This window comes from Pleurodeles waltl, chromosome 12 (assembly GCF_031143425.1).
Source record: "Pleurodeles waltl isolate 20211129_DDA chromosome 12, aPleWal1.hap1.20221129, whole genome shotgun sequence".
NCBI classification, from domain to species: domain Eukaryota; kingdom Metazoa; phylum Chordata; class Amphibia; order Caudata; family Salamandridae; genus Pleurodeles; species Pleurodeles waltl.
Window position 1 is genome coordinate 118678999 of NC_090451.1, and position 72089 is coordinate 118751087.

General features: G+C 43.6%; 6 non-coding genes across 6 annotated transcripts; all 6 read left to right on the forward strand.

Moving 5' to 3' along the window:
* Nucleotides 1–5137: 5137 nt before the first annotated feature.
* TRNAI-AAU (transfer RNA isoleucine (anticodon AAU)) lies at nucleotides 5138–5211 on the forward strand. The gene has a single exon. It is a non-coding gene; the product is annotated as a tRNA-Ile (tRNA).
* An 18258-nt stretch (nucleotides 5212–23469) lies between these two features.
* On the forward strand, nucleotides 23470–23543 carry TRNAI-AAU (transfer RNA isoleucine (anticodon AAU)). The gene has a single exon. It is a non-coding gene; the product is annotated as a tRNA-Ile (tRNA).
* A 3592-nt stretch (nucleotides 23544–27135) lies between these two features.
* Nucleotides 27136–27209, forward strand: TRNAI-AAU (transfer RNA isoleucine (anticodon AAU)). The gene has a single exon. It is a non-coding gene; the product is annotated as a tRNA-Ile (tRNA).
* A 7260-nt stretch (nucleotides 27210–34469) lies between these two features.
* Nucleotides 34470–34543, forward strand: TRNAI-AAU (transfer RNA isoleucine (anticodon AAU)). The gene has a single exon. It is a non-coding gene; the product is annotated as a tRNA-Ile (tRNA).
* Nucleotides 34544–38135: 3592 nt separating this feature from the next.
* TRNAI-AAU (transfer RNA isoleucine (anticodon AAU)) lies at nucleotides 38136–38209 on the forward strand. The gene has a single exon. It is a non-coding gene; the product is annotated as a tRNA-Ile (tRNA).
* A 7260-nt stretch (nucleotides 38210–45469) lies between these two features.
* On the forward strand, nucleotides 45470–45543 carry TRNAI-AAU (transfer RNA isoleucine (anticodon AAU)). Its single transcript has one exon. It is a non-coding gene; the product is annotated as a tRNA-Ile (tRNA).
* The last annotated feature ends 26546 nt before the right edge of the window (nucleotides 45544–72089 follow it).

Genomic DNA, 72089 nt, shown 5'->3' on the forward strand with positions numbered 1-72089 from the left:
GAGGAAACCATGACATCTCTGGATAATCAGGGCCAACAAGAATCAATACCCTCCCCCCTGCTGAGACTTGAAGAGAACCATCTGGATCAATAAAAAGGGGGGGAATGTATAAAGGAGACTTCTCAGCCACTTTATCACCAATACGTCCACTACCTAGGCTCCTTGTTCCGGAAACCTGGATCAGAATCGACAAAGATGAGCATTGTCCTTGTTTGAAAAGAGATCCAGAAAGGGTTTCACAAACTCTTGGCATATCTCTCAAAACAACGACCTGGATAACGTCAACTCCAGCAAATTTGGAAACCTCCAGCTGTCTGCCATCACATTGTCGGTGCCCTTGATGTGTACTGCCGACGTATGCAACAGGTTGATCTCTGCCCAATAGCCCAATTGTTCTGCTATTGCATTGAGGGATTTTGAATGCATGCTTCACTGCTGGTTAATGTAAAAGACCGCTACCTTATTCTCTGTCTTTACTAGCACATTTTTCTGAGACAGATGATGATGGGAAAACTTCAAAGCCCTGAAGCTTACCATCAACTCCATCTACTTCCATGACCTCCGACTCTCTAGGAAAGACCACTTGAATCGACAGGATCAGTCCAACACAGTAGCTCTCCAGCCAGGTTTGCTGGCATCTGTTGCGAGGAATTCAGGAGGATCCAGGTGTATTAGTGTCCACTTAGACCAGTGGTCTTCAAACTCTTTAATGCCACATCCACCCAAAGGGAAAAAAAAACATTGGTGCCTCCCCTCTGAATTTTCCAGAATTCTTCTATCAAATTGACACTGTTTAAATATGTCTAGACCTATTTAAACATTGCAGTTAAGTTCTGTTACTGTTTTAAAAATGCAATCAAATACATGACCCCAAATATACTATTCTGGTCAGGCAGGCCTTACTAACCAATTGCAGCGTCATGCTCTGCTGAGTAAACTGATCTCACGGCAGTGAGGAATGCACAGGCCGGGTGGTGCCCGGCGCACGAAAGCACGCCTTCTTGTGTTGTACGTCTCTTTGCGCAAATGCAAACTCAAATTTCCTGCACTTTGGTCGGCAGGAGAGACATGGGAAGGTGCAGTAGGGAAGGCTTGAGCAACAAACCGTTGGCTATGTTTTGTTGTTACTTTGTTGACATGAGCTAGAGTAATTTAAAGCAGAAGGAACAGCCAGACCTAAAAACAACTCTCTTACCTCCAACGCCGAATAACCACTATAATTAGAATATCTGAAAAGCAGCTGGCCTTGTAAACTTAATGAGCAAGCAAGCCGATGCATTTTGGGTTTTGTTGTAAAAGAATACAAATTCTATCCATCCTTTCCTTTTCTTCCGGCAACAACCAATGTTACAAAGATATCACAGCACACAGTGACGTTGACTGAAAGAAGAGGCGCTGAGGCTGGCGTGCAACACTCAACAGCTCTTGTTATTGCAATCCAGACAGGGGACGGAAGGAGAAAAGTATGAAGGAATTGCGATAGTGAGACCGACTCTTCTGTGTATCTGCATGTCATGGAAAAAGGATAACTCTGTCATTCATGGGCGGATAGCTCAGTTGGTTAGAGCGTGGTGCTAATAATGCCAAGGTCGCGGGTTCGATCCCCGTACGGGCCAAGTTAAGTTTTTTATCTCAAGTAAAATCTTTTTTTCTCATTTAATCAAACGCTTGTAAATCCATACACTCTGTTTCTCCAGTACACGTTCACTTTCCATTAGTCCTTCTTTTGCCACTTCTGACCAAAGCTCAAGCCGGCAGCGCCAGTAGAACAACAGAAGTACAAGAGATTGTCTCTCCAAGATGGAGACACTGGCTCAGACTATGTCACGTGAGAGGTGGAGGGAGACCAAGAGCTGATTATTAGATGCGTGGGGATAAGAGGAACATAACTCAGGTGAACAGATTCTGGATAGTCATGGAATAGCTGGGATCAGCAACGTTACAGGGGAAAGGATAGGAAAATAATTAGGTGACAGAAGTATAGAAGTGGCTACAAGGGGGCGTGTCTCTTAACAGGGCCGAAAGATACACTGAAGGCGAAGGTGAAGTGAAAGAAGAAAGAAAGATCAAAGGAAATCAACAATGATTGAGAGAAAACTCACGAAGGCAAATTGAGCAAAAGACATGACCTGGGGAGTTAGACTACTTCAATGCAAATTTATGCCGCAGATGAGCATGACAACTGACCCTTGTCCAGTGGTGCTGAAACAATTTTCAGTGTGGGGGTGCTGCCATCAAAGGGCTTCTGAAAATCCAGGAATCATACAAAGAACAAGTCCTGCAGAATGAGCAACGCACATTCAGAAAGAGTCGTGATGCGTTGGTTACTTATTGGTAATCTTCATTAGCCTTAGTCCATTGCGTCCTTGTGACAGTCATTACAAAGTAAAGTGATGTCACTCTCCAAGAGGAAGAAAGAACAGGAGGATTCTTAAATGCTAGCGCCATGCACCCAACCTGGGTGCCAAGCCCTTGCCAAAGGACTGATGGGAAGGTGGGCAGGATGTAATGTTTGTGACAAGGACAAGATGGACTTAGGGTAATGCAGAGTTCAAAACATTGGTACTCAAATGCAAAACAGAAAATTTATTAAGCGATAATGCTTGACAAATGTATGCCCTGAGGCCCAAGTAAACACCCTAGGAATTTCCTAGATTGTTACTCACTGGAATTCAACCCAGGAGGTGGCCATTCCTCTCGTAGACCATCCCTGACCTGGAAGATTTTCTAAAAAGCCTTGCAAAGCCAGAAAAATTGACAACTTAATCCACCTACTCAGAGTCATAAAAGTTACCTTCTTGTCTTTTCCAGGCTGTCCAAAAGTCACAAAGAAGGAGTCGGTTTTCCTGAACTGCAGAGGCCTGGTGACATAAATGAAAAGAGCTCTTTAAACATCAAGTGTATTCAACAAATGTTCCTCCGGAGAGGAAGGAGAGGGAATGAAAGAAGGAAGAATTATTTCCTAAGATCTATCAAAAATAGACTTAACCTTTGCAGCAAAGGTAGGGCTAGGCCTTAAAGTTACCCCATCTTCCAAAGTATCAAATGAAGAGAGGACAGCATTTTAAGGCTCCCAGCTCCCCAATTGTTTTCAGCAAGGTGATAGCAAATAGGAAAATAACTTTATAGGAGACAATCTTTAATTGTACAGTATCCAGATCCTCAAAGAGATAAAATTGCAAAGCCTATAAAAGAGTAGGAAGATTCTGAGTTGGAGAAAAGGGATTTTTCATTGTTCTTACCATTGACAAAAGATCATAACAGTCTAGACACCAAAGAGTGTAACATCGATGAAAGTTCAGAAAAGTCCCTAAAAGCCTTTATCGCAAACCAATGAGCTTTCAGAGTGGAAAGAGATTCAAGTGAAACCCATTCAGAAGAAAATGCAAAATAGCAGACAAACTACAGGTAGGTGCCAAAAGATCATGAGCAGAACATCACGTCTGAAAGGACTTCCAGTTCTTTGAGTAAGACTTCGAAGTAGAAGGCCTGCTGGAGTGCTGAAGTAATTCCACTAAGGAAGAGGAAAGACCCTTTGCTAGCAGTCCAGACTTCTCAACCTCCAAAGCGATAGAGTGAGTTGGAGCAAGAAGGTCAGGGACGACGTTCTGAGAAGAGACACACTTGAGCAGTACCCAAGGAGGGAGAAGAGCCAGGGGTTCAGAAGAGGAAACCATGACATCTCTGGCCAATCAGGGTCAACAAGAATCAAGTTCCCTCCCCCTGCTGAGACTTGAAGAGAACCATCTGGATCAATAAAAAGGGGGGGAATGTATAAAGGAGACTTCTCAGCCACTTTATCACCAATACGTCTACCACCTAGGCTCCTTGTTCCGGAAACCTGGATCAGAATCGACAAAGATGAGCATTGTCCTTGTTTGAAAAGAGATCCAGAAAGGGTTTCACAAACTCTCGGCATATCTCTCAAAACAACGACCTGGATAACGTTAACTCCATCAAATTTGGAAACCTCCAGCTGTCTGCCATCACATTGTCGGTGCCCTTGATGTGTACTGCCGACGTATGCAACAGGTTGATCTCTGCCCAATAGCCCAATTGTTCTGCTATTGCATTGAGGGATTTTGAATGCATGCTTCACTGCTGGTTAATGTAAAAGACCGCTACCTTATTCTCTGTCTTTACTAGCACATTTTTCTGAGACAGATGATGATGGGAAAACTTCAAAGCCCTGAAGCTTACCATCAACTCCATCTACTTCCATGACCTCCGACTCTCTAGGAAAGACCACTTGAATCGACAGGATCAGTCCAACGCAGTAGCTCTCCAGCCAGGTTTGCTGGCATCTGTTGCGAGGAATTCAGGAGGATCCAAAGCATTGGTGCCTCCCCTCTAAATTTTCCTGAATTCTTCTATCAAATTGACACTGTTTAAATATGTCTAGACCTATTTAAACATTGCAGTTAAGTTCTGTTACTGTTTTAAAAATGCAATCAAATACATGACCCCAAATATACTATTCTGGTGAGGCAGGCCTTACTAACCAATTGCAGCGTCATGCTCTGCTGAGTAAACTGATCTCACGGCAGTGAGGAATGCACAGGCCGGGTGGTGCCCGGCGCACGAAAGCGCGCCTTCTTGTGTTGTATGTCTCTTTGCGCAAATGCAAACTCAAATTTCCTGCACTGTGGTCGGCAGGAGAGACATGGGAAGGTGCAGTAGGGAAGGCTTGAGCAACAAACCGTTGGCTATGTTTTGTTGTTACTTTGTTGACATGAGCTAGAGTAATTTAAAGCAGAAGGAACGGCCAGACCTAAAAATAACTCTCTTACCTCCAACGCCGAATAACCACTATAATTAGAATATCTCAAAAGCAGCTGGCCTTGTAAACTTAATGAGCAAGCAAGCCGATGCATTTTGGGTTTTGTTGTAAAAGAATAGAAATCCTTTCCATCCTTTCCTTTTCTTCCGGCAACAACCAATGTTACAAAGATATCTCAGCACACAGTGACATTGACTGAAAGAAGAGGCGCTGAGGCTGGCGTGCAGCACTCAACAGCTCTTGTTATTGCAATCCAGACAGGGGACAGAAGGAGAAAAGTATGAAGGAATTGCTATAGTGAGACCGACTCTTCTGTGTATCTGCATGTCATGGAAAAAGGATAACTATGTCATTCATGGCTGGTTAGCTCAGTTGGTTAGAGCATGGTGCTAATAACGCCAAGGTCGTGGGTTCGATCCCCGTACGGGCCAAGTTAAGTTTTTTCTCTCAAGTAAACTCTTTTGTTCTCATTTAATCAAACGCTTGTAAATCCATACACTCTGTTGCTCCAGTACACGTTCACTTTCCATTAGTCCTTCTTTTGCCACTTCTGACCAAAGCTCAAGCCGGAAGCGCCAGTAGAACAACAGAAGTGCAAGAGATTGTCTCTCCAAGATGGAGACACTGGCTCAGACTATGTCACGTGAGAGGTGGAGGGAGACCAAGAGCTGATTATTAGATGCGTGGGGATAAGAGGAACATAACTCAGGTGAACAGATTCTGGATAGTCATGCTATAGCTAGGATCAGCAACGTTACAGGGGAAGGGATAGGAAAATAATTAGGTGACAGACGTATAGAAGTGGCTACAAGGGGGCGTGTCTCTTAACAGGGCCGAAAGATACACTGAAGGCGAAGGTGAAGTGAAAGAAGAAAGAAAGATCAAAGGAAATCAACAGTGATTGAGAGAAAACTTACAAAGGCAAATTGAGCAAAAGACATGACCTGGGGAGTTAGACTACTTCAATGCAAATTTACACCGCAAATGAGCTTGACAACTGACCCTTGTCCAGTGGTGCTGAAACAATTTTCAGTGTGGGGGTGCTGCCATCAAAGGGCTTCTGAAAATCCAGGAATCATACAAAGAACAAGTCCTGCAGAATGAGCCACGCACATTCAGAAAGAGTGGTGATGCGTTGGTTACTTATTGGTAATCTTCTTTAGCCTTAGTCCATTGCGTCCTTGTGACAGTCATTACAAAGTAAAGTGATGTCACCCTCCAAGAGGAAGAAAGAACAGGAGGATTCTTAAATGCTAGCGCCATGCACCCAACCTGGGTGCCAAGCCCTTGCCAAAGGACTGATGGGAAGGTGGGCAGGATGTAATGTTTGTGACAAGGTCAAGATGGACTTAGGGTAATGTAGAGTTCAAAACATTGGTACTCAAATGCAAAACAGAAAATTTATTAAGCGATAATGCTTCACAAATGTATGCATTGAGGCCCAAGTAACCACCTTAGGAATTTCCTAGATTGTTACTCACTGGAATTCAACCCAGGAGGTGGCCATTCCTCTCGTAGACCATCCCTGACCTGGAAGATTTTCTAAAAAGCCTTGCAAAGCCAGAAAAATTGACAACTTAATCCACCTACTCAGAGTCATAAAAGTCACCTTCTTGTCTTTTCCAGGCTGTCCAAAAGTCACAAACAAGGAGTCGGTTTTCCTGAACTGCAGAGGCCTGGTGACATAAATGAAAAGAGCTCTTTAAACATCAAGTGTATTCAACAAATGTTCTTCCGGAGAAGAAGGAGAGGGAATGAAAGAAGGAAGAATTATTTCCTAAGATCTATCAAAAATAGACTTAACCTTTGCAGCAAAGGTAGGGCTAGGCCTTAAAGTTACCCCATCTTCCAAAGTATCAAATGAAGAGAGGACAGCATTTTAAGGCTCCCAGCTCCCCAATTGTTCTCAGCAAGGTGATAGCAAATAGGAAAATAACTTTATAGGAGACAATCTTTAATTGTACAGTATCCAGATCCTCAAAGAGATAAAATTGCAAAGCCTATAAAAGAGTAGGAAGATTCTGAGTTGGAGAAAAGGGATTTTTCATTGTTCTTACCATTGACAAAAGATCATAACAGTCTAGACACCAAAGAGTGTAACATCGATGAAAGTTCAGAAAAGTCCCTAAAAGCCTTTATCGCAAACCAATGAGCTTTCAGAGTGGAAAGAGATTCAAGTGAAACCCATTCAGAAGAAAATGCAAAATAGCAGACAAACTACAGGTAGGTGCCAAAATATCATGAGCAGAACATCACGTCTGAAAGGACTTCTAGTTCTTTGAGTAAGACTTCGAAGTAGAAGGCCTGCTGGAGTGCTGAATTAACTCCACTAAGGAAGAGGAATAACCCTTTGCTAGCAGTCCAGACTTCTCAACCTCCAAAGCGATAGAGTGAGTTGGAGCAAGAAGGTCAGGGACGACGTTCTGAGAAGAGACACACTTGAGCAGTACCCAAGGAGGTAGAAGAGCCAGGGGTTCAGAAGAGGAAACCATGACATCTCTGGCCAATCAGGGTCAACAAGAATCAAGTTCCCTCCCCCTGCTGAGACTTGAAGAGAACCATCTGGATCAATAAAAAGGGGGGGAATGTATAAAGGAGACTTCTCAGCCACTTTATCACCAATACGTCCACCACCTAGGCTCCTTGTTCCGGAAACCTGGATCAGAATCGACAAAGATGAGCATTGTTCTTGTTTGAAAAGAGATCCAGAAAGGGTTTCACAAACTCTTGGCATATCTCTCAAAACAACGACCTGGATAACGTCAACTCCAGCAAATTTGGAAACCTCCAGCTGTCTGCCATCACATTGTCGGTGCCCTTGATGTGTACTGCCGACGTATGCAACAGGTTGATCTCTGCCCAATAGCCCAATTGTTCTGCTATTGCATTGAGGAATTTTGAATGCATGCTTCACTGCTGGTTAATGTAAAAGACCGCTACCTTATTCTCTATCTTTACTAGCACATTTTTCTGAGACAGATGATGATGGGAAAACTTCAAAGCCCTGAAGCTTACCATCAACTCCATCTACTTCCATGACCTCCGACTCTCTGGGAAAGACCACTTGAATCGACAGGATCAGTCCAACACAGTAGCTCTCCAGCCAGGTTTGCTGGCATCTGTTGCGAGGAATTCAGGAGGATCCAGGTGTATTAGTGTCAACTTAGACCAGTGGTCTTCAAACGCTTTAATGCCACATCCACCCAAAGGGAAAAAAAAACATTGGTGCCTCCCCTCTGAATTTTCCAGGATTCTTCTATCAAATTGACACTGTTTAAATATGTCTAGACCTATTTAAACATTGCAGTTAAGTTCTGTTACTGTTTTAAAAATGCAATCAAATACATGACCCCAAATATACCATTCTGGTCAGGCAGGCCTTACTAACCAATTGCAGCGTCATGCTCTGCTGAGTAAACTGATCTCACGGCAGTGAGGAATGCACAGGCCGGGTGGTGCCCGGCGCCCGAAAGCGCGCCTTCTTGTGTTGTACGTCTCTTTGCGCAAATGCAAACTCAAATTTCCTGCACTGTGGTCGGCAGGAGAGACATGGGAAGGTGCAGTAGGGAAGGCTTGAGCAACAAACCGTTGGCTATGTTTTGTTGTTACTTTGTTGACATGAGCTAGAGTAATTTAAAGCAGAAGGAACGGCCAGACCTAAAAACAACTCTCTTACCTCCAACGCCGAATAACCACTATAATTAGAATATCTCAAAAGCAGCTGGCCTTGTAAACTTAATGAGCAAGCAAGCCGATGCATTTTGGGTTTTGTTGTAAAAGAATAGAAATCCTATCCATCCTTTCCTTTTCTTCCGGCAACAACCAATGTTACAAAGATATCACAGCACACAGTGACATTGACTGAAAGAAGAGGCGCTGAGGCTGGCGTGCAGCACTCAACAGCTCTTGTTATTGCAATCCAGACAGGGGACAGAAGGAGAAAAGTATGAAGGAATTGCGATAGTGAGACCGTCTCTTCTGTGTATCTGCATGTCATGGAAAAAGGATAGCTCTGTCATTCATGGCAGGTTAGCTCAGTTGGTTAGAGCGTGGTGCTAATAACGCCAAGGTCGCGGGTTCGATCCCTGTACGGGCCAAGGTAAGCTTTTTCTCTCAAGTAAACTCTTTTTTTCTCATTTAATCAAACGCTTGTAAATCCATACACTCTGTTGCTCCACTACACGTTCACTTTCCATTAGTCCTTCTTTTGCCACTGCTGACCAAAGCTCAAGCCGGCAGTGCCAGTAGAACAACAGAAGTGCAAGAGATTGTCTCTCCAAGATGGAGACACTGGCTCAGACTATGTCACGTGAGAGGTGGAGGGAGACCAAGAGCTGATTATTAGATGCGTGGGGATAAGAGGAACATAACTCAGGTGAACAGATTCTGGATAGTCATGCTATAGCTAGGATCAGCAACGTTACAGGGGAAAGGATAGGAAAATAATTAGGTGACAGAAGTATAGAAGTGGCTAAAAGGGGGCGTGTCTCTTAACAGGGCCGAAAGATACACTGAAGGCGAAGGTGAAGTGAAAGAAGAAAGAAAGATCAAAAGAAATCAAAAGTGATTGAGAGAAAACTCACAAAGGCAAATTGAGCAAAAGACAGGACCTGGGGAGTTAGACTACTTCAATGCAAATTTACGCCGCAGATGAGCATGACAACTGACCCTTGTCCAGTGGTGCTGAAACAATTTTCAGTGTGGGGGTGCTGCCATCAAAGGGCTTCTGAAAATCCAGGAATCATACAAAGAACAAGTCCTGCAGAATGAGCCACGCACATTCAGAAAGAGTGGTGATGCGTTGGTTACTTATTGGTAATCTTCATTAGCCTTAGTCCATTGCGTCCTTGTGACAGTCATTACAAAGTAAAGTGATGTCACCCTCCAAGAGGAAGAAAGAACAGGAGGATTCTTAAATGCTAGCGCCATGCACCCAACCTGGGTGCCAAGCCCTTGCCAAAGGACTGATGGGAAGGTGGGCAGGATGTAATGTTTGTGACAAGGACAAGATGGACTTAGGGTAATGCAGAGTTCAAAACATTGGTACTCAAATGCAAAACAGAAAATTTATTAAGCGATAATGCTTGACAAATGTATGCCCTGAGGCCCAAGTAACCACCCTAGGAAATTCCTAGATTGATACTCACTGGAATTCAACCCAGGAGGTGGCCATTCCTCTCGTAGACCATCCCTGACCTGGAAGATTTTCTAAAAAGCCTTGCAAAGCCAGAAAAATTGACAACTTAATCCACCTACTCAGAGTCATAAAAGTCACCTTCTTGTCTTTTCCAGGCTGTCCAAAAGTCACAAACAAGGAGTCGGTTTTCCTGAACTGCAGAGGCCTAGTGACATAAATGAAAAGAGCTCTTTAAACATCAAGTGTATTCAACAAATGTTCCTCCGGAGAGGAAGGAGAGGGAATGAAAGAAGGAAGAATTATTTCCTAAGATCTATCAAAAATAGACTTAACCTTTGCAGCAAAGGTAGGGCTAGGCCTTAAAGTTACCCCATCTTCCAAAGTATCAAATGAAGAGAGGACAGCATTTTAAGGCTCCCAGCTCCCCAATTGTTCTCAGCAAGGTGATAGCAAATAGGAAAATAACTTTATAGGAGACAATCTTTAATTGTACAGTATCCAGATCCTCAAAGAGATAAAATTGCAAAGCCTATAAAAGAGTAGGAAGATTCTGAGTTGGAGAAAAGGGATTTTTCATTGTTCTTACCATTGACAAAAGATCATAACAGTCTAGACACCAAAGAGTGTAACATCGATGAAAGTTCAGAAAAGTCCCTAAAAGCCTTTATCGCAAACCAATGAGCTTTCAGAGTGGAAAGAGATTCAAGTGAAACCCATTCAGAAGAAAATGCAAAATAGCAGACAAACTACAGGTAGGTGCCAAAAGATCATGAGCAGAACATCACGTCTGAAAGGACTTCCAGTTCTTTGAGTAAGACTTCGAAGTAGAAGGCCTGCTGGAGTGCTGAATTAACTCCACTAAGGAAGAGGAAAGACCCTTTGCTAGCAGTCCAGACTTCTCAACCTCCAAAGCGATAGAGTGAGTTGGAGCAAGAAGGTCAGGGACGACGTTCTGAGAAGAGACACACTTGAGCAGTACCCAAGGAGGTAGAAGAGCCAGGGGTTCAGAAGAGGAAACCATGACATCTCTGGCCAATCAGGACCAACAAGAATCAAGTTCCCTCCCCCCTGCTGAGACTTGAAGAGAACCATCTGGATCAATAAAAAGGGGGGGAATGTATAAAGGAGACTTCTCAGCCACTTTATCACCAATACGTCCACTACCTAGGCTCCTTGTTCCGGAAACCTGGATCAGAATCGACAAAGATGAGCATTGTTCTTGTTTGAAAAGAGATCCAGAAAGGGTTTCACAAACTCTCGGCATATCTCTCAAAACAACGACCTGGATAACGTCAACTCCAGCAAATTTGGAAACCTCCAGCTGTCTGCCAATCACATTGTCGGTGCCCTTGATGTGTACTGCCGACGTATGCAACAGGTTGATCTCTGCCCAATAGCCCAATTGTTCTGCTATTGCATTGAGGGATTTTGAATGCATGCTTCACTGCTGGTTAATGTAAAAGACCGCTACCTTATTCTCTGTCTTTACTAGCACATTTTTCTGAGACAGATGATGATGGGAAAACTTCAAAGCCCTGAAGCTTACCATCAACTCCATCTACTTCCATGACCTCCGACTCTCTAGGAAAGACCACTTGAATCGACAGGATCAGTCCAACACAGTAGCTCTCCAGCCAGGTTTGCTGGCATCTGTTGCGAGGAATTCAGGAGGATCCAGGTGTATTAGTGTCCACTTAGACCAGTGGTCTTCAAACTCTTTAATGCCACATCCACCCAAAGGGAAAAAAAAAAACATTGGTGCCTCCCCTCTGAATTTTCCAGAATTCTTCTATCAAATTGACACTGTTTAAATATGTCTAGACCTATTTAAACATTGCAGTTAAGTTCTGTTACTGTTTTAAAAATGCAATCAAATACATGACCCCAAATATATTATTCTGGTCAGGCAGGCCTTACTAACCAATTGCAGCGTCATGCTCTGCTGAGTAAACTGATCTCACAGCAGTGAGGAATGCACAGGCCGGGTGGTGCCCGGCGCACGAAAGCGCGCCTTCTTGTGTTGTACGTCTCTTTGCGCAAATGCAAACTCAAATTTCCTGCACTGTGGTCGGCAGGAGAGACATGGGAAGGTGCAGTAGGGAAGGCTTGAGCAACAAACCGTTGGCTATGTTTTGTTGTTACTTTGTTGACATGAGCTAGAGTAATTTAAAGCAGAAGGAACGGCCAGACCTAAAAACAACTCTCTTACCTCCAACGCCGAATAACCACTATAATTAGAATATCTGAAAAGCAGCTGGCCTTGTAAACTTTATGAGCAAGCAAGCCGATGCATTTTGGGTTTTGTTGTAAAAGAATAGAAATCCTATCCATCCTTTCCTTTTCTTCCGGCAACAACCAATGTTACAAAGATATCACAGCACACAGTGACATTGACTGAAAGAAGAGGCACTGAGGCTGGCGTGCAGCACTCAACAGCTCTTGTTATTGCAATCCAGACAGGGGACAGAAGGCGAAAAGTATGAAGGAATTGCGATAGTGAGACCGACTCTTCTGTGTATCTGCATGTCATGGAAAAAGGATAACTCTGTCATTCATGGCTGGTTAGCTCAGTTGGTTAGAGTGTGGTGCTAATAACCCCAAGGTCGCGGGTTCGATCGCCGTACGGGCCAAGGTACGTTTTTTCTCTCAAGTAAACTCTTTTTTTCTCATTTAATCAAACACTTGTAAATCCATACACTCTGTTGCTCCAGTACACGTTCACTTTCCATTAGTCCTTCTTTTGCCACTTCTGACCAAAGCTGAAGCCGGCAGCGCCAGTAGAACAACAGAAGTGCAAGAGATTGTCTCTCCAAGATGGAGACACTGGCTCAGACTATGTCACGTGAGAGGTGGAGGGAGACCAAGAGCTGATTATTAGATGCGTGGGGATAAGAGGAACATAACTCAGGTGGACAGATTCTGGATAGTCATGCTATAGCTAGGATCAGCAACGTTACAAGGGAAAGGATAGGAAAATAATTAGGTGACAGAAGTATAGAAGTGGCTACAAGGGGGCGTGTCTCTTAACAGGGCCGAAAGATACACTGAAGGCGAAGGTGAAGTGAAAGAAAAAAGAAAGATCAAAGGAAATCAACAGTGATTGAGAGAAAACTCACAAAGGCAAATTGAGCAAAAGACAGGACCTGGGGAGTTAGACTACTTCAATGCAAATTTACGCCGCAGATGAGCATGACAACTGACCCTTGTCCAGTGGTGCTGAAACAATTTTCAGTGTGGGGGTGCTGCCATCAAAGGGCTTCTGAAAATCCAGGAATCATACAAAGAACAAGTCCTGCAGAATGAGCCACGCACATTCAGAAAGAGTGGTGATGCGTTGGTTACTTATTGGTAATCTTCATTAGCCTTAGTCCATTGCGTCCTTGTGACAGTCATTACAAAGTAAAGTGATGTCACCCTCCAAGAGGAAGAAAGAACAGGAGGATTCTTAAATGCTAGCGCCATGCACCCAACCTGGGTGCCAAGCCCTTGCCAAAGGACTGATGGGAAGGTGGGCAGGATGTAATGTTTGTGACAAGGACAAGATGGACTTAGGGTAATGCAGAGTTGAAAACATTGGTACTCAAATGCAAAACAGAAAATTTATTAAGCGATAATGCTTGACAAATGTATGCCCTGAGGCCCAAGTAACCACCCGAGGAATTTCCTAGATTGTTACTCACTGGAATTCAACCCAGGAGGTGGCCATTCCTCTCGTAGACCATCCCTGACCTGGAAGATTTTCTAAAAAGCCTTGCAAAGCCAGAAAAATTGACAACTTAATCCACCTACTCAGAGTCATAAAATTCACCTTCTTGTCTTTTCAAGGCTGTCCAAAAGTCACAAACAAGGAGTCGGTTTTCCTGAACTGCAGAGGCCTGGTGACATAAATGAAAAGAGCTCTTTAAACATCAAGTGTATTCAACAAATGATCTTCCGGAGAGGAAGGAGAGGGAATGAAAGAAGGAAGAATTATTTCCTAAGATCTATCAAAAATAGACTTAACCTTTGCAGCAAAGGAGGGGCTAGGCCTTAAAGTTACCCCATCTTCCAAAGTATCAAATGAAGAGAGGACAGCATTTTAAGGCTCCCAGCTCCCCAATTGTTCTCAGCAAGGTGATAGCAAATAGGAAAATAACTTTATAGGAGACAATCTTTAATTGTACAGTATCCAGATCCTCAAAGAGATAAAATTGCAAAGCCTATAAAGAGTAGGAAGATTCTGAGTTGGAGAAAAGGGATTTTTCATTGTTCTTACCATTGACAAAAGATCATAACAGTCTAGACACCAAAGAGTGTAACGTCGATGAAAGTTCAGAAAAGTCCCTAAAAGCCTTTATCGCAAACCAATGAGCTTTCAGAGTGGAAAGAGATTCAAGTGAAACCCATTCAGAAGAAAATGCAAAATAGCAGACAAACTACAGGTAGGTGCCAAAAGATCATGAGCAGAACATCACGTCTGAAAGGACTTCCAGTTCTTTGAGTAAGACTTCGAAGTAGAAGGCCTGCTGGAGTGCTGAATTAACTCCACTAAGGAAGAGGAAAGACCCTTTGCTAGCAGTCCAGACTTCTCAACCTCCAAAGCGATAGAGTGAGTTGGAGCAAGAAGGTCAGGGACGACGTTCTGAGAAGAGACACACTTGAGCAGTACCCAAGGAGGTAGAAGAGCCAGGGGTTCAGAAGAGGAAACCATGACATCTCTGGCCAATCAGGGTCAACAAGAATCAAGTTCCCTCCCCCTGCTGAGACTTGAAGAGAACCATCTGGATCAATAAAAAGGGGGGGAATGTATAAAGGAGACTTCTCAGCCACTTTATCACCAATACGTCCACTACCTAGGCTCCTTGTTCTAGAAACCTGGATCAGAATCGACAAAGATGAGCATTGTCCTTGTTTGAAAAGAGATCCAGAAAGGGTTTCACAAACTCTCGGCATATCTCTCAAAACAACGACCTGGATAACGTCAACTCCAGCAAATTTGGAAACCTCCAGCTGTCTGCCATCACATTGTCGGTGCCCTTGATGTGTACTGCCGACGTATGCAACAGGTTGATCTCTGCCCAATAGCCCAATTGTTCTGCTATTGCATTGAGGGATTTTGAATGCATGCTTCACTGCTGGTTAATGTAAAAGACCGCTACCTTATTCTCTGTCTTTACTAGCACATTTTTCTGAGACAGATGATGATGGGAAAACTTCAAAGCCCTGAAGCTTACCATCAACTCCATCTACTTCCATGACCTCCGACTCTCTAGGAAAGACCACTTGAATCGACAGGATCAGTCCAACACAGTAGCTCTCCAGCCAGGTTTGCTGGCATCTGTTGCGAGGAATTCAGGAGGATCCAGGTGTATTAGTGTCCACTTAGACCAGTGGTCTTCAAACTCTTTAATGCCACATCCACCCAAAGGGAAAAAAAATAACATTGGTGCCTCCCCTCTGAATTTTCCAGAATTCTTCTATCAAATTGACACTGTTTAAATATGTCTAGACCTATTTAAACATTGCAGTTAAGTTCTGTTACTGTTTTAAAAATGCAATCAAATACATGACCCCAAATATATTATTCTGGTCAGGCAGGCCTTACTAACCAATTGCAGCGTCATGCTCTGCTGAGTAAACTGATCTCACAGCAGTGAGGAATGCACAGGCCGGGTGGTGCCCGGCGCACGAAAGCGCGCCTTCTTGTGTTGTACGTCTCTTTGCGCAAATGCAAACTCAAATTTCCTGCACTGTGGTCGGCAGGAGAGACATGGGAAGGTGCAGTAGGGAAGGCTTGAGCAACAAACCGTTGGCTATGTTTTGTTGTTACTTTGTTGACATGAGCTAGAGTAATTTAAAGCAGAAGGAACGGCCAGACCTAAAAACAACTCTCTTACCTCCAATGCCGAATAACCACTATAATTAGAATATCTCAAAAGCAGCTGGCCTTGTAAACTTTATGAGCAAGCAAGCCGATGCATTTTGGGTTTTGTTGTAAAAGAATACAAATCCTATCCATCCTTTCCTTTTCTTCCGGCAACAACCAATGTTACAAAGATATCACAGCACACAGTGACATTGACTGAAAGAAGAGGCGCTGAGGCTGGCGTGCAGCACTCAACAGCTCTTGTTATTGCAATCCAGACAGGGGACAGAAGGCGAAAAGTATGAAGGAATTGCGATAGTGAGACCGACTCTTCTGTGTATCTGCATGTCATGGAAAAAGGATAACTCTGTCATTCATGGCTGGTTAGCTCAGTTGGTTAGAGAGTGGTGCTAATAACCCCAAGGTCGCGGGTTCGATCCCCGTACGGGCCAAGGTACGTTTTTTCTCTCAAGTAAACTCTTTTTTTCTCATTTAATCAAACACTTGTAAATCCATACACTCTGTTGCTCCACTACACGTTCACTTTCCATTAGTCCTTCTTTTGCCACTTCTGACCAAAGCTCAAGCCGGCAGCGCCAGTAGAACAACAGAAGTGCAAGAGATTGTCTCTCCAAGATGGAGACACTGGCTCAGACTATGTCACGTGAGAGGTGGAGGGAGACCAAGAGCTGATTATTAGATGCGTGGGGATAAGAGGAACATAACTCAGGTGGACAGATTCTGGATAGTCATGCTATAGCTAGGATCAGCAACGTTACAAGGGAAAGGATAGGAAAATAATTAGGTGACAGAAGTATAGAAGTGGCTACAAGGGGGCGTGTCTCTTAACAGGGCCGAAAGATACACTGAAGGCGAAGGTGAAGTGAAAGAAAAAAGAAAGATCAAAGGAAATCAACAGTGATTGAGAGAAAACTCACAAAGGCAAATTGAGCAAAAGACAGGACCTGGGGAGTTAGACTACTTCAATGCAAATTTACGCCGCAGATGAGCATGACAACTGACCCTTGTCCAGTGGTGCTGAAACAATTTTCAGTGTGGGGTGCTGCCATCAAAGGGCTTCTGAAAATCCAGGAATCATACAAAGAACAAGTCTTGCAGAATGAGCCACGCACATTCAGAAAGAGTGGTGATGCGTTGGTTACTTATTGGTAATCTTCATTAGCCTTAGTCCATTGCGTCCTTGTGACAGTCATTACAAAGTAAAGTGATGTCACCCTCCAAGAAGAAGAAAGAACAGGAGGATTCTTAAATGCTAGCGCCATGCACCCAACCTGGGTGCCAAGCCCTTGCCAAAGGACTGATGGGAAGGTGGGCAGGATGTAATGTTTGTGACAAGGACAAGATGGACTTAGGGTAATGCAGAGTTCAAAACATTGGTACTCAAATGCAAAACAGAAAATTTATTAAGCGATAATGCTTGACAAATGTATGCCCTGAGGCCCAAGTAACCACCCGAGGAATTTCCTAGGTTGTTACTCACTGGAATTCAACCCAGGAGGTGGCCATTCCTCTCGTAGACCATCCCTGACCTGGAAGATTTTCTAAAAAGCCTTGCAAAGCCAGAAAAATTGACAACTTAATCCACCTACTCAGAGTCATAAAATTCACCTTCTTGTCTTTTCAAGGCTGTCCAAAAGTCACAAACAAGGAGTCGGTTTTCCTGAACTGCAGAGGCCTGGTGACATAAATGAAAAGAGCTCTTTAAACATCAAGTGTATTCAACAAATGTTCTTCCGGAGAGGAAGGAGAGGGAATGAAAGAAGGAAGAATTATTTCCTAAGATCTATCAAAAATAGACTTAACCTTTGCAGCAAAGGTAGGGCTAGGCCTTAAAGTTACCCCATCTTCCAAAGTATCAAATGAAGAGAGGACAGCATTTTAAGGCTCCCAGCTCCCCAATTGTTCTCAGCAAGGTGATAGCAAATAGGAAAATAACTTTATAGGAGACAATCTTTAATTGTACAGTATCCAGATCCTCAAAGAGATAAAATTGCAAAGCCTATAAAGAGTAGGAAGATTCTGAGTTGGAGAAAAGGGATTTTTCATTGTTCTTACCATTGACAAAAGATCATAACAGTCTAGACACCAAAGAGTGTAACATCGATGAAAGTTCAGAAAAGTCCCTAAAAGCCTTTATCGCAAACCAATGAGCTTTCAGAGTGGAAAGAGATTCAAGTGAAACCCATTCAGAAGAAAATGCAAAATAGCAGACAAACTACAGGTAGGTTCCAAAAGATCATGAGCAGAACATCACGTCTGAAAGGACTTCCAGTTCTTTGAGTAAGACTTCGAAGTAGAAGGCCTGCTGGAGTGCTGAATTAACTCCACTAAGGAAGAGGAAAGACCCTTTGCTAGCAGTCCAGACTTCTCAACCTCCAAAGCGATAGAGTGAGTTGGAGCAAGAAGGTCAGGGACGACGTTCTGAGAAGAGACACACTTGAGCAGTACCCAAGGAGGTAGAAGAGCCAGGGGTTCAGAAGAGGAAACCATGACATCTCTGGCCAATCAGGGTCAACAAGAATCAAGTTCCCTCCCCCTGCTGAGACTTGAAGAGAACCATCTGGATCAATAAAAAGGGGGGGAATGTATAAAGGAGACTTCTCAGCCACTTTATCACCAATACGTCCACCACCTAGGCTCCTTGTTCTAGAAACCTGGATCAGAATCGACAAAGATGAGCATTGTCCTTGTTTGAAAAGAGATCCAGAAAGGGTTTCACAAACTCTCGGCATATCTCTCAAAACAACGACCTGGATAACGTCAACTCCAGCAAATTTGGAAACCTCCAGCTGTCTGCCATCACATTGTCGGTGCCCTTGATGTGTACTGCTGACGTATGCAACAGGTTGATCTCTGCCCAATAGCCCAATTGTTCTGCTATTGCATTGAGGGATTTTGAATGCATGCTTCACTGCTGGTTAATGTAAAAGACCGCTACCTTATTCTCTGTCTTTACTAGCACATTTTTCTGAGACAGATGATGATGGGAAAACTTCAAAGCCCTGAAGCTTACCATCAACTCCATCTACTTCCATGACCTCCGACTCTCTAGGAAAGACCACTTGAATCGACAGGATCAGTCCAACACAGTAGCTCTCCAGCCAGGTTTGCTGGCATCTGTTGCGAGGAATTCAGGAGGATCCAGGTGTATTAGTGTCCACTTAGACCAGTGGTCTTCAAACTCTTTAATGCCACATCCACCCAAAGGGAAAAAAAACATTGGTGCCTCCCCTCTGAATTTTCCAGAATTCTTCTATCAAATTGACACTGTTTAAATATGTCTAGACCTATTTAAACATTGCAGTTAAGTTCTGTTACTGTTTTAAAAATGCAATCAAATACATGACCCCAAATATACTATTCTGGTCAGGCAGGCCTTACTAACCAATTGCAGCGTCATGCTCTGTTGAGTAAACTGATCTCACGGCAGTGAGGAATGCACAGGCCGGGTGGTGCCCGGCGCACGAAAGCGCGCCTTCTTGTGTTGTACGTCTCTTTGCGCAAATGCAAACTCAAATTTCCTGCACTGTGGTCGGCAGGAGAGACATGGGAAGGTGCAGTAGGGAAGGCTTGAGCAACAAACCGTTGGCTATGTTTTGTTGTTACTTTGTTGACATGAGCTAGAGTAATTTAAAGCAGAAGGAACGGCCAGTCCTAAAAACAACTCTCTTACCTCCAACACCAAATAACCACTATAATTAGAATATCTCAAAAGCAGCTGGCCTTGTAAACTTAATGAGCAAGCAAGCCGATGCATTTTGGGTTTTGTTGTAAAAGAATAGAAATCCTATCCATCCTTTCCTTTTTTTCCGGCAACAACCAATGTTACAAAGATATCACAGCACACAGTGACATTGACTGAAAGAAGAGGCGCTGAGGCTGGCGTGCAGCACTCAACAGCTCTTGTTATTGCAATCCAGACAGGGGACAGAAGGAGAAAAGTATGAAGGAATTGCGATAGTGAGACCGACTCTTCTGTGTATCTGCATGTCATGGAAAACGGATAACTCTGTCATTCATGGCCGGTTAGCTCAGTTGGTTAGAGCGTGGTGCTAATAAAGCCAAGTTTGCGGGTTCGATCCTCATACGGGCCCAGGTACGTTTTTTCTCTCAAGTAAACTCTTTTTTTCTCATTTAATCAAACGCTTGTAAATCCATACACTCTGTTGCTCCAGTACACGTTCACTTTCCATTAGTCCTTCTTTTGCCACTTCTGACCAAAGCTCAAGCCGGCAGCGCCAGTAGAACAACAGAAGTGCAAGAGATTGTCTCTCCAAGATGGAGACACTGGCTCAGACTATGTCACGTGAGAGGTGGAGGGAGACCAAGAGCTGATTATTAGATGCGTGGGGATAAGAGGAACATAACTCAGGTGAACAGATTCTGGATAGTCATGCGATAGCTAGGATCAGCAACGTTACAGGGGAAAGGATAGGAAAATAATTAGGTGACAGAAGTATAGAAGTGGCTACAAGGGGGTGTGTCTCTTAACAGGGCCGAAAGATACACTGAAGGCGAAGGTGAAGTGAAAGAAGAAAGAAAGATCAAAGGAAATCAACAGTGATTGAGAGAAAACTCACAAAGGCAAATTGAGCAAAAGACAGGACATGGGGAGTTAGACTACTTCAATGCAAATTTACGCCGCAGATGAGCATGACTACTGACCCTTGTCCAGTGGTGCTGAAACAATTTTCAGTGTGGGGGTGCTGACATCAAAGGGCTTCTGAAAATCCAGGAATCATACAAAGAACAAGTCCTGCAGAATGAGCCACACACATTCAGAAAGAGTGGTGATGCGTTGGTTACTTATTGGTAATCTTCATTAGCCTTAGTCCATTGCGTCCTTGTGACAGTCATTACAAAGTAAAGTGATGTCACCCTCCAAGAGGAAGAAAGAACAGGAGGATTCTTAAATGCTAGCGCCATGCACCCAACCTGGGTGCCAAGCCCTTGCCAAAGGACTGATGGGAAGGTGGGCAGGATGTAATGTTTGTGACAAGGACAAGATAAACTTAGGGTAATGCAGAGTTCAAAACATTGGTACTCAAATGCAAAACAGAAAATGTATTAAGCGATAATGCTTGACAAATGTATGCCCTCAGGCCCAAGTAACCACCCTAGGAATTTCCTAGATAGTTACTCACTGGAATTCAACCCAGGAGGTGGCCATTCCTCTCGTAGACCATCCCTGACCTGGAAGATTTTCTAAAAAGCCTTGCAAAGCCAGAAAAATTGACAACTTAATCCACCTACTCAGAGTCATAAAAGTCACCTTCTTGTCTTTTCCAGGCTGTCCAAAAGTCACAAACAAGGAGTCGGTTTTCCTGAACTGCAGAGGCCTGGTGACATAAATGAAAAGAGCTATTTAAACATCAAGTATATTCAACAAATGTTCCTCCGGAGAGGAAGGAGAGGGAATGAAAGAAGGAAGAATTATTTCCTAAGATCTATCAAAAATAGACTTAACCTTTGCAGCAAAGGTAGGGCTAGGCCTTAAAGTTACCCCATCTTCCAAAGTATCAAATGAAGAGAGGACAGCATTTTAAGGCTCCCAGCTCCCCAATTGTTCTCAGCAAGGTGATAGCAAATTGGAAAATAACTTTATAGGAGACAATCTTTAATTGTACAGTATCCAGATCCTCAAAGAGATAAAATTGCAAAGCCTATAAAAGAGTAGGAAGATTCTGAGTTGGAGAAAAGGGATTTTTCATTGTTCTTACCATTGACAAAAGATCATAACAGTCTAGACACCAAAGAGTGTAACATCAATGAAAGTTCAGAAAAGTCCCTAAAAGCCTTTATCGCAAACCAATGAGCTTTCAGAGTGGAAAGAGATTCAAGTGAAACCCATTCAGAAGAAAATGCAAAATAGCAGACAAGCTACAGGTAGGTGCCAAAAGATCATGAGCAGAACATCACGTCTGAAAGGACTTCCAGTTCTTTGAGTAAGACTTCGAAGTAGAAGGCCTGCTGGAGTGCTGAATTAACTCCACTAAGGAAGAGGAAAGACCCTTTGCTAGCAGTCCAGACTTCTCAACCTCCAAAGCGATAGAGTGAGTTGGAGCAAGAAGGTCAGGGACGACGTTCTGAGAAGAGACACACTTGAGCAGTACCCAAGGAGGTAGAAGAGCCAGGGGTTCAGAAGAGGAAACCATGACATCTCTGGCCAATCAGGGTCAACAAGAATCAAGTTCCCTCCCCCTGCTGAGACTTGAAGAGAACCATCTGGATCAATAAAAAGGAGGGGGAATGTATAAAGGAGACTTCTCAGCCACTTTATCACCAATACGTCCACTACCTAGGCTCCTTGTTCCGGAAACCTGGATCAGAATCGACAAAGATGATCATTGTCCTTGTTTGAAAAGAGATCCAGAAAGGGTTTCACAAACTCTCGGCATATCTCTCAAAACAACGACCTGGATAACGTCAACTCCAGCAAATTTGGAAACCTCCAGCTGTCTGCCATCACATTGTCGTTGCCCTTGATGGGTACTGCCGACGTATGCAACAGGTTGATCGCTGCCCAATAGCCCAATTGTTCTGCTATTGCATTGAGGGATTTTGAATGCATGCTTCACTGCTGGTTAATGTAAAAGACCGCTACCTTATTCTCTGTCTTTACTAGCACATTTTTCTGAGACAGAGGATGATGGGAAAACTTCAAAGCCCTGAAGCTTACCATCAACTCCATCTACTTCCATGACCTCCGACTCTCTAGGAAAGACCACTTGAATCGACAGGATCAGTCCAACACAGTAGCTCTCCAGCCAGGTTTGCTGGCATCTGTTGCGAGGAATTCAGGAGGATACAGGTGTATTAGTGTCCACTTAGACCAGTGGTCTTCAAACTCTTTAATGCCACATCCACCCAAAGGGAAAAAAAAACATTGGTGCCTCCCCTCTGAATTTTCCAGAATTATTCTATCAAATTGACACTGTTTAAATATGTCTAGACCTATTTAAACATTGCAGTTAAGTTCTGTTACTGTTTTAAAAATGCAATCAAATACATGACCCCAAATATACTATTCTGGTCAGGCAGGCCTTACTAACCAATTGCAGCGTCATGCTCTGCTGAGTAAACAGATCTCACGGCAGTGAGGAATGCACAGGCCGGGTGGTGCCCGGCGCACAAAAGCGCGCCTTCTTGTGTTGTACGTCTCTTTGCGCAAATGCAAACTCAAATTTCCTGCACTGTGGTCGGCAGGAGAGACATGGGAAGGTGCAGTAGGGAAGGCTTGAGCAACAAACCGTTGGCTATGTTTTGTTGTTACTTTGTTGACATGAGCTAGAGTAATTTAAAGCAGAAGGAACGGCCAGACCTAAAAACAACTCTCTTACCTCCAACGCCGAATAACCACTATAATTAGAATATCTCAAAAGCAGCTGGCTTGTAAACTTAATGAGCAAGCAAGCCGATGCATTTTGGGTTTTGTTGTAAAAGAATACAAATCCTATCCATCCTTTCCTTTTCTTCCGGCAACAACCAATGTTACAAAGATATCACAGCACACAGTGACATTGACTGAAAGAAGAGGCGCTGAGGCTGGCGTGCAGCACTCAACAGCTCTTGTTATTGCAATCCAGACAGGGGACGGAAGGAGAAAAGTATAAAGGAATTGCGATAGTGAGACCGACTCTTCTGTGTATCTGCATGTCATGGAAAAAGGATAATTCTCTCATTCATGGCCGGTTAGCTCAGTTGGTTAGAGCGTGGTGCTAATAACACCAAGGTCGCGGGTTCGATCCCCGTACCGGCCAAGTTAAGTTTTTTCTCTCAAGTAAACTCTATTTTTCTCATTTAATCAAACGCTTGTAAATCCATACACTCTGTTGCTCCAGTACACGTTCACTTTCCATTAGTCCTTCTTTTGTCACTTCTGACCAAAGCTCAAGCCGGCAGCGCCAGTAGAACAACAGAAGTGCAAGAGATTGTCTCTCCAAGATGTAGACACTGGCTCAGACTATGTCACGTGAGAGGTGGAGGGAGACCAAGAGCTGATTATTAGATGCGTGGGGATAAGAGGAACATAACTCAGGTGAACAGATTCTGGATAGTCATGCTATAGCTAGGATCAGCAACGTTACAGGGGAAAGGATAGGAAAATAATTAGGTGACAGAAGTATAGAAGTGGCTACAAGGGGGCGTGTCTCTTAACAGGGCCGAAAGATACACTGAAGGCGAAGGTGAAGTGAAAGAAGAAAGAAAGATCAAAGGAAATCAACAGTGATTGAGAGAAAACTCACAAAGGCAAATTGAGCAAAAGACAGGACCTGGGGAGTTAGACTACTTCAATGCAAATTTACGCCGCAGATGAGCATGACAACTGACCCTTGTCCAGTGGTGCTGAAACAATTTTCAGTGTGGGGGTGCTGCCATCAAAGGGCTTCTGAAAATCCAGGAATCATACAAAGAACAAGTCCTGCAGAATGAGCCACGCACATTCAGAAAGAGTGGTGATGAGTTGGTTACTTATTGGTAATCTTCATCAGCCTTAGTCCATTGCGTCCTTGTGACAGTCATTACAAAGTAAAGTGATGTCACCCTCCAAGAGGAAGAAAGAACAGGAGGATTCTTAAATGCTAGCGCCATGCACCCAACCTGGGTGCCAAGCCCTTGCCAAAGGACTGATGGGAAGGTGGGCAGGATGTAATGTTTGTGACAAGGACAAGATGGACTTAGGGTAATGCAGAGTTCAAAACATTGGTACTCAAATGCAAAACAGAATTTTTTTTAAGCGATAATGCTTGACAAATGTATGCCCTGAGGCCCAAGTAACCACCCTAGGAATTTCCTAGATTGTTACTCACTGGAATTCAACCCAGGAGGTGGCCATTCCTCTCGTAGACCATCCCTGACCTGGAAGATTTTCTAAAAAGCCTTGCAAAGCCAGAAAAATTGACAACTTAATCCACCTACTCAGAGTCATAAAAGTCACCTTCTTGTCTTTTCCAGGCTGTCCAAAAGTCACAAACAAGGAGTCAGTTTTCCTGAACTGCAGAGGCCTGGTGACATAAATGAAAAGAGCTCTTTAAACATCAAGTGTATTCAACAAATGTTCCTCCGGAGAGGAAGGAGAGGGAATGAAAGAAGGAAGAATTATTTCCTAAGATCTATCAAAAATAGACTTAACCTTTGCAGCAAAGGTAGGGCTAGGCCTTAAAGTTACCCCATCTTCCAAAGTATCAAATGAAGAGAGGACAGCATTTTAAGGCTCCCAGCTCCCCAATTGTTCTCAGCAAGGTAATAGCAAATAGGAAAATAACTTTATAGGAGACAATCTTTAATTGTACAGTATCCAGATCCTCAAAGAGATAAAATTGCAAAGCCTATAAAAGAGTAGGAAGATTCTGAGTTGGAGAAAAGGGATTTTTCATTGTTCTTACCATTGACAAAAGATCATAACAGTCTAGACACCAAAGAGTGTAACATCGATGAAAGTTCAGAAAAGTCCCTAAAAGCCTTTATCGCAAACCAATGAGCTTTCAGAGTGAAAAGAGATTCAAGTGAAACCCATTCAGAAGAAAATGCAAAATAGCAGACAAACTACAGGTAGGTGCCAAAAGATCATGAGCAGAACTTCACGTCTGAAAGGACTTCCAGTTCTTTGAGTAAGACTTCGAAGTAGAAGGCCTGCTGGAATGCTGAATTAACTCCACTAAGGAAGAGGAAAGACCCTTTGCTAGCAGTCCAGACTTCTCAACCTCCAAAGCGATAGAGTGAGTTGGAGCAAGAAGTTCAGGGACGACGTTCTGAGAAGAGGCACACTTGAGCAGTACCCAAGGAGGTAGAAGAGCCAGGGGTTCAGAAGAGGAAACAATGACATCTCTGGCCAATCAGGGCCAACAAGAATCAAGTTCCCTCCCCTCTGCTGAGACTTGAAGAGAACTATCTGGATCAATAAAAAGGGGGGGAATGTATAAAGGAGACTTCTCAGCCACTTTATCACCAATACGTCCACTACCTAGGCTCCTTGTTCCGGAAACCTGGATCAGAATCGACAAAGATGAGCATTGTCCTTGTTTGAAAAGAGATCCAGAAAGGGTTTCACAAACTCTCGGCATATCTCTCAAAACAACGACCTGGATAACGTCAACTCCAGCAAATTTGGAAACCTCCAGCTGTCTGCCATCACATTGTCGGTGCCCTTGATGTGTACTGCCAACGTATGCAACAGGTTGATCTCTGCCCAATAGCCCAATTGTTCTGCTATTGCATTGAGGGATTTTGAATGCATGCTTCACTGCTGTTTAATGTAAAAGACCGCTACCTTATTCTCTGTCTTTACTAGCACATTTTTCTGAGACAGATGATGATGGGAAAACTTCAAAGCCCTGAAGCTTACCATCAACTCCATCTACTTCCATGACCTCCGACTCTCTAGGAAAGACCACTTGAATCGACAGGATCAGTCCAACGCAGTAGCTCTCCAGCCAGGTTTGCTGGCATCTGTTGCGAGGAATTCAGGAGGATCCAGGTGTATTAGTGTCCACTTAGACCAGTGGTCTTCAAACTCTTTAATGCCACATCCACCCAAAGGGAAAAAAAAACATTGGTGCCTCCCCTCTGAATTTTCCAGAATTCTTCTATCAAATTGACACTGTTTAAATATGTCTAGACCTATTTAAACATTGCAGTTAAGTTCTGTTACTGTTTTAAAAATGCAATCAAATACATGACCCCAAATATACTATTCTGGTCAGGCAGGCCTCACTAACCAATTGTAGCGTCATGCTCTGCTGAGTAAACTGATCTCACGGCAGTGAGGAATGCACAGGCCGGGTGGTGCCCGGCGCACGAAAGCGCGCCTTCTTGTGTTGTACGTCTCTTTGCGCAAATGCAAACTCAATTTTCCTGCACTGTGGTCGGCAGGAGAGACATGGGAAGGTGCAGTAGGGAAGGCTTGAGCAACAAACCGTTGTCTATGTTTTGTTGTTACTTTGTTGACATGAGCTAGAGTAATTTAAAGCAGAAGGAACGGCCAGACCTAAAAACAACTCTCTTACCTCCAACGCCAAATAACCACTATAATTAGAATATCTCAAAAGCAGCTGGCTTGTAAACTTAATGAGCAAGCAAGCCGATGCATTTTGGGTTTTGTTGTAAAAGAATACAAATCATATCCATCCTTTCCTTTTCTTCCGGCAACAACCAATGTTACAAAGATATCACAGCACACAGTGACATTGACTGAAAGAAGAGGCGCTGAGGCTGGCGTGCAGCACTCAACAGCTCTTGTTATTGCAATCCAGACAGGGGACGGAAGGAGAAAAGTATAAAGGAATTGCGATAGTATGACCGACTCTTCTGTGAATCTGCATGTCATGGAAAAAGGATAACTTTCTCATTCATGGCCGGTTAGCTCAGTTGGTTAGAGCGTGGTGCTAATAACGCCAAGGTCGCGGGTTCGATCCCCGTACAGGCCAAGTTAAGTTTTTTCTCTCAAGTAAACTCTTTTTTTCTCATTTAATCAAACGCTTGTAAATCCATACACTCTGTTGCTTCAGTACACGTTCACTTTCCATTAGTCCTTCTTTTGCCACTTCTGACCAAAGCTCAAGCCGGCAGCGCCAGTAGAACAACAGAAGTGCAAGAGATTGTCTCTCCAAGATGGAGACACTGGCTCAGACTATGTCACGTGAGAGGTGGAGGGAGACCAAGAGCTGATTATTAGATGCGTGGGGATAAGAGGAACATAACTCAGGTGAACAGATTCTGGATAGTCATGCTATAGCTAGGATCAGCAACGTTACAGGGGAAAGGATAGGAAAATAATTAGGTGACAGAAGTATAGAAGTGGCTACAAGGGGGCGTGTCTCTTAACAGGGCCGAAAGATACACTGAAGGTGAAGGTGAAGTGAAAGAAGAAAGAAAGATCAAAGGAAATCAACAGTGATTGAGAGAAAACTCACAAAGGCAAATTGAGCAAAAGACAGGACCTGGGGAGTTAGACTACTTCAATGCAAATTTACGCCGCAGATGAGCATGACAACTGACCCTTGTCCAGTGGTGCTGAAACAATTTTCAGTGTGGGGTTTCTGCCATCAAAGGGCTTCTGAAAATCCAGGAATCATACAAAGAACAAGTCCTGCAGAATGAGCCACGCTCATTCAGAAAGAGTGGTGATGCGATGGTTACTTATTGGTAATCTTCATTAGCCTTAGTCCATTGCGTCCTTGTGACAGTCATTACAAAGTAAAGGGATGTCACCCTCCAAGAGGAAGAAAGAACAGGAGGATTCCTAAATGCTAGCGCCATGCACCCAACCTGGGTGCCAAGTCCTTGCCAAAGGACTGATGGGAAGGTGGGCAGGATGTAATGTTTGTGACAAGGACAAGATGGACTTAGGGTAATGCAGAGTTCAAAACATTGGTACTCAAATGCAAAACAGAAAATTTATTAAGCGATAATGCTTGACAAATGTATGCCCTGAGGCCCAAGTAACCACCCTAGGAATTTCCTAGATTGTTACTCACTGGAATTCAACCCAGGAGGTGGCCATTCCTCTCGTAGACCATCCCTGACCTGGAAGATTTTCTAAAAAGCCTTGCAAAGCCAGAAAAATTGACAACTTAATCCACCTACTCAGAGTCATAAAAGTCACCTTCTTGTCTTTTCCAGGCTGTCCAAAAGTCACAAACAAGGAGTCGGTTTTCCTGAACTGCAGAGGCCTGGTGACATAAATGAAAAGAGCTCTTTAAACATCAAGTGTATTCAACAAATGTTCCTCCGGAGAGGAAGGAGAGGGAATGAAAGAAGGAAGAATTATTTCCTAAGATCCATCAAAAATAGACTTAACCTTTGCAGCAAAGGTAGGGCTAGGCCTTAAAGTTACCCCATCTTCCAAAGTATCAAATGAAGAGAGGACAGCATTTTAAGGCTCCCAGCTCCCCAATTGTTCTCAGCAAGGCGATAGCAAATAGGAAAATAACTTTATAGGAGTCAATCTTTAATTGTACAGTATCCAGACCTTCAAAGAGATAAAATTGCAAAGCCTATAAAAGAGTAGGAAGATTCTGAGTTGGAGAAAAGGGATTTTTCATTGTTCTTACCATTGACAAAAGATCATAACAGTCTAGACACCAAAGAGTGTAACATCGATGAAAGTTCAGAAAAGTCCCTAAAAGCCTTTATCTCAAACCAATGAGCTTCCAGAGTGGAAAGAGATTCAAGTGAAACCCATTCAGAAGAAAATGCAAAATAGCAGACAAACTACAGGTAGGTGCCAAAAGATCATGAGCAGAACATCACGTCTGAAAGGACTTCCAGTTCTTTGAGTAAGACTTCGAAGTAGAAGGCCTGCTGGAGTGCTGAATTAACTCCACTAAGGAAGAGGAAAGACCCTTTGCTAGCAGTCCAGACTTCTCAACCTCCAAAGCGATAGAGTGAGTTGGAGCAAGAAGGTCAGGGACGACGTTCTGAGAAGAGACACACTTGAGCAGTACCCAAGGAGGTAGAAGAGCCAGGGGTTCAGAAGAGGAAACCATGACATCTCTGGCCAATCAGGGCCAACAAGAATCAAGTTCCCTCCCCCCTGCTGAGACTTGAAGAGAACCATCTGGATCAAAAAAAAGGGGGGGGAATGTATAAAGGAGACTTCTCAGCCACTTTATCACCAATACGTCCACTACCTATGCTCCTTGTTCCGGAAACCTGGATCAGAATCGACAAAGATGAGCATTGTCCTTGTTTGAAAAGAGATCCAGAAAGGGTTTCACAAACTCTCGGCATATCTCTCAAAACAACGACCTGGATAACGTCAACTCCAGCAAATTTGGAAACCTCCAGCTGTCTGCCATCACATTGTCGGTGCCCTTGATGTGTACTGCCGACGTATGCAACAGGTTGATCTCTGCCCAATAGCCCAATTGTTCTGCTATTGCATTGAGGGATTTTGAATGCATGCTTCACTGTTGGTTAATGTAAAAGACCGCTACCTTATTCTCTGTCTTTACTAGCACATTTTTCTGAGACAGATGATGATGGGAAAACTTCAAAGCCCTGAAGCTTACCATCAACTCCATCTACTTCCATGACCTCCGACTCTCTAGGAAAGAACACTTGAATCGACAGGATCAGTCCAACACAGTAGCTCTCCAGCCAGGTTTGCTGGCATCTGTTGCGAGGAATTCAGGAGGATCCAGGTGTATTAGTGTCCACTTAGACCAGTGGTCTTCAAACTCTTTAATGCCACATCCACCCAAAGGGAAAAAAAAACATTGGTGCCTCCCCTCTGAATTTTCCAGAATTCTTCTATCAAATTGACACTGTTTAAATATGTCTAGACCTATTTAAACATTGCAGTTAAGTTCTGTTACTGTTTTAAAAATGCAATCAAATACATGACCCCAAATATACTATTCTGGTCAGGCAGGCCTTACTAACCAATTGCAGCGTCATGCTCTGCTGAGTAAACTGATCTCACGGCAGTGAGGAATGCACAGGCCGGGTGGTGCCCGGCGCACAAAAGCGCGCCTTCTTGTGTTGTACGTCTCTTTGCGCAAATGCAAACTCAAATTTCCTGCACTGTGGTCGGCAGGAGAGACATGGGAAGGTGCAGTAGGGAAGGCTTGAGCAACAAACCGTTGGCTATGTTTTGTTGTTACTTTGTTGACATGAGCTAGAGTAATTTAAAGCAGAAGGAACGGCCAGACCTAAAAACAACTCTCTTACCTCCAACGCAGAATAACCACTATAATTAGAATATCTCAAAAGCAGCTGGCCTTGTAAACTTAATGAGCAGGCAAGCCGATGCATTTTGGGTTTTGTTGTAAAAGAATACAAATCCAATCCATCCTTTCCTTTTCTTCCGGCAACAACCAATGTTACAAAGATATCACAGCACACAGTGACATTGACTGAAAGAAGAGGCACTGAGGCTCGCGTGCAGCACTCAACAGCTCTTGTTATTGCAATCCAGACAGGGGACGGAGGGAGAAAAGTATGAAGGAATTGCGATAGTGAGACCGACTCTTCTGTGTATCTGCATGTCATGGAAAAAGGATTACTATGTCATTCATGGCCGGTTAGCTCAGTTGGTTAGAGCGTGGTGCTAATAACGCCAAGGTCGTGGGTTTGATCCCTGTACGAGCCAAGTTAAGTTTTTTCTCTCAAGTAAACTCTTTTTTTCTCATTTAATCAAACGCTTGTATATCCATACACTCTGTTGCTCCAGTACACGTTCACTTTCCATTAGTCCTTCTTTTGCCACTTCTGACCAAAGCTCAAGCCGGCAGCGCCAGTAGAACAACAGAAGTGCAAAAGATTGTCTCTCCAAGATGGAGACACTGGCTCAGACTATGTCACATGAGAGGTGGAGGGAGACCAAGAGCTGATTATTAGATGCGTGGGGATAAGAGGAACATAACTCAGGTGAACAGATTCTGGATAGTCATGCTATAGCTAGGATCAGCAACGTTACAGGGGAAAGGATAGGAAAATAATTAGGTGACAGAAGTATAGAAGTGGCTACAAGGGGGCGTGTCTCTTAACAGGGCCGAAAGATACACTGAAGGCGAAGGTGAAGTGAAAGAAGAAAGAAAGATCAAAGGAAATCAACAGTGATTGAGAGAAAACTCACAAAGGCAAATTGAGCAAAAGACAGGACCTGGGGAGTTAGACTACTTCAATGCAAATTTACGCCGCAGATGAGCATGACAACTGACCCTTGTCCAGTGGTGCTGAAATAATTTTCTGTGTGGGGGTGCTGCCATCAAAGGGCTTCTGAAAATCCAGGAATCATACAAAGAACAAGTCCTGCAGAATGAGCCACGCACATTCAGAAAGAGTGGTGATGCGTTGGTTACTTATTGGTAATCTTCATTAGCCTTAGTCCATTGCGTCCTTGTGACAGTTATTGCAAAGTAAAGTGATGTCACCCTCCAAGAGGAAGAAAGAACAGGAGGATTCTTAAATGCTAGCGCCATGCACCCAACCTGGGTGCCAAGCCCTTGCCAAAGGACTGATGGGAAGGTGGGCAGGATGTAATGTTTGTGACAAGGACAAGATGGACTTAGGGTAATGCAGAGTTCAAAACATTGGTACTCAAATGCAAAACAGAAAATTTATTAAGCGATAATGCTTGACAAATGTATGCCCTCAGGCCCAAGTAACCACCCTAGGAATTTCCTAGATTGTTACTCACTGGAATTCAACCCAGGAGGTGGCCATTCCTCTCGTAGACCATCCCTGATCTGGAAGATTTTCTAAAAAGCCTTGCAAAGCCAGAAAAATTGTCAACTTAATCCACCTACTCAGAGTCATAAAAGTCACCTTCTTGTCTTTTCCAGGCTGTCCAAAAGTCACAAACAAGGAGTCGGTTTTCCTGAACTGCAGAGGCCTGGTGACATAAATGAAAAGAGCTCTTTAAACATCAAGTGTATTCAACAAATGTTCCTCCGGAGAGGAAGGAGAGGGAATGAAAGAAGGAAGAATTATTTCCTAAGATCTATCAAAAATAGACTTAACCTTTGCAGCAAAGGTAGGGCTAGGCCTTAAAGTTACCCCATCTTCCAAAGTATCAAATGAAGAGAGGACAGCATTTTAAGGCTCCCAGCTCCCCAATTGTTCTCAGCAAGGTAATAGCAAATAGGAAAATAACTTTATAGGAGACAATCTTTAATTGTACAGTATCCAGATCCTCAAAGAGATAAAATTGCAAAGCCTATAAAAGAGTAGGAAGATTCTGAGTTGGAGAAAAGGGATTTTTCATTGTTCTTACCATTGACAAAAGATCATAACAGTCTAGACACCAAAGAGTGTAACATCGATGAAAGTTCAGAAAAGTCCCTAAAAGCCTTTATCGCAAACCAATGAGCTTTCAGAGTGGAAAGAGATTCAAGTGAAACCCATTCAGAAGAAAATGCAAAATAGCAGACAAACTACAGGTAGGTGCCAAAAGATCATGAGCAGAACTTCACGTCTGAAAGGACTTCCAGTTCTTTGAGTAAGACTTCGAAGTAGAAGGCCTGCTGGAATGCTGAATTAACTCCACTAAGGAAGAGGAAAGACCCTTTGCTAGCAGTCCAGACTTCTCAACCTCCAAAGCGATAGAGTGAGTTGGAGCAAGAAGGTCAGGGACGACGTTCTGAGAAGAGACACACTTGAGCAGTACCCAAGGAGGTAGAAGAGCCAGGGGTTCAGAAGAGGAAACCATGACATCTCTGGCCAATCAGGGCCAACAAGAATCAAGTTCCCTCCCCTCTGCTGAGACATGAAGAGAACTATCTGGATCAATAAAAAGGGGGGGAATGTATAAAGGAGACTTCTCAGCCACTTTATCACCAATACGTCCACTACCTAGGCTCCTTGTTCCGGAAACCTGGATCAGAATCGACAAAGATGAGCATTGTCCTTGTTTGAAAAGAGATCCAGAAAGGGTTTCACAAACTCTCGGCATATCTCTCAAAACAACGACCTGGATAACGTCAACTCCAGCAAATTTGGAAACCTCCAGCTGTCTGCCATCACATTGTCGGTACCCTTGATGTGTACTGCCGACGTATGCAACAGGTTGATCTCTGCCCAATAGCCCAATTGTTCTGCTATTGCATTGAGGGATTTTGAATGCATGCTTCACTGCTGTTTAATGTAAAAGACCGCTACCTTATTCTCTGTCTTTACTAGCACATTTTTCTGAGACAGATGATGATGGGAAAACTTCAAAGCCCTGAAGCTTACAATCAACTCCATCTACTTCCATGACCTCCGACTCTCTAGGAAAGACCACTTGAATCGACAGGATCAGTCCAACGCAGTAGCTCTCCAGCCAGGTTTGCTGGCATCTGTTGCGAGGAATTCAGGAGGATCCAGGTGTATTAGTGTCCACTTAGACCAGTGGTCTTCAAACTCTTTAATGCCACATCCACCCAAAGGGAAAAAAATACATTGGTGCCTCCCCTCTGAATTTTCCAGAATTCTTCTATCAAATTGACACTGTTTAAATATGTCTAGACCTATTTAAACATTGCAGTTAAGTTCTGTTACTGTTTTAAAAATGCAATCAAATACATGACCCCAAATATACTATTCTGGTCAGGCAGGCCTTACTAACCAATTGTAGCGTCATGCTCTGCTGAGTAAACTGATCTCACGGCAGTGAGGAATGCACAGGCCGGGTGGTGCCCGGCGCACGAAAGCGCGCCTTCTTGTGTTGTACGTCTCTTTGCGCAAATGCAAACTCAAATTTCCTGCACTGTGGTTGGCAGGAGAGACATGGGAAGGTGCAGTAGGGAAGGCTTGAGCAACAAACCGTTGGCTATGTTTTGTTGTTACTTTGTTGACGTGAGCTAGAGTAATTTAAAGCAGAAGGAACGGCCAGACCTAAAAACAACTCTCTTACCTCCAACGCCGAATAACCACTATAATTAGAATATCTCAAAAGCAGCTGGCTTGTAAACTTAATGAGCAAGCAAGCCGATGCATTTTGGGTTTTGTTGTAAAAGAATACAAATCCTATCCATCCTTTCCTTTTCTTCCGGCAACAACTAATGTTACAAAGATATCACAGCACACAGTGACATTGACTGAAAGAAGAGGCGCTGAGGCTGGCGTGCAGCACTCAACAGCTCTTGTTATTGCAATCCAGACAGGGGACGGAAGGAGAAAAGTATAAAGGAATTGCGATAGTGAGACCGACTCTTCTGTGTATCTGCATGTCATGGAAAAAGGATAATTCTCTCATTCATGGCCGGTTAGCTCAGTTGGTTAGAGCGTGGTGCTAATAACACCAAGGTCGCGGGTTCGATCCCCGTACCGGCCAAGTTAAGTTTTTTCTCTCAAGTAAACTCTATTTTTCTCATTTAATCAAACGCTTGTAAATCCATACACTCTGTTGCTCTAGTACACGTTCACTTTCCATTAGTCCTTCTTTTGTCACTTCTGACCAAAGCTCAAGCCGGCAGCGCCAGTAGAACAACAGAAGTGCAAGAGATTGTCTCTCCAAGATGTAGACACTGGCTCAGACTATGTCACGTGAGAGGTGGAGGGAGACCAAGAGCTGATTATTAGATGCGTGGGGATAAGAGGAACATAACTCAGGTGAACAGATTCTGGATAGTCATGCTATAGCTAGGATCAGCAACGTTACAGGGGAAAGGATAGGAAAATAATTAGGTGACAGAAGTATAGAAGTGGCTACAAGGGGGCGTGTCTCTTAACAGGGCCGAAAGATACACTGAAGGCGAAGGTGAAGTGAAAGAAGAAAGAAAGATCAAAGGAAATCAACAGTGATTGAGAGAAAACTCACAAAGGCAAATTGAGCAAAAGACAGGACCTGGGGAGTTAGACTACTTCAATGCAAATTTACGCCGCAGATGAGCATGACAACTGACCCTTGTCCAGTGGTGCTGAAACAATTTTCAGTGTGGGGGTGCTGCCATCAAAGGGCTTCTGAAAATCCAGGAATCATACAAAGAACAAGTCCTGCAGAATGAGCCACGCACATTCAGAAAGAGTGGTGATGAGTTGGTTACTTATTGGTAATCTTCATCAGCCTTAGTCCATTGCGTCCTTGTGACAGTCATTACAAAGTAAAGTGATGTCACCCTCCAAGAGGAAGAAAGAACAGGAGGATTCTTAAATGCTAGCGCCATGCACCCAACCTGGGTGCCAAGCCCTTGCCAAAGGACTGATGGGAAGGTGGGCAGGATGTAATGTTTGTGACAAGGACAAGATGGACTTAGGGTAATGCAGAGTTCAAAACATTGGTACTCAAATGCAAAACAGAATTTTTTTTAAGCGATAATGCTTGACAAATGTATGCCCTGAGGCCCAAGTAACCACCCTAGGAATTTCCTAGATTGTTACTCACTGGAATTCAACCCAGGAGGTGGCCATTCCTCTCGTAGACCATCCCTGACCTGGAAGATTTTCTAAAAAGCCTTGCAAAGCCAGAAAAATTGACAACTTAATCCACCTACTCAGAGTCATAAAAGTCACCTTCTTGTCTTTTCCAGGCTGTCCAAAAGTCACAAACAAGGAGTCAGTTTTCCTGAACTGCAGAGGCCTGGTGACATAAATGAAAAGAGCTCTTTAAACATCAAGTGTATTCAACAAATGTTCCTCCGGAGAGGAAGGAGAGGGAATGAAAGAAGGAAGAATTATTTCCTAAGATCTATCAAAAATAGACTTAACCTTTGCAGCAAAGGTAGGGCTAGGCCTTAAAGTTACCCCATCTTCCAAAGTATCAAATGAAGAGAGGACAGCATTTTAAGGCTCCCAGCTCCCCAATTGTTCTCAGCAAGGTAATAGCAAATAGGAAAATAACTTTATAGGAGACAATCTTTAATTGTACAGTATCCAGATCCTCAAAGAGATAAAATTGCAAAGCCTATAAAAGAGTAGGAAGATTCTGAGTTGGAGAAAAGGGATTTTTCATTGTTCTTACCATTGACAAAAGATCATAACAGTCTAGACACCAAAGAGTGTAACATCGATGAAAGTTCAGAAAAGTCCCTAAAAGCCTTTATCGCAAACCAATGAGCTTTCAGAGTGAAAAGAGATTCAAGTGAAACCCATTCAGAAGAAAATGCAAAATAGCAGACAAACTACAGGTAGGTGCCAAAAGATCATGAGCAGAACTTCACGTCTGAAAGGACTTCCAGTTCTTTGAGTAAGACTTCGAAGTAGAAGGCCTGCTGGAATGCTGAATTAACTCCACTAAGGAAGAGGAAAGACCCTTTGCTAGCAGTCCAGACTTCTCAACCTCCAAAGCGATAGAGTGAGTTGGAGCAAGAAGTTCAGGGACGACGTTCTGAGAAGAGGCACACTTGAGCAGTACCCAAGGAGGTAGAAGAGCCAGGGGTTCAGAAGAGGAAACAATGACATCTCTGGCCAATCAGGGCCAACAATAATCAAGTTCCCTCCCCTCTGCTGAGACTTGAAGAGAACTATCTGGATCAATAAAAAGGGGGGGAATGTATAAAGGAGACTTCTCAGCCACTTTATCACCAATACGTCCACTACCTAGGCTCCTTGTTCCGGAAACCTGGATCAGAATCGACAAAGATGAGCATTGTCCTTGTTTGAAAAGAGATCCAGAAAGGGTTTCACAAACTCTCGGCATATCTCTCAAAACAACGACCTGGATAACGTCAACTCCAGCAAATTTGGAAACCTCCAGCTGTCTGCCATCACATTGTCGGTGCCCTTGATGTGTACTGCCAACGTATGCAACAGGTTGATCTCTGCCCAATAGCCCAATTGTTCTGCTATTGCATTGAGGGATTTTGAATGCATGCTTCACTGCTGTTTAATGTAAAAGACCGCTACCTTATTCTCTGTCTTTACTAGCACATTTTTCTGAGACAGATGATGATGGGAAAACTTCAAAGCCCTGAAGCTTACCATCAACTCCATCTACTTCCATGACCTCCGACTCTCTAGGAAAGACCACTTGAATCGACAGGATCAGTCCAACGCAGTAGCTCTCCAGCCAGGTTTGCTGGCATCTGTTGCGAGGAATTCAGGAGGATCCAGGTGTATTAGTGTCCACTTAGACCAGTGGTCTTCAAACTCTTTAATGCCACATCCACCCAAAGGGAAAAAAAAACATTGGTGCCTCCCCTCTGAATTTTCCAGAATTCTTCTATCAAATTGACACTGTTTAAATATGTCTAGACCTATTTAAACATTGCAGTTAAGTTCTGTTACTGTTTTAAAAATGCAATCAAATACATGACCCCAAATATACTATTCTGGTCAGGCAGGCCTCACTAACCAATTGTAGCGTCATGCTCTGCTGAGTAAACTGATCTCACGGCAGTGAGGAATGCACAGGCCGGGTGGTGCCCGGCGCACAAAAGCGCGCCTTCTTGTGTTGTACGTCTCTTTGCGCAAATGCAAACTCAATTTTCCTGCACTGTGGTCGGCAGGAGAGACATGGGAAGGTGCAGTAGGGAAGGCTTGAGCAACAAACCGTTGTCTATGTTTTGTTGTTACTTTGTTGACATGAGCTAGAGTAATTTAAAGCAGAAGGAACGGCCAGACCTAAAAACAACTCTCTTACCTCCAACGCCAAATAACCACTATAATTAGAATATCTCAAAAGCAGCTGGCTTGTAAACTTAATGAGCAAGCAAGCCGATGCATTTTGGGTTTTGTTGTAAAAGAATACAAATCCTATCCATCCTTTCCTTTTCTTCCGGCAACAACCAATGTTACAAAGATATCACAGCACACAGTGACATTGACTGAAAGAAGAGGCGCTGAGGCTGGCGTGCAGCACTCAACAGCTCTTGTTATTGCAATCCAGACAGGGGACGGAAGGAGAAAAGTATAAAGGAATTGCGATAGTAAGACCGACTCTTCTGTGAATCTGCATGTCATGGAAAAAGGATAACTTTCTCATTCATGGCCAGTTAGCTCAGTTGGTTAGAGCGTGGTGCTAATAACACCAAGGTCGCGGGTTCGATCCCCGTACAGGCCAAGTTAAGTTTTTTCTCTCAAGTAAACTCTTTTTTTCTCATTTAATCAAACGCTTGTAAATCCATACACTCTGTTGCTTCAGTACACGTTCACTTTCCATTAGTCCTTCTTTTGCCACTTCTGACCAAAGCTCAAGCCGGCAGCGCCAGTAGAACAACAGAAGTGCAAGAGATTGTCTCTCCAAGATGGAGACACTGGCTCAGACTATGTCACGTGAGAGGTGGAGGGAGACCAAGAGCTGATTATTAGATGCGTGGGGATAAGAGGAACATAACTCAGGTGAACAGATTCTGGATAGTCATGCTATAGCTAGGATCAGCAACGTTACAGGGGAAAGGATAGGAAAATAATTAGGTGACAGAAGTATAGAAGTGGCTACAAGGGGGCGTGTCTCTTAACAGGGCCGAAAGATACACTGAAGGTGAAGGTGAAGTGAAAGAAGAAAGAAAGATCAAAGGAAATCAACAGTGATTGAGAGAAAACTCACAAAGGCAAATTGAGCAAAAGACAGGACCTGGGGAGTTAGACTACTTCAATGCAAATTTACGCCGCAGATGAGCATGACAACTGACCCTTGTCCAGTGGTGCTGAAACAATTTTCAGTGTGGGGTTTCTGCCATCAAAGGGCTTCTGAAAATCCAGGAATCATACAAAGAACAAGTCATGCAGAATGAGCCACGCTCATTCAGAAAGAGTGGTGATGCGATGGTTACTTATTGGTAATCTTCATTAGCCTTAGTCCATTGCGTCCTTGTGACAGTCATTACAAAGTAAAGGGATGTCACCCTCCAAGAGGAAGAAAGAACAGGAGGATTCCTAAATGCTAGCGCCATGCACCCAACCTGGGTGCCAAGTCCTTGCCAAAGGACTGATGGGAAGGTGGGCAGGATGTAATGTTTGTGACAAGGACAAGATGGACTTAGGGTAATGCAGAGTTCAAAACATTGGTACTCAAATGCAAAACAGAAAATTTATTAAGCGATAATGCTTGACAAATGTATGCCCTGAGGCCCAAGTAACCACCCTAGGAATTTCCTAGATTGTTACTCACTGGAATTCAACCCAGGAGGTGGCCATTCCTCTCGTAGACCATCCCTGACCTGGAAGATTTTCTAAAAAGCCTTGCAAAGCCAGAAAAATTGACAACTTAATCCACCTACTCAGAGTCATAAAAGTCACCTTCTTGTCTTTTCCAGGCTGTCCAAAAGTCACAAACAAGGAGTCGGTTTTCCTGAACTGCAGAGGCCTGGTGACATAAATGAAAAGAGCTCTTTAAACATCAAGTGTATTCAACAAATGTTCCTCCGGAGAGGAAGGAGAGGGAATGAAAGAAGGAAGAATTATTTCCTAAGATCCATCAAAAATAGACTTAACCTTTGCAGCAAAGGTAGGGCTAGGCCTTAAAGTTACCCCATCTTCCAAAGTATCAAATGAAGAGAGGACAGCATTTTAAGGCTCCCAGCTCCCCAATTGTTCTCAGCAAGGCGATAGCAAATAGGAAAATAACTTTATAGGAGTCAATCTTTAATTGTACAGTATCCAGACCTTCAAAGAGATAAAATTGCAAAGCCTATAAAAGAGTAGGAAGATTCTGAGTTGGAGAAAAGGGATTTTTCATTGTTCTTACCATTGACAAAAGATCATAACAGTCTAGACACCAAAGAGTGTAACATCGATGAAAGTTCAGAAAAGTCCCTAAAATCCTTTATCTCAATCCAATGAGCTTCCAGAGTGGAAAGAGATTCAAGTGAAACCCATTCAGAAGAAAATGCAAAATAGCAGACAAACTACAGGTAGGTGCCAAAAGATCATGAGCAGAACATCACGTCTGAAAGGACTTCCAGTTCTTTGAGTAAGACTTCGAAGTAGAAGGCCTGCTGGAGTGCTGAATTAACTCCACTAAGGAAGAGGAAAGACCCTTTGCTAGCAGTCCAGACTTCTCAACCTCCAAAGCGATAGAGTGAGTTGGAGCAAGAAGGTCAGGGACGACGTTCTGAGAAGAGACACACTTGAGCAGTACCCAAGGAGGTAGAAGAGCCAGGGGTTCAGAAGAGGAAACCATGACATCTCTGGCCAATCAGGGCCAACAAGAATCAAGTTCCCTCCCCCCTGCTGAGACTTGAAGAGAACCATCTGGATAAAAAAAAAGGGGGGGGAATGTATAAAGGAGACTTCTCAGCCACTTTATCACCAATACGTCCACTACCTATGCTCCTTGTTCCGGAAACCTGGATCAGAATCGACAAAGATGAGCATTGTCCTTGTTTGAAAAGAGATCCAGAAAGGGTTTCACAAACTCTCGGCATATCTCTCAAAACAACGACCTGGATAACGTCAACTCCAGCAAATTTGGAAACCTCCAGCTGTCTGCCATCACATTGTCGGTGCCCTTGATGTGTACTGCCGACGTATGCAACAGGTTGATCTCTGCCCAATAGCCCAATTGTTCTGCTATTGCATTGAGGGATTTTGAATGCATGCTTCACTGTTGGTTAATGTAAAAGACCGCTACCTTATTCTCTGTCTTTACTAGCACATTTTTCTGAGACAGATGATGATGGGAAAACTTCAAAGCCCTGAAGCTTACCATCAACTCCATCTACTTCCATGACCTCCGACTCTCTAGGAAAGACCACTTGAATCGACAGGATCAGTCCAACACAGTAGCTCTCCAGCCAGGTTTGCTGGCATCTGTTGTGAGGAATTCAGGAGGATCCAGGTGTATTAGTGTCCACTTAGACCAGTGGTCTTCAAACTCTTTAATGCCACATCCACCCAAAGGGAAAAAAAAACATTGGTGCCTCCCCTCTGAATTTTCCAGAATTCTTCTATCAAATTGACACTGTTTAAATATGTCTAGACCTATTTAAACATTGCAGTTAAGTTCTGTTACTGTTTTAAAAATGCAATCAAATACATGACCCCAAATATACTATTCTGGTCAGGCAGGCCTTACTAACCAATTGCAGCGTCATGCTCTGCTGAGTAAACTGATCTCACGGCAGTGAGGAATGCACAGGCCGGGTGGTGCCCGGCGCACAAAAGCGCGCCTTCTTGTGTTGTACGTCTCTTTGCGCAAATGCAAACTCAAATTTCCTGCACTGTGGTCGGCAGGAGAGACATGGGAAGGTGCAGTAGGGAAGGCTTGAGCAACAAACCGTTGGCTATGTTTTGTTGTTACTTTGTTGACATGAGCTAGAGTAATTTAAAGCAGAAGGAACGGCCAGACCTAAAAACAACTCTCTTACCTCCAACGCAGAATAACCACTATAATTAGAATATCTCAAAAGCAGCTGGCCTTGTAAACTTAATGAGCAGGCAAGCCAATGCATTTTGGGTTTTGTTGTAAAAGAATACAAATCCAATCCATCCTTTCCTTTTCTTCCGGCAACAACCAATGTTACAAAGATATCACAGCACACAGTGACATTGACTGAAAGAAGAGGCACTGAGGCTCGCGTGCAGCACTCAACAGCTCTTGTTATTGCAATCCAGACAGGGGACGGAGGGAGAAAAGTATGAAGGAATTGCGATAGTGAGACCGACTCTTCTGTGTATCTGCATGTCATGGAAAAAGGATTACTATGTCATTCATGGCCGGTTAGCTCAGTTGGTTTGAGCGTGGTGCTAATAACGCCAAGGTCGTGGGTTTGATCCCTGTACGAGCCACGTTAAGTTTTTTCTCTCAAGTAAACTCTTTTTTTCTCATTTAATCAAACGCTTGTATATCCATACACTCTGTTGCTCCAGTACACGTTCACTTTCCATTAGTCCTTCTTTTGCCACTTCTGACCAAAGCTCAAGCCGGCAGCGCCAGTAGAACAACAGAAGTGCAAAAGATTGTCTCTCCAAGATGGAGACACTGGCTCAGACTATGTCACGTGAGAGGTGGAGGGAGACCAAGAGCTGATTATTAGATGCGTGGGGATAAGAGGAACATAACTCAGGTGAACAGATTCTGGATAGTCATGCTATAGCTAGGATCAGCAACGTTACAGGGGAAAGGATAGGAAAATAATTAGGTGACAGAAGTATAGAAGTGGCTACAAGGGGGCGTGTCTCTTAACAGGGCCGAAAGATACACTGAAGGCGAAGGTGAAGTGAAAGAAGAAAGAAAGATCAAAGGAAATCAACAGTGATTGAGAGAAAACTCACAAAGGCAAATTGAGCAAAAGACAGGACCTGGGGAGTTAGACTACTTCAATGCAAATTTACGCCGCAGATGAGCATGACAACTGACCCTTGTCCAGTGGTGCTGAAATAATTTTCTGTGTGGGGGTGCTGCCATCAAAGGGCTTCTGAAAATCCAGGAATCATACAAAGAACAAGTCCTGCAGAATGAGCCACGCACATTCAGAAAGAGTGGTGATGCGTTGGTTACTTATTGGTAATCTTCATTAGCCTTAGTCCATTGCGTCCTTGTGACAGTTATTGCAAAGTAAAGTGATGTCACCCTCCAAGAGGAAGAAAGAACAGGAGGATTCTTAAATGCTAGCGCCATGCACCCAACCTGGGTGCCAAGCCCTTGCCAAAGGACTGATGGGAAGGTGGGCAGGATGTAATGTTTGTGACAAGGACAAGATGGACTTAGGGTAATGCAGAGTTCAAAACATTGGTACTCAAATGCAAAACAGAAAATTTATTAAGCGATAATGCTTGACAAATGTATGCCCTCAGGCCCAAGTAACCACCCTAGGAATTTCCTAGATTGTTACTCACTGGAATTCAACCCAGGAGGTGGCCATTCCTCTCGTAGACCATCCCTGATCTGGAAGATTTTCTAAAAAGCCTTGCAAAGCCAGAAAAATTGACAACTTAATCCACCTACTCAGAGTCATAAAAGTCACCTTCTTGTCTTTTCCAGGCTGTCCAAAAGTCACAAACAAGGAGTCGGTTTTCCTGAACTGCAGAGGCCTGGTGACATAAATGAAAAGAGCTCTTTAAACATCAAGTGTATTCAACAAATGTTCCTCCGGAGAGGAAGGAGAGGGAATGAAAGAAGGAAGAATTATTTCCTAAGATCTATCAAAAATAGACTTAACCTTTGCAGCAAAGGTAGGGCTAGGCCTTAAAGTTACCCCATCTTCCAAAGTATCAAATGAAGAGAGGACAGCATTTTAAGGCTCCCAGCTCCCCAATTGTTCTCAGCAAGGTAATAGCAAATAGGAAAATAACTTTATAGGAGACAATCTTTAATTGTACAGTATCCAGATCCTCAAAGAGATAAAATTGCAAAGCCTATAAAAGAGTAGGAAGATTCTGAGTTGGAGAAAAGGGATTTTTCATTGTTCTTACCATTGACAAAAGATCATAACAGTCTAGACACCAAAGAGTGTAACATCGATGAAAGTTCAGAAAAGTCCCTAAAAGCCTTTATCGCAAACCAATGAGCTTTCAGAGTGGAAAGAGATTCAAGTGAAACCCATTCAGAAGAAAATGAAAAATAGCAGACAAACTACAGGTAGGTGCCAAAAGATCATGAGCAGAACTTCACGTCTGAAAGGACTTCCAGTTCTTTGAGTAAGACTTCGAAGTAGAAGGCCTGCTGGAATGCTGAATTAACTCCACTAAGGAAGAGGAAAGACCCTTTGCTAGCAGTCCAGACTTCTCAACCTCCAAAGCGATAGAGTGAGTTGGAGCAAGAAGGTCAGGGACGGCGTTCTGAGAAGAGACACACTTGAGCAGTACCCAAGGAGGTAGAAGAGCCAGGGGTTCAGAAGAGGAAACCATGACATCTCTGGCCAATCAGGGCCAACAAGAATCAAGTTCCCTCCCCTCTGCTGAGACATGAAGAGAACTATCTGGATCAATAAAAAGGGGGGGAATGTATAAAGGAGACTTCTCAGCCACTTTATCACCAATACGTCCACTACCTAGGCTCCTTGTTCCGGAAACCTGGATCAGAATCGACAAAGATGAGCATTGTCCTTGTTTGAAAAGAGATCCAGAAAGGGTTTCACAAACTCTCGGCATATCTCTCAAAACAACGACCTGGATAACGTCAACTCCAGCAAATTTGGAAACCTCCAGCTGTCTGCCATCACATTGTCGGTACCCTTGATGTGTACTGCCGACGTATGCAACAGGTTGATCTCTGCCCAATAGCCCAATTGTTCTGCTATTGCATTGAGGGATTTTGAATGCATGCTTCACTGCTGTTTAATGTAAAAGACCGCTACCTTATTCTCTGTCTTTACTAGCACATTTTTCTGAGACAGATGATGATGGGAAAACTTCAAAGCCCTGAAGCTTACCATCAACTCCATCTACTTCCATGACCTCCGACTCTCTAGGAAAGACCACTTGAATCGACAGGATCAGTCCAACGCAGTAGCTCTCCAGCCAGGTTTGCTGGCATCTGTTGCGAGGAATTCAGGAGGATCCAGGTGTATTAGTGTCCACTTAGACCAGTGGTCTTCAAACTCTTTAATGCCACATCCACCCAAAGGGAAAAAAATACATTGGTGCCTCCCCTCTGAATTTTCCAGAATTCTTCTATCAAATTGACACTGTTTAAATATGTCTAGACCTATTTAAACATTGCAGTTAAGTTCTGTTACTGTTTTAAAAATGCAATCAAATACATGACCCCAAATATACTATTCTGGTCAGGCAGGCCTTACTAACCAATTGTAGCGTCATGCTCTGCTGAGTAAACTGATCTCACGGCAGTGAGGAATGCACAGGCCGGGTGGTGCCCGGCGCACGAAAGCGCGCCTTCTTGTGTTGTACGTCTCTTTGCGCAAATGCAAACTCAAATTTCCTGCACTGTGGTTGGCAGGAGAGACATGGGAAGGTGCAGTAGGGAAGGCTTGAGCAACAAACCGTTGGCTATGTTTTGTTGTTACTTTGTTGACGTGAGCTAGAGTAATTTAAAGCAGAAGGAACGGCCAGACCTAAAAACAACTCTCTTACCTCCAACGCCGAATAACCACTATAATTAGAATATCTCAAAAGCAGCTGGCTTGTAAACTTAATGAGCAAGCAAGCCGATGCATTTTGGGTTTTGTTGTAAAAGAATACAAATCCTATCCATCCTTTCCTTTTCTTCCGGCAACAACTAATGTTACAAAGATATCACAGCACACAGTGACATTGACTGAAAGAAGAGGCGCTGAGGCTGGCGTGCAGCACTCAACAGCTCTTGTTATTGCAATCCAGACAGGGGACGGAAAGAGAAAAGTATAAAGGAATTGCGATAGTGAGACCGACTCCTCTGTGTATCTGCATGTCATGGAAAAAGGATAATTCTCTCATTCATGGCCGGTTAGCTCAGTTGGTTAGAGCGTGGTGCTAATAACACCAAGGTCGTGGGTTCGATCCCCGTACCGGCCAAGTTAAGTTTTTTCTCTCAAGTAAACTCTATTTTTCTCATTTAATCAAACGCTTGTAAATCCATACACTCTGTTGCTCCAGTACACGTTCACTTTCCATTAGTCCTTCTTTTGTCACTTCTGACCAAAGCTCAAGCCGGCAGCGCCAGTAGAACAACAGAAGTGCAAGAGATTGTCTCTCCAAGATGTAGACACTGGCTCAGACTATGTCACGTGAGAGGTGGAGGGAGACCAAGAGCTGATTATTAGATGCGTGGGGATAAGAGGAACATAACTCAGGTGAACAGATTCTGGATAGTCATGCTATAGCTAGGATCAGCAACGTTACAGGGGAAAGGATAGGAAAATAATTAGGTGACAGAAGTATAGAAGTGGCTACAAGGGGGCGTGTCTCTTAACAGGGCCGAAAGATACACTGAAGGCGAAGGTGAAGTGAAAGAAGAAAGAAAGATCAAAGGAAATCAACAGTGATTGAGAGAAAACTCACAAAGGCAAATTGAGCAAAAGACAGGACCTGGGGAGTTAGACTACTTCAATGCAAATTTACGCCGCAGATGAGCATGACAACTGACCCTTGTCCAGTGGTGCTGAAACAATTTTCAGTGTGGGGGTGCTGCCATCAAAGGGCTTCTGAAAATCCAGGAATCATACAAAGAACAAGTCCTGCAGAATGAGCCACGCACATTCAGAAAGAGTGGTGATGAGTTGGTTACTTATTGGTAATCTTCATCAGCCTTAGTCCATTGCGTCCTTGTGACAGTCATTACAAAGTAAAGTGATGTCACCCTCCAAGAGGAAGAAAGAACAGGAGGATTCTTAAATGCTAGCGCCATGCACCCAACCTGGGTGCCAAGCCCTTGCCAAAGGACTGATGGGAAGGTGGGCAGGATGTAATGTTTGTGACAAGGACAAGATGGACTTAGGGTTATGCAGAGTTCAAAACATTGGTACTCAAATGCAAAACAGAATTTTTTTTAAGCGATAATGCTTGACAAATGTATGCCCTGAGGCCCAAGTAACCACCCTAGGAATTTCCTAGATTGTTACTCACTGGAATTCAACCCAGGAGGTGGCCATTCCTCTCGTAGACCATCCCTGACCTGGAAGATTTTCTAAAAAGCCTTGCAAAGCCAGAAAAATTGACAACTTAATCCACCTACTCAGAGTCATAAAAGTCACCTTCTTGTCTTTTCCAGGCTGTCCAAAAGTCACAAACAAGGAGTCAGTTTTCCTGAACTGCAGAGGCCTGGTGACATAAATGAAAAGAGCTCTTTAAACATCAAGTGTATTCAACAAATGTTCCTCCGGAGAGGAAGGAGAGGGAATGAAAGAAGGAAGAATTATTTCCTAAGATCTATCAAAAATAGACTTAACCTTTGCAGCAAAGGTAGGGCTAGGCCTTAAAGTTACCCCATCTTCCAAAGTATCAAATGAAGAGAGGACAGCATTTTAAGGCTCCCAGCTCCCCAATTGTTCTCAGCAAGGTAATAGCAAATAGGAAAATAACTTTATAGGAGACAATCTTTAATTGTACAGTATCCAGATCCTCAAAGAGATAAAATTGCAAAGCCTATAAAAGAGTAGGAAGATTCTGAGTTGGAGAAAAGGGATTTTTCATTGTTCTTACCATTGACAAAAGATCATAACAGTCTAGACACCAAAGAGTGTAACATCGATGAAAGTTCAAAAAGTCCCTAAAAGCCTTTATCGCAAACCAATGAGCTTTCAGAGTGAAAAGAGATTCAAGTGAAACCCATTCAGAAGAAAATGCAAAATAGCAGACAAACTACAGGTAGGTGCCAAAAGATCATGAGCAGAACTTCACGTCTGAAAGGACTTCCAGTTCTTTGAGTAAGACTTCGAAGTAGAAGGCCTGCTGGAATGCTGAATTAACTCCACTAAGGAAGAGGAAAGACCCTTTGCTAGCAGTCCAGACTTCTCAACCTCCAAAGCGATAGAGTGAGTTGGAGCAAGAAGTTCAGGGACGACGTTCTGAGAAGAGGCACACTTGAGCAGTACCCAAGGAGGTAGATGAGCCAGGGGTTCAGAAGAGGAAACAATGACATCTCTGGCCAATCAGGGCCAACAAGAATCAAGTTCCCTCCCCTCTGCTGAGACTTGAAGAGAACTATCTGGATCAATAAAAAGGGGGGGAATGTATAAAGGAGACTTCTCAGCCACTTTATCACCAATACGTCCACTACCTAGGCTCCTTGTTCCGGAAACCTGGATCAGAATCGACAAAGATGAGCATTGTCCTTGTTTGAAAAGAGATCCAGAAAGGGTTTCACAAACTCTCGGCATATCTCTCAAAACAACGACCTGGATAACGTCAACTCCAGCAAATTTGGAAACCTCCAGCTGTCTGCCATCACATTGTCGGTGCCCTTGATGTGTACTGCCAACGTATGCAACAGGTTGATCTCTGCCCAATAGCCCAATTGTTCTGCTATTGCATTGAGGGATTTTGAATGCATGCTTCACTGCTGTTTAATGTAAAAGACCGCTACCTTATTCTCTGTCTTTACTAGCACATTTTTCTGAGACAGATGATGATGGGAAAACTTCAAAGCCCTGAAGCTTACCATCAACTCCATCTACTTCCATGACCTCCGACTCTCTAGGAAAGACCACTTGAATCGACAGGATCAGTCCAACGCAGTAGCTCTCCAGCCAGGTTTGCTGGCATCTGTTGCGAGGAATTCAGGAGGATCCAGGTGTATTAGTGTCCACTTAGACCAGTGGTCTTCAAACTCTTTAATGCCACATCCACCCAAAGGGAAAAAAAAACATTGGTGCCTCCCCTCTGAATTTTCCAGAATTCTTCTATCAAATTGACACTGTTTAAATATGTCTAGACCTATTTAAACATTGCAGTTAAGTTCTGTTACTGTTTTAAAAATGCAATCAAATACATGACCCCAAATATACTATTCTGGTCAGGCAGGCCTCACTAACCAATTGTAGCGTCATGCTCTGCTGAGTAAACTGATCTCACGGCAGTGAGGAATGCACAGGCCGGGTGGTGCCCGGCGCACGAAAGCGCGCCTTCTTGTGTTGTACGTCTCTTTGCGCAAATGCAAACTCAAATTTCCTGCACTGTGGTCGGCAGGAGAGACATGGGAAGGTGCAGTAGGGAAGGCTTGAGCAACAAACCGTTGTCTATGTTTTGTTGTTACTTTGTTGACATGAGCTAGAGTAATTTAAAGCAGAAGGAACGGCCAGACCTAAAAACAACTCTCTTACCTCCAACGCCGAATAACCACTATAATTAGAATATCTCAAAAGCAGCTGGCCTTGTAAACTTAATGAGCAAGCAAGCCGATGCATTTTGGGTTTTGTTGTAAAAGAATACAAATCCAATCCATCCTTTCCTTTTCTTCCGGCAACAACCAATGTTACAAAGATATCACAGCACACAGTGACATTGACTGAAAGAAGAGGCACTGAGGCTGGCGTGCAGCACTCAACAGCTCTTGTTATTGCAATCCAGACAGGGGACGGAGGGAGAAAAGTATGAAGGAATTGCGATAGTGAGACCGACTCTTCTGTGTATCTGAATGTCATGGAAAAAGGATAACTCTGTCATTCATGGCCGGTTAGCTCAGTTGGTTAGAGCGTGGTGCTAATTACACCAAGGTCGCGGGTTCGATCCCCGTACGGGCAGAGTAAAGTTTTTTCTCTCAAGTAAACTCTTTTTTTCTCATTTAATCAAACGCTTGTAAATCCATACACTCTGTTGCTCCAGTACACGTTCACTTTCCATTAGTCCTTCTTTTGCCACTTCTGACCAAAGCTCAAGCCGGCAGCGCCAGTAGAACAACAGAAGTGCAAGAGATTGTCTCTCCAAGATGGAGACACTGGCTCAGACTATGTCACGTGAGAGGTGGAGGGAGACCAAGAGCTGATTATTAGATGCGTGGGGATAAGAGGAACATAACTCAGGTGAACAGATTCTGGATAGTCATGCTATAGCTAGGATCAGCAACGTTACAGGGGAAAGGATAGGAAAATAATTAGGTGACAGAAGTATAGAAGTGGCTACAAGGGGGCGTGTCTCTTAACAGGGCCGAAAGATACACTGAAGGCGAAGGTGAAGTGAAAGAAGAAAGAAAGATCAAAGGAAATCAACAGTGATTGAGAGAAAACTCACAAAGGCAAATTGAGCAAAAGACAGGACCTGGGGAGTTAGACTACTTCAATGCAAATTTACGCCGCAGATGAGCATGACTACTGACCCTTGTCCAGTGGTGCTGAAACAATTTTCAGTGTGGGGGTGCTGACATCAAAGGGCTTCTGAAAATCCAGGAATCATACAAAGAACAAGTCCTGCAGAATGAGCCACACACATTCAGAAAGAGTGGTGATGCGTTGGTTACTTATTGGTAATCTTCATTAGCCTTAGTCCATTGCGTCCTTGTGACAGTCATTACAAAGTAAAGTGATGTCACCCTCCAAGAGGAAGAAAGAACAGGAGGATTCTTAAATGCTAGCGCCATGCACCCAACCTGGGTGCCAAACCCTTGCCAAAGGACTGATGGGAAGGTGGGCAGGATGTAATGTTTGTGACAAGGACAAGATAAACTTAGGGTAATGCAGAGTTCAAAACATTGGTACTCAAATGCAAAACAGAAAATTTATTAAGCGATAATGCTTGACAAATGTATGCCCTCAGGCCCAAGTAACCACCCTAGGAATTTCCTAGATTGTTACTCACTGGAATTCAACCCAGGAGGTGGCCATTCCTCTCGTAGACCATCCCTGACCTGGAAGATTTTCTAAAAAGCCTTGCAAAGCCAGAAAAATTGACAACTTAATCCACCTACTCAGAGTCATAAAAGTCACCTTCTTGTCTTTTCCAGGCTGTCCAAAAGTCACAAACAAGGAGTCGGTTTTCCTGAACTGCAGAGGCCTGGTGACATAAATGAAAAGAGCTCTTTAAACATCAAGTGTATTCAACAAATGTTCCTCCGGAGAGGAAGGAGAGGGAATGAAAGAAGGAAGAATTATTTCCTAAGATCTATCAAAAATAGACTTAACCTTTGCAGCAAAGGTAGGGCTAGGCCTTAACGTTACCCCATCTTCCAATGTATCAAATGAAGAGAGGACAGCATTTTAAGGCTCCCAGCTCCCCAATTGTTCTCAGCAAGGTGATAGCAAATAGGAAAATAACTTTATAGGAGACAATCTTTAATTGTACAGTATCCAGATCCTCAAAGAGATAAAATTGCAAAGCCTATAAAAGAGTAGGAAGATTCTGAGTTGGAGAAAAGGGATTTTTCATTGTTCTTACCATTGACAAAAGATCATAACAGTCTAGACACCAAAGAGTGTAACATCAATGAAAGTTCAGAAAAGTCCCTAAAAGCCTTTATCGCAAACCAATGAGCTTTCAGAGTGGAAAGAGATTCAAGTGAAACCCATTCAGAAGAAAATGCAAAATAGCAGACAAACTACAGGTAGGTGCCAAAAGATCATGAGCAGAACATCACGTCTGAAAGGACTTCCAGTTCTTTGAGTAAGACTTCGAAGTAGAAGGCCTGCTGGAGTGCTGAATTAACTCCACTAAGGAAGAGGAAAGACCCTTTGCTAGCAGTCCAGACTTCTCAACCTCCAAAGCGATAGAGTGAGTTGGAGCAAGAAGGTCAGGGACGACGTTCTGAGAAGAGACACACTTGAGCAGTAACCAAGGAGGGAGAAGAGCCAGGGGTTCAGAAGAGGAAACCATGACATCTCTGGCCAATCAGGGTCAACAAGAATCAAGTTCCCTCCCCCTGCTGAGACTTGAAGAGAACCATCTGGATCAGCAAAAAGGGGGGGAATGTATAAAGGAGACTTCTCAGCCACTTTATCACCAATACGTCCACTACCTAGGCTCCTTGTTCCGGAAACCTGGATCAGAATCGACAAAGATGAGCATTGTCCTTGTTTGAAAAGAGATCCAGAAAGGGTTTCACAAACTCTCGGCATATCTCTCAAAACAACGACCTGGATAACGTCAACTCGAGCAAATTTGGAAACCTCCAGCTGTCTGCCATCACATTGTCGGTGCCCTTGATGGGTACTGCCGACGTATGCAACAGGTTGATCTCTGCCCAATAGCCCAATTGTTCTGCTATTGCATTGAGGGATTTTGAATGCATGCTTCACTGTTGGTTAATGTAAAAGACCGCTACCTTATTCTCTGTCTTTTCTTGCACATTTTTCTGAGACAGATGATGATGGGAAAACTTCAAAACCCTGAAGCTTACCATCAACTCCATCTACTTCCATGACCTCCGACTCTCTAGGAAAGACCGCTTGAATCGACAGGATCAGTCCAACACAGTAGCTCTCCAGCCAGGTTTGCTGGCATCTGTTGCGAGGAATTCAGGAGGATCCAGGTGTATTAGTGTCCACTTAGACCAGTGGTCTTCAAACTCTTTAATGCCACATCCACCCAAAGGGAAAAAAAAACATTGGTGCCTCCCCTCTGAATTTTCCAGAATTCTTCTATCAAATTGACACTGTTTAAATATGTCTAGACCTATTTAAACATTGCAGTTAAGTTATGTTACTGTTTTAAAAATGCAATCAAATACATGACCCCAAATATACTATTCTGGTCAGGCAGGCCTTACTAACCAATTGCAGCGTCATGCTCTGCTGAGTAAACTGATCTCACGGCAGTGAGGAACGCACAGGCCGGGTGGTGCCCGGCGCACGAAAGCGCGCCTTCTTGTGTTGTACGTCTCTTTGCGCAAATGCAAACTCAAATTTCCTGCACTGTTGTCGGCAGGAGAGACAAGGGAAGGTGCAGTAGGGAAGGCTTGAGCAACAAACCGTTGGCTATGTTTTGTTGTTACTTTGTTGACATGAGCTAGAGTAATTTAAAGCAGAAGGAACGGCCAGACCTAAAAACAACTCTCTTACCTCCAAAGCCGAATAACCACTATAATTAGAATATCTCAAAAGCAGCTGGCCTTGTAAACTTAATGAGCAAGCAAGCCGATGCATTTTGGGTTTTGTTGTAAAAGAATACAAATCCTATCCATCCTTTCCTTTTCTTCCGGCAACAACCAATGTTACAAAGATATCACAGCACACAGTGACATTGACTGAAAGAAGAGGCGCTGAGGCTGGCGTGCAGCACTCAACAGCTCTTGTTATTGCAATCCAGACAGGGGATGGAAGGAGAAAAGTATGAAGGAATTGCGATAGTGAGACCGACTCTTCTGTGTATCTGCATGTCATGGAAAAAGGATAACCCTGTCATTCATGGCTGGTTAGCTCAGTTGGTTAGAGCGTGGTGCTAATAGCGCCAAGGTCGCTGGTTCGATCCCCGTACGGGCCAAGTTAAGTCTTTTCTCTCAAGTAAACTCTTTTTTTCTCATTTAATCAAACGCTTGTAAATCCATACACTCTGTTGCTCCAGTACACGTTCACTTTCCATTAGTCCTTCTTTTGCCACTTCTGACCAAAGCTCAAGCCGGCAGCGCCAGTAGAACAACAGAAGTGCAAGAGATTGTCTCTCCAAGATGGAGACACTGGCTCAGACTATGTCACGTGAGAGGTGGAGGGAGACCAAGAGCTGATTATTAGATGCGTGGGGATAAGAGGAACATAACTCAGGTGAACAGATTCTGGATAGTCATGCTATAGCTAGGATCAGCAACGTTACAGGGGAAAGGATAGGAAAATAATTAGGTGACAGAAGTATAGAAGTGGCTACAAGGGGGCGTGTCTCTTAACAGGGCCGAAAGATACACAGAAGGCGAAGGTGAAGTGAAAGAAGAAAGAAAGATCAAAGGAAATCAACAGTGATTGAGAGAAAACTCACAAAGGCAAATTGAGCAAAAGATAGGACCTGGGGAGTTAGACTACTTCAATGCAAATTTACGCCGCAGATGAGCATGACAACTGACCCTTGTCCAGTGGTGCTGAAACAATTTTCAGTGTGGGGGTGCTGCCATCAAAGAGCTTCTGAAAATCCAGGAATCATACAAAGAACAAGTCCTGCAGAATGAGCCACGCACATTCAGAAAGAGTGGTGATGCGTTGGTTACTTATTGGTAATCTTCATTAGCCTTAGTCCATTGCGTCCTTGTGACAGTCAGTACAAAGTAAAGTGATGTCACCCTCCAAGAGGAAGAAAGAACAGGAGGGTTCTCAAATGCTAGCGCCATGCACCCAACCTGGGTGCCAAGCCCTTGCCAAAGGACTGATGGGAAGGTGGGCAGGATGTAATGTTTGTGACAAGGACAAGATGGACTTAGGGTAATGCAGAGTTCAAAACATTGGTACTCAAATGCAAAACAGAAAATTTATTAATCAATAATGCTTGACAAATGTATGCCATGAGGCCCAAGTAACCACCCTAGCAATTTACTAGATTGTTACTCACTGGAATTCAACCCAGGAGGTGGCCATTTCTCTCGTAGACCAACCCTGACCTGGAAGATTTTCTAAAAAGCCTTGCAAAGCCAGAAAAATTGGCAACTTAATCCACCTACTCAGAGTCATAAAAGTCACCTTCTTGTCTTTTCCAGGCTGTCCAAAAGTCACAAACAAGGAGTCGGTTTTCCTGAACTGCAGAGGCCTGGTGACATAAATGAAAAGAGCTCTTTAAACATCAAGTGTATTCAACAAATGTTCCTCCGGAGAGGAAGGAGAGGGAATGAAAGAAGGAAGAATTATTTCCTAAGATCTATCAAAAATAGACTTAACCTTTGCAGCAAAGGTAGGGCTAGGCCTTAAAGTTACCCCATCTTCCAAAGTATCAAATGAAGAGAGGAGAGCATTTTAAGGCTCCCAGCTCCCCAATTGTTCTCAGCAAGGCGATAGCAAATAAGAAAATAACTTTATAGGAGACAATCTTTAATTGTACAGTATCCAGATCCTCAAAGAGATAAAATTGCAAAGCCTATAAAAGAGTAGGAAGATTCTGAGTTGGAGAAAAGGGATTTTTCATTGTTCTTACCATTGACAAAAGATCATAACAGTCTAGACACCAAAGAGTGTAACATCAATGAAAGTTCAGAAAAGTCCCTAAAAGCCTTTATCGCAAACCAATGAGCTTTCAGAGTGGAAAGAGATTCAAGTGAAACCCATTCAGAAGAAAATGCAAAATAGCAGACAAACTACAGGTAGGTGCCAAAAGATCATGAGCAGAACATCACGTCTGAAAGGACTTCCAGTTCTTTGAGTAAGACTTCGAAGTAGAAGGCCTGCTGGAGTGCTGAATTAACTCCACTAAGGAAGAGGAAAGACCCTTTGCTAGCAGTCCAGACTTCTCAACCTCCAAAGCGATAGAGTGAGTTGGAGCAAGAAGGTCAGGGACGACGTTCTGAGAAGAGACACACTTGAGCAGTACCCAAGGAGGGAGAAGAGCCAGGGGTTCAGAAGAGGAAACCATGACATCTCCGGCCAATCAGGGTCAACAAGAATCAAGTTCCCTCCCCCTGCTGAGACTTGAAGAGAACCATCTGGATCAGCAAAAAGGGGGGGAATGTATAAAGGAGACTTCTCAGCCACTTTATCACCAATACGTCCACTACCTAGGCTCCTTGTTCCGGAAACCTGGATCAGAATCGACAAAGATGAGCATTGTCCTTGTTTGAAAAGAGATCCAGAAAGGGTTTCACAAACTCTCGGCATATCTCTCAAAACAACGACCTGGATAACGTCAACTCCAGCAAATTTGGAAACCTCCAGCTGTCTGCCATCACATTGTCGGTGCCCTTGATGGGTACTGCCGACGTATGCAACAGGTTGATCTCTGCCCAATAGCCCAATTGTTCTTCTATTGCATTGAGGGATTTTGAATGCATGCTTCACTGTTGGTTAATGTAAAAGATCGCTACCTTATTCTCTGTCTTTTCTTGCACATTTTTCTGAGACAGATGATGATGGGAAAACTTCAAAACCCTGAAGCTTACCATCAACTCCATCTACTTCCATGACCTCCGACTCTCTAGGAAAGACCACTTGAATCGACAGGATCAGTCCAACACAGTAGCTCTCCAGCCAGGTTTGCTGGCATCTGTTGCGAGGAATTCAGGAGGATCCAGGTGTATTAGTGTCCACTTAGACCAGTGGTCTTCAAACTCTTTAATGCCACATCCACCCAAAGGGAAAAAAAAACATTGGTGCCTCCCCTCTGAATTTTCCAGAATTCTTCTATCAAATTGACACTGTTTAAATATGTCTAGACCTATTTAAACATTGCAGTTAAGTTCTGTTACTGTTTTAAAAATGCAATCAAATACATGACCCCAAATATACTATTCTGGTCAGGCAGGCCTTACTAACCAATTGCAGCGTCATGCTCTGCTGAGTAAACTGATCTCACAGCAGTGAGGAATGCACAGGCCGGGTGGTGCCCGGCGCACGAAAGCGCGCCTTCTTGTGTTGTACGTCTCTTTGCGCAAATGCAAACTCAAATTTCCTGCACTGTGGTCGGCAGGAGAGACATGGGAAGGTGCAGTAGGGAAGGCTTGAGCAACAAACCGTTGGCTATGTTTTGTTGTTACTTTGTTGACATGAGCTGGAGTAAATTAAAGCAGAAGGAACGGCCAGACCTAAAAACAACTCTCTTACCTCCAACGCCGAATAACCACTATAATTAGAATATCTCAAAAGCAGCTGGCCTTGTAAACTTAATGAGCAAGCAAGCCGATGCATTTTGGGTTTTGTTGTAAAAGAATACAAATCCTATCCATCCTTTCCTTTTCTTCCGGCAACAACCAATGTTACAAAGATATCACAGCACACAGTGACATTGACTGAAAGAAGAGGCACTGAGGCTGGCGTGCAGCACTCAACAGCTCTTGTTATTGCAATCCAGACAGGGGACGGAAGGAGAAAAGTATAAAGGAATTGCGATAGTGAGACCGACTCTTCTGTGTATCTGCATGTCATGGAAAAAGGATAACTCTCTCAATCATGGCCGGTCAGCTCAGTTGGTTAGAGCGTGGTGCTAATAACGCCAAGGTCGCGGGTTTGATACCTGTACAAGCCAAGTTAAGTTTTTTCTCTCAAGTAAACTCTTTTTTTCTCATTTAATCAAACGCTTGTAAATCCATACACTCTGTTGCTCCAGTACACGTTCACTTTCCATTAGTCCTTCTTTTGCCACTTCTGACCAAAGCTCAAGCCGGCAGCGCCAGTAGAACAACAGAAGTGCAAGAGATTGTCTCTCCAAGATGGAGACACTGGCTCAGACTATGTCACGTGAGAGGTGGAGGGAGACCAAGAGCTGATTATTAGATGCGTGGGGATAAGAGGAACATAACTCAGGTGAACAGATTCTGGATAGTCATGCTATAGCTAGGATCAGCAACGTTACAGGGGAAAGGATAGGAAAATAATTAGGTGACAGAAGTATAGAAGTGGCTACAAGGGGGCGTGTCTCTTAACAGGGCCGAAAGATACACTGAAGGCGAAGGTGAAGTGAAAGAAGAAAGAAAGATCAAAGGAAATCAACAGTGATTGAGAGAAAACTCACAAAGGCAAATTGAGCAAAAGATAGGACCTGGGGAGTTAGACTACTTCAATGCAAATTTACGCCGCAGATGAGCATGACAACTGACCCTTGTCCAGTGGTGCTGAAACAATTTTCAGTGTGGGGGTGCTGCCATCAAAGAGCTTCTGAAAATCCAGGAATCATACAAAGAACAAGTCCTGCAGAATGAGCCACGCACATTCAGAAAGAGTGGTGATGCGTTGGTTACTTATTGGTAATCTTCATTAGCCTTAGTCCATTGCGTCCTTGTGACAGTCATTACAAAGTAAAGTGATGTCACCCTCCAAGAGGAAGAAAGAACAGGAGGATTCTCAAATGCTAGCGCCATGCACCCAACCTGGGTGCCAAGCCCTTGCCAAAGGACTGATGGGAAGGTGGGCAGGATGTAATGTTTGTGACAAGGACAAGATGGACTTAGGGTAATGCAGAGTTCAAAACATTGGTACTCAAATGCAAAACAGAAAATTTATTAAGCAATAATGCTTGACAAATGTATGCCCTGAGGCCCAAGTAAGCACCCTAGGAATTTACTAGATTGTTACTCACTGGAATTCAACCCAGGAGGTGGCCATTCCTCTCGTAGACCAACCCTGACCTGGAAGATTTTCTAAAAAGCCTTGCAAAGCCAGAAAAATTGACAACTTAATCCACCTACTCAGAGTCATAAAAGTCACCTTCTTGTCTTTTCCAGGCTGTCCAAAAGTCACAAACAAGGAGTCGGTTTTCCTGAACTGCAGAGGCCTGGTGACATAAATGAAAAGAGCTCTTTAAACATCAAGTGTATTCAACAAATGTTCCTCCGGAGAGGAAGGAGAGGGAATGAAAGAAGGAAGAATTATTTCCTAAGATCTATCAAAAATAGACTTAACCTTTAAAGCAAAGGTAGGGCTAGGCCTTAAAGTTACCCCATCTTCCAAAGTATCAAATGAAGAGAGGAGAGCATTTTAAGGCTCCCAGCTCCCCAATTGTTCTCAGCAAGGCGATAGCAAATAAGAAAATAACTTTATAGGAGACAATCTTTAATTGTACAGTATCCAGATCCTCAAAGAGATAAAATTGCAAAGCCTATAAAATAGTAGGAAGATTCTGAGTTGGAGAAAAGGGATTTTTCATTGTTCTTACCATTGACAAAAGATCATAACAGTCTAGACACCAAAGAGTGTAACATCAATGAAAGTTCAGAAAAGTCCCTAAAAGCCTTTATCGCAAACCAATGAGCTTTCAGAGTGGAAAGAGATTCAAGTGAAACCCATTCAGAAGAAAATGCAAAATAGCAGACAAACTACAGGTCGGTGCCAAAAAATCATGAGCAGAACATCACGTCTGAAAGGACTTCCAGTTCTTTGAGTAAGACTTCGAAGTAGAAGGCCTGCTGGAATGCTGAATTAACTCCACTAAGGAAGAGGAAAGACCCTTTGCTAGCAGTCCAGACTTCTCAACCTCCAAAGCGATAGAGTGAGCTGGAGCAAGAAGGTCAGGGACGACGTTCTGAGAAGAGACACACTTGAGCAGTACCCAAGGAGGTAGAAGAGCCAGGGGTTCAGAAGAGGAAACCATGACATCTCTGGCCAATCAGGGTCAACAAGAATCAAGTTCCCTCCCCCTGCTGAGACTTGAAGAGAACCATCTGGATCAATAAAAAGTGGGGGAATGTATAAAGGAGACTTCTCAGCCACTTTATCACCAATACGTCCACTACCTAGGCTCCTTGTTCCGGAAACCTGGATCAGAATCGACAAAGATGAGCATTGTCCTTGTTTGAAAAGAGATCCAGAAAGGGTTTCACAAACTCTCGGCATATCTCTCAAAACAACGACCTGGATAACGTCAACTCCAGCAAATTTGGAAACCTCCAGCTGTCTGCCATCACATTGTCGGTGCCCTTGATGTGTACTGCCTGCGTATGCAACAGGTTGATCTCTGCCCAATAGCCCAATTCTTCTGCTATTGCACTGAGGGATTTTGAATGCATGCTTCACTGCTGGTTAATGTAAAAGACCGCTACCTTATTCTCTGTCTTTACTAGCACATTTTTCTGAGACAGATGATGATGGGAAAACTTCAAAGCCCTGAAGCTTACCATCAACTCCATCTACTTCCATGACCTCCAACTCTCTAGGAAAGACCACTTGAATCGACAGGATCAGTCCAACGCAGTAGCTCTCCAGCCAGGTTTGCTGGCATCTGTTGCGAGGAATTCAGGAGGATCCAGGTGTATTAGTGTCCACTTAGACCAGTGGTCTTCAAACTCTTTAATGCCACATCCACCCAAAGGGAAAAAAAAACATTGGTGCCTCCCCTCTGAATTATCCAGAATTCTTCTATCAAATTGAAACTGTTTAAATATGTCTAGACCTAATTAAACATTGCAGTTAAGTTCTGTTACTGTTTTACAAATGCAATCAAATACATGACCCCAAATATACTATTCTGGTCAGGCAGGCCTTACTAACCAATTGTAGCGTCATGCTCTGCTGAGTAAACTGATCTCACGGCAGTGAGGAATGCACAGGCCGGGTGGTGCCCGGCGCACGAAAGCGCGCCTTCTTGTGTTGTACGTCTCTTTGCGCAAATGCGAACTCAAATTTCCTGCACTGTGGTCGGCAGGAGAGACATGGGAAGGTGCAGTAGGGAAGGCTTGAGCAACAAACCGTTGGCTATGTTTTGTTGTTACTTTGTTGACATGAGCTAGAGTAATTTAAAGCAGAAGGAACGGCCAGACCTAAAAACAACTCTCTTACCTCCAACGCCGAATAACCACTATAATTAGAATATCTCAAAAGCAGCTGGCTTGTAAACTTAATGAGCAAGCAAGCCGATGCATTTTGGGTTTTGTTGTAAAAGAATACAAATCCTATCCATCCTTTCCTTTTCTTCCGGCAACAACCAATGTTACAAAGATATCACAGCACACAGTGACATTGACTGAAAGAAGAGGCGCTGAGGCTGGCGTGCAGCACTCAACAGCTCTTGTTATTGCAATCCAGACAGGGGACGGAAAGAGAAAAGTATAAAGGAATTGCGATAGTGAGACCGACTCTTCTGTGTATCTGCATGTCATGGAAAAAGGATAACTCTGTCATTCCTGGCCGGTTATCTCAGTTGGTTAGAGTGTGGTGCTAATAACGCCAAGGTTGTGGGTTCGATCCCCGTACGGGCCAAGTTAAGTGTTTTCTCTCAAGTAAACTCTTTTTTTCTCATGTAATCAAACGCTTGTAAATCCATACACTCTGTTGCTCCAGTACACGTTCACTTTCCATTAGTCCTTCTTTTGCCACTTCTGACCAAAGCTCAAGCCGGCAGCGCCAGTAGAACAACAGAAGTGCAAGAGATTGTCTCTCCAAGATGGAGACACTGGCTCAGACTATGTCACGTGAGAGGTGGAGGGAGACCAAGAGCTGATTATTAGATGCGTGGGGATAAGAGGAACATAACTCAGGTGAACAGATTCTGGATAGTCATGCTATAGCTAGGATCAGCAACGTTACAGGGGAAAGGATAGGAAAATAATTAGGTGACAGAAGTATAGAAGTGGCTACAAGGGGGCGTGTCTCTTAACAGGGCCGAAAGATACACAGAAGGCGAAGGTGAAATGAAAGAAGAAAGAAAGATCAAAGGAAATCAACAGTGATTGAGAGAAAACTCACAAAGGCAAATTGAGCAAAAGATAGGACTTGGGGAGTTAGACTACTTCAATGCAAATTTACGCCGCAGATGAGCATGACAACTGACCCTTGTCCAGTGGTGCTGAAACAATTTTCAGTGTGGGGGTGCTGACATCAAAGGGCTTCTGAAAATCCAGGAATCATACAAAGAACAAGTCCTGCAGAATGAGCCACACACATTCAGAAAGAGTGGTGATGCGTTGGTTACTTATTGGTAATCTTCATTAGCCTTAGTCCATTGCGTCCTTGTGACAGTCATTACAAAGTAAAGTGATGTCACCCTCCAAGAGGAAGAAAGAACAGGAGGATTCTTAAATGCTAGCGCCATGCACCCAACCTGGGTGCCAATCCCTTGCCAAAGGACTGATGGGAAGGTGGGCAGGATGTAATGTTTGTGACAAGGACAAGATAAACTTAGGGTAATGCAGAGTTCAAAACATTGGTACTCAAATGCAAAACAGAAAATGTATTAAGCGATAATGCTTGACAAATGTATGCCCTCAGGCCCAAGTAACCACCCTAGGAATTTCCTAGATTGTTACTCACTGGAATTCAACCCAGGAGGTGGCCATTCCTCTCGTAGACCATCCCTGACCTGGAAGATTTTCTAAAAAGCCTTGCAAAGCCAGAAAAATTGACAACTTAATCCACCTACTCAGAGTCATAAAAGTCACCTTCTTGTCTTTTCCAGGCTGTCCAAAAGTCACAAACAAGGAGTCGGTTTTCCTGAACTGCAGAGGCCTGGTGACATAAATGAAAAGAGCTCTTTAAACATCAAGTGTATTCAACAAATGTTCCTCCGGAGAGGAAGGAGAGGGAATGAAAGAAGGAAGAATTATTTCCTAAGATCTATCAAAAATAGACTTAACCTTTGCAGCAAAGGTAGGGCTAGGCCTTAAAGTTACCCCATCTTCCAAAGTATCAAATGAAGAGAGGACAGCATTTTAAGGCTCCCAGCTCCCCAATTGTTCTCAGCAAGGTGATAGCAAATAGGAAAATAACTTTATAGGAGACAATCTTTAATTGTACAGTATCCAGATCCTCAAAGAGATAAAATTGCAAAGCCTATAAAAGAGTAGGAAGATTCTGAGTTGGAGAAAAGGGATTTTTCATTGTTCTTACCATTGACAAAAGATCATAACAGTCTAGACACCAAAGAGTGTAACATCAATGAAAGTTCAGAAAAGTCCCTAAAAGCCTTTATCGCAAACCAATGAGCTTTCAGAGTGGAAAGAGATTCAAGCGAAACCCATTCAGAAGAAAATGCAAAATAGCAGATAACTACAGGTAGGTGCCAAAAGATCATGAGCAGAACATCACGTCTGAAAGGACTTCCAGTTCTTTGAGTAAGACTTCGAAGTAGAAGGCCTGCTGGAGTGCTGAATTAACTCCACTAAGGAAGAGGAAAGACCCTTTGCTAGCAGTCCAGACTTCTCAACCTCCAAAGCGATAGAGTGAGTTGGAGCAAGAAGGTCAGGGACGACGTTCTGAGAAGAGACACACTTGAGCAGTACCCAAGGAGGGAGAAGAGCCAGGGGTTCAGAAGAGGAAACCATGACATCTCTGGCCAATCAGGGTCAACAAGAATCAAGTTCCCTCCCCCTGCTGAGACTTGAAGAGAACCATCTGGATCAGCAAAAAGGGGGGAATGTATAAAGGAGACTTCTCAGCCACTTTATCACCAATACGTCCACTACCTAGGCTCCTTGTTCCGGAAACCTGGATCAGAATCGACAAAGATGAGCATTGTCCTTGTTTGAAAAGAGATCCAGAAAGGGTTTCACAAACTCTCGGCATATCTCTCAAAACAACGACCTGGATAACGTCAACTCGAGCAAATTTGGAAACCTCCAGCTGTCTGCCATCACATTGTCGGTGCCCTTGATGGGTACTGCCGACGTATGCAACAGGTTGATCTCTGCCCAATAGCCCAATTGTTCTGCTATTGCATTGAGGGATTTTGAATGCATGCTTCACTGCTGGTTAATGTAAAAGACCGCTACCTTATTCTCTGTCTTTACTAGCACATTTTTCTGAGACAGATGATGATGGGAAAACTTCAAAGCCCTGAAGCTTACCATCAACTCCATCTACTTCCATGACCTCCAACTCTCTAGGAAAGACCACTTGAATCGACAGGATCAGTCCAACGCAGTAGCTCTCCAGCCAGGTTTGCTGGCATCTGTTGCGAGGAATTCAGGAGGATCCAGGTGTATTAGTGTCCACTTAGACCAGTGGTCTTCAAACTCTTTAATGCCACATCCACCCAAAGGGAAAAAAAAACATTGGTGCCTCCCCTCTGAATTTTCCAGAATTCTTCCATCAAATTGACACTGTTTAAATATGTCTAGACCTAATTAAACATTGCAGTTAAGTTCTGTTACTGTTTTACAAATGCAATCAAATACATGACCCCAAATATACTATTCTGGTCAGGCAGGCCTTACTAACCAATTGTAGCGTCATGCTCTGCTGAGTAAACTGATCTCACGGCAGTGAGGAATGCACAGGCCGGGTGGTGCCCGGCGCACGAAAGCGCGCCTTCTTGTGTTGTACGTCTCTTTGCGCAAATGCAAACTCAAATTTCCCGCACTGTGGTCGGCAGGAGAGACATGGGAAGGTGCAGTAGGGAAGGCTTGAGCAACAAACCGTTGGCTATGTTTTCTTGTTACTTTGTTGACATGAGCTAGAGTAATTTAAAGCAGAAGGAACGGCCAGACCTAAAAACAACTCTCTTACCTCCAACGCCGAATAACCACTATAATTAGAATATCTCAAAAGCAGCTGGCTTGTAAACTTAATGAGCAAGCAAGCCGATGCATTTTGGGTTTTGTTGTAAAAGAATACAAATCCTATCCATCCTTTCCTTTTCTTCCGGCAACAACCAATGTTACAAAGATATCACAGCACACAGTGACATTGACTGAAAGAAGAGGCGCTGAGGCTGGCGTGCAGCACTCAACAGCTCTTGTTATTGCAATCCAGACAGGGGACGGAAGGAGAAAAGTATAAAGGAATTGCGATAGTGAGACCGACTCTTCTGTGTATCTGCATGTCATGGAAAAAGGATAACTCTGTCATTCATGGCTTGTTATCTCAGTTGGTTAGAGTGTGGTGCTAATAATGCCAAGGTCGCGGGTTCGATCCCCGTACGGGCCAAGTTAAGTGTTTTCTCTCAAGTAAACTCTTTTTTTCTCATTTAATCAAACGCTTGTAAATCCATACACTCTGTTGCTCCAGTACACGTTCACTTTCCATTAGTCCTTCTTTTGCCACTTCTGACCAAAGCTCAAGCCGGCAGCGCCAGTAGAACAACAGAAGTGCAAGAGATTGTCTCTCCAAGATGGAGACACTGGCTCAGACTATGTCACGTGAGAGGTGGAGGGAGACCAAGAGCTGATTATTAGATGCGTGGGGATAAGAGGAACATAACTCAGGTGAACAGATTCTGGATAGTCATGCTATAGCTAGGATCAGCAACGTTACAGGGGAAAGGATAGGAAAATAATTAGGTGACAGAAGTATAGAAGTGGCTACAAGGGGGCGTGTCTCTTAACAGGGCCGAAAGATACACTGAAGGCGAAGGTGAAGTGAAAGAAGAAAGAAAGATCAAAGGAAATCAACAGTGATTGATAGAAAACTCACAAAGGCAAATTGAGCAAAAGACAGGACCTGGGGTGTTAGACTACTTCAATGCAAATTTACGCCGCAGATGAGCATGACAATTGACCCTTGTCCAGTGGTGCTGAAACAATTTTCAGTGTGGGGGTGCTGCCATCAAAGGGCTTCTGAAAATCCAGGAATCATACAAAGAACAAGTCCTGCAGAATGAGCCACGCACATTCAGAAAGAGTGGTGATGCGTTGGTTACTTATTGGTAATCTTCATTAGCCTTAGTCCATTGCGTCCTTGTGACAGTCATTACAAAGTAAAGTGATGTCACCCTCCAAGAGGAAGAAAGAACAGGAGGATTCTTAAATGCTAGCGCCATGCACCCAACCTGGGTGCCAAGTCCTTGCCAAAGGACTGATGGGAAGGTGGGCAGGATGTAATGTTTGTGACAAGGACAAGATGGACTTAGGGTAATGCAGAGTTCAAAACATTGGTACTCAAATGCAAAACAGAAAATGTATTAAGCAATAATGCTTGACAAATGTATGCCCTGAGGCCCAAGTAACCACCCTAGGAATTTCCTAGATTGTTACTCACTGGAATTCAACCCAGGAGGTGGCCATTCCTCTCGTAGACCATCCCTGACCTGGAAGATTTTCTAAAAAGCCTTGCAAAGCCAGAAAAATTGACAACTTAATCCACCTACTCAGAGTCATAAAAGTCACCTTCTTGTCTTTTCCAGGCTGTCCAAAAGTCACAAACAAGGAGTCGGTTTTCCTGAACTGCAGAGGCCTGGTGACATAAATGAAAAGAGCTCTTTAAACATCAAGTGTATTCAACAAATGTTCCTCCGGAGAGGAAGGAGAGGGAATGAAAGAAGGAAGAATTATTTCCTAAGATCTATCAAAAATAGACTTAACCTTTGCAGCAAAGGTAGGGCTAGGCCTTAAAGTTACCCCATCTTCCAAAGTATCAAATGAAGAGAGGACAGCATTTTAAGGCTCCCAGCTCCCCAATTGTTCTCAGCAAGGTGATAGCAAATAGGAAAATAACTTTATAGGAGACAATCTTTAATTGTACAGTATCCAGACCTTCAAAGAGATAAAATTGCAAAGCCTATAAAAGAGTAGGAAGATTCTGAGTTGGAGAAAAGGGATTTTTCATTGTTCTTACCATTGACAAAAGATCATAACAGTCTAGACACCAAAGAGTGTAACATCGATGAAATTCAGAAAAGTCCCTAAAAGCCTTTATCTCAAACCAATGAGCTTTCAGAGTGGAAAGAGATTCAAGTGAAACCCATTCAGAAGAAAATGCAAAATAGCAGACAAACTACAGGTAGGTGCCAAAAGATCATGAGCAGAACATCACGTCTGAAAGGACTTCCAGTTCTTTGAGTAAGACTTCGAAGTAGAAGGCCTGCTGGAGTGCTGAATTAACTCCACTAAGGAAGAGGAAAGACCCTTTGCTAGCAGTCCAGACTTCTCAACCTCCAAAGCGATAGAGTGAGTTGGAGCAAGAAGGTCAGGGACGACGTTCTGAGAAGAGACACACTTGAGCAGTACCCAAGGAGGTAGAAGAGCCAGGGGTTCAGAAGAAGAAACCATGACATCTCTGGCCAATCAGGGCCAACAAGAATCAAGTTCCATCCCCCCTGCTGAGACTTGAAGAGAACCATCTGGATCAATAAAAAGGGGGGGAATGTATAAAGGAGACTTCTCAGCCACTTTATCACCAATACGTCCACTACCTAGGCTCCTTGTTCCGGAAACCTGGATCAGAATCGACAAAGATGAGCATTGTCCTTGTTTGAAAAGAGATCCAGAAAGGGTTTCACAAACTCTCGGCATATCTCTCAAAACAACGACCTGGATAACGTCAACTCCAGCAAATTTGGAAACCTCCAGCTGTCTGCCATCACATTGTCGGTGCCCTTGATGTGTACTGCCGACGTATGCAACAGGTTGATCTCTGCCCAATAGCCCAATTGTTCTGCTATTGCATTGAGGGATTTTGAATGCATGCTTCAGTGCTGGTTAATGTAAAAGACCGCTACCTTATTCTCTGTCTTTACTAGCACATTTTTCTGAGACAGATGATGATGGGAAAACTTCAAAGCCCTGAAGCTTTCCATCAACTACATCTACTTCCATGACCTCCGACTCTCTAGGAAAGACCACTTGAATCGACAGGATCAGTCCAACACAGTAGCTCTCCAGCCAGGTTTGCTGGCATCTGTTGCAAGGAATTCAGGAGGATCCAGGTGTATTAGTGTCCACTTAGACCAGTGGTCTTCAAACTCTTTAATGCCACATCCACCCAAAGGGAAAAAAAAACATTGGTGCCTCCCCTCTGAATTTTCCAGAATTCTTCTATCAAATTGACACTGTTTAAATATGTCTAGACCTATTTAAACATTGCAGTTAAGTTCTGTTACTGTTTTACAAATGCAATCAAATACATGAACCCAAATATACTATTCTGGTCAGGCAGGCCTTACTAACCAATTGCAGCGTCATGCTCTGCTGAGTAAACTGATCTCACGGCAGTGAGGAATGCACAGGCCGGGTGGTGCCCGGCGCACGAAAGCGCGCCTTCTTGTGTTGTACGTCTCTTTGCGCAAATGCAAACTCAAATTTCCTGCACTGTGGTCGGCAGGAGAGACATGGGAAGGTGCAGTAGGGAAGGCTTGAGCAACAAACCGTTGGCTATGTTTTGTTGTTACTTTGTTGACATGAGCTGGAGTAATTTAAAGCAGAAGGAACGGCCAGACCTAAAAACAACTCTCTTACCTCCAACGCCGAATAACCACTATAATTAGAATATCTCAAAAGCAGCTGGCCTTGTAAACTTAATGAGTAGGCAAGCCGATGCATTTTGGGTTTTGTTGTAAAAGACTACAAATCCAATCCATCCTTTCCTTATCTTCCGGCAACAACCAATGTTACAAAGATATCACAGCACACAGTGACATTGACTGAAAGAAGAGGCACTGAGGCTGGCGTGCAGCACTCAACAGCTCTTGTTATTGCAATCCAGACAGGGGACGGAGGGAGAAAAGTATGAAGGAATTGCGATAGTGAGACCGACTCTTCAGTGTATCTGCATGTCATGGAAAAAGGATAACTCTGTCATTCATGGCTGATTAGCTCAGTTGGTTAGAGCGTGGTGCTAATAACGCCAAGGTAGCGGGTTCGATCCCCTTACGGGCCAAGTTAAGTTTTTTCTCTCAAGTAAACTCTTTTTTTCTCTTTTAATCAAACGCTTGTAAATCCATACACTCTGTTGCTCCAGTACACGTTCACTTTCCATTAGTCCTTCTTTTGCCACTTCTGACCAAAGCTCAAGCCGGCAGCGCCAGTAGAACAACAGAAGTGCAAGAGATTGTCTCTCCAAGATGGAGACACTGGCTCAGACTATGTCACATGAGAGGTGGAGGGAGACCAAGAGCTGATTATTAGATGCGTGGGGATAAGAGGAACATAACTCAGGTAAACAGATTCTGGATAGTCATGCTATAGCTAGGATCAGCAACGTTACAGGGGAAAGGATAGGAAAATAATTAGGTGCCAGAAGTATAGAAGTGGCTACAAGGGGGCGTGTCTCTTAACAGGGCCGAAAGATACACTGACGGCGAAGGTGAAGTGAAAGAAGAAAGAAAGATCAAAGGAAATCAACAGTGATTGAGAGAAAACTCACAAAGGCAAATTGAACAAAAGACAGGACCTGGGGAGTTAGACTACTTCAATGCAAATTTACACCGCAGATGAGCATGACAACTGACCCTTGTCCAGTGGTGCTGAAACAATTTTCAGTGTGGGGGTGCTGCCATCAAAGGGCTTCTGAAAATCCAGGAATCATACAAAGAACAAGTCCTGCAGAATGAGCCACGCACATTCAGAAAGAGTGATGATGCGTTGGTTACTTATTGGTAATCTTCATTAGCCTTAGTCCATTGCGTCCTTGTGACAGTCATTACAAAGTAAAGTGATGTCACCCTCCAAGAGGAAGAAAGAACAGGAGGATTCTTAAATGCTAGCGCCATGCACCCAACCTGGGTGCCAAGCCCTTGCCAAAGGACTGATGGGAAGGTGGGCAGGATGTAATGTTTGTGACAAGGACAAGATGGACTTAGGGTAATGCAGAGTTCAAAACATTGGTACTCAAATGCAAAACAGAAAATTTATTAAGCGATAATGCTTGACAAATGTATGCCCTCAGGCTCAAGTAACCACCCTAGGAATTTCCTAGATTGTTACTCACTGGAATTCAACCCAGGAGGTGGCCATTCCTCTCGTAGACCATCCCTGACCTGGAAGATTTTCTAAAAAGCCTTGCAAAGCCAGAAAAATTGACAACTTAATCCACCTACTCAGAGTCATAAAAGTCACCTTCTTGTCTTTTCCAGGCTGTCCAAAAGTCACAAACAAGGAGTCGGTTTTCCTGAACTGCAGAGGCCTGGTGACATAAATGAAAAGAGCTCTTTAAACATCAAGTGTATTCAACAAATGTTCCTCCGGAGAGGAAGGAGAGGGAATGAAAGAAGGAATAATTATTTCCTAAGATCTATCAAAAATAGACTTAACCTTTGCAGCAAAGGTAGGGCTAGGCCTTAAAGTTACCTCATCTTCCAAAGTATCAAATGAAGAGAGGACAGCATTTTAAGGCTCCCAGCTCCCCAATTGTTCTCAGCAAGGTGATAGCAAATAGGAAAATAACTTTATAGGAGACAATCTTTAATTGTACAGTATCCAGATCCTCAAAGAGATAAAATTGCAAAGCCTATAAAAGAGTAGGAAGATTCTGAGTTGGAGAAAAGGGACTTTTCATTGTTCTTACCATTGACAAAAGATCATAATAGTCTAGACACCAAAGAGTGTAACATCGATGAAAGTTCAGAAAAGTCCCTAAAAGCCTTTATCGCAAACCAATGAGGTTTCAGAGTGGAAAGAGATTCAAGTGAAACCCATTCAGAAGAAAATGCAAAATAGCAGACAAACTACAGGTAGGTGCCAAAAGATCATGAGCAGAACATCACGTCTGAAAGGACTTCCAGTTCTTTGAGTAAGACTTCGAAGTAGAAGGCCTGCTGGAATGCTGAATTAACTCCACTAAGGAAGAGGAAAGACCCTTTGCTAGCAGTCCAGACTTCTCAACCTCCAAAGCGATAGAGTGAGTTGGAGCAAGAAGGTCAGGGACGACGTTCTGAGAAGAGACACACTTGAGCAGTACCCAAGGAGGTAGAAGAGCCAGGGGTTCAGAAGAGGAAACCATGACATCTCTGGCCAATCAGGGCCAACAAGAATCAAGTTCCCTCCCCTCTGCTGAGACTTGAAGAGAACTATCTGGATCAATAAAAAGGGGGGGAATGTATAAAGGAGACTTCTCAGCCACTTTATCACCAATACGTCCACTACCTAGGCTCCTTGTTCCGGAAAACTGGATCAGAATCGACAAAGATGAGCATTGTCCTTGTTTGAAAAGGGATCCAGAAAGGGTTTCACAAACTCTCTGCATATCTCTCAAAACAACGACCTGGATAACGTCAACTCCAGCAAATTTGGAAACCTCCAGCTGTCTGCCATCACATTGTCGGTGCCCTTGATGTGTACTGCCGACGTATGCAACAGGTTGATCTCTGCCCAATAGCCCAATTGTTCTGCTATTGCATTAAAGGATTTTGAATGCATGCTTCACTGCTGGTTAATGTAAAAGACCGCTACCTTATTCTCTGTCTTTACTAGCACATTTTTCTGAGACAGATGATGATGGGAAAACTTCAAAGCCCTGAAGCTTACCATCAACTCCATCTACTTCCATGACCTCCGACTCTCTAGGAAAGACCACTTGAATCGACAGGATCAGTCCAACACAGTAGCTCTCCAGGCAGGTTTGCTGGCATCTGTTGCAAGGAATTCAGGAGGATCCAGGTGTATTAGTGTCCACTTAGACCAGTGGTCTTCAAACTCTTTAATGTCACATCCACCCAAAGGGAAAAAAAAACATTGGTGCCTCCCCTCTGAATTTTCCAGAATTCTTCTATCAAATTGACACTGTTTAAATATGTCTAGACCTATTTAAACATTGCAGTTAAGTTCTGTTACTGTTTTGAAAATGCAATCAAATACATGACCCCAAATATACTATTCTGGTCAGGCAGGCCTTACTAACCAATTGTAGCGTCATGCTCTGCTGAGTAAACTGATCTCACGGCAGTGAGGAATGCACAGGCCGGGTGGTGCCCGGCGCACAAAAGCGCTCCTTCTTGTGTTGTACGTCTCTTTGCGCAAATGCAAACTCAAATTTCCTGCACTGTGGTCGGCAGGAGAGACATGGGAAGGTGCAGTAGGGAAGGCTTGAGCAACAAACCGTTGGCTATGTTTTGTTGTTACTTTGTTGACATGAGCTAGAGTAATTTAAAGCAGAAGGAACGGCCAGACCTAAAAACAACTCTCTTACCTCCAACGCCGAATAACCACTATAATTAGAATATCTCAAAAGCAGCTGGCTTGTAAACTTAATGAGCAAGCAAGCCGATGCATTTTGGGTTTTGTTGTAAAAGAATACCAATCCTATCCATCCTTTCCTTTTCTTCCGGCAACAACCAATGTTACAAAGATATCACAGCACACAGTGACATTGACTGAAAGAAAAGGCGCTGAGGCTGGCGTGCAGCACTCAACAGCTCTTGTTATTGCAATCCAGACAGGGGACGGAAGGAGAAAAGTATAAAGGAATTGCGATAGTGAGACCGACTCTTCTGTGTATCTGCATGTCATGGAAAAAGGATAACTCTGTCATTCATGGCTGGTTAGCTCAGTTGGTTCGAGCGTGGTGCTAATAACGCCAAGGTTGCGGGTTCGATCCCCGTGCGGGCCAAGTTAAGTTTTTTCTCTCAAGTAAACTCTTTTTTTCTCATTTAATCAAACGCTTGTAAATCCATACACTCTGTTGCTCCAGTACACGTTCACTTTCCATTAGTCCTTCTTTTGCCACTTCTGACCAAAGCTCAAGCCGGCAGCGCCAGTAGAACAACAGAAGTGCAAGAGATTGTCTCTCCAAGATGGAGACACTGGCTCAGACTATGTCACGTGAGAGGTGGAGGGAGACCAAGAGCTGATTATTAGATGCGTGGGGATAAGAGGAACATAACTCAGGTGAACAGATTCTGGATAGTCATGCTATAGCTAGGATCAGCAACGTTACAGGGGAAAGGATAGGAAAATAATTAGGTGACAGAAGTATAGAAGTGGCTACAAGGGGGCGTGTGTCTTAACAGGGCCGAAAGATACACTGAAGGCGAAGGTGAAGTGAAAGAAGAAAGAAAGATCAAAGGAAATCAACAGTGATTGAGAGAAAACTCACAAAGGTAAATTTATCAAAAGACAGGACCTGGGGAGTTAGACTACTTCAATACAAATTTACGCCGCAGATGAGCATGACAACTGACCCTTGTCCAGTGGTGCTGAAACAATTTTCAGTGTGGGGGTGCTGCCATCAAAGGGCTTCTGAAAATGCAGGAATCATACAAAGAACAAGTCCTGCAGAATGAGCCACGCACATTCAGAAAGAGTGGTGATGCGTTGGTTACTTATTGGTAATCTTCATTAGCCTTAGTCCATTGCGTCCTTGTGACAGTCATTACAAAGTAAAGTGATGTCACCCTCCAAGAGGAAGAAAGAACAGGAGGATTCTTAAATGCTAGCGCCATGCACCCAACCTGGGTGCCAAGTCCTTGCCAAAGGACTGATGGGAAGGTGGGCAGGA